This window comes from Puma concolor, chromosome A1, assembly GCF_028749965.1.
Source record: "Puma concolor isolate L17-30 chromosome A1, mPumCon1.1.hap2, whole genome shotgun sequence".
NCBI lineage: Eukaryota > Metazoa > Chordata > Mammalia > Carnivora > Felidae > Puma > Puma concolor.
This window is the reverse complement of record NC_141667.1, coordinates 212,209,985-212,282,073: the sequence shown is the minus strand read 5'-3', so window position 1 is coordinate 212,282,073 and position 72,089 is coordinate 212,209,985. Positions and strand designations below refer to the sequence as shown.

The following is a 72,089-nucleotide window of genomic DNA, read 5'->3' as shown; positions in this document are numbered from 1 at the left end:
CATAATTATTTGCCTGCCTTTCAGGTGAACTTCAGGACTAAAAGTTGTTAGCGAGTTGATTGTCTAGAGACTGCTTGATGATCTCCACTATTTTCTGATTTGACAGAGCTTTCCAGAGGAGTCTAAGCCTGGTTCAACCCTGTCCTGTGCAGCTAATTAACCTCCCCTTGTCAAAATGCAGTGCGAGACATTTTGGGGGGTAGACAGTTGTAATAATAAGCTTTTTTTTTTTTTTTTTCAAAAGTCCATGATACATTGGTCCTCCTGCAAAAGACTTGGCGTGCTTGAGCCAGATGCTTTCTATCTTCAGTGGGAGTGATAAAGCGGGTTCCATTCTGGTGTAGCTTGTCCAGTCCTTCTTCATCCCTGGCAAAGACCCTTACCTTAATCCCCTCCCAGCCCCAATGTTTAGCATAAACCTGCTTGTCTCTCCTCCTTACTCCCCAATTCCTGCAGGTGTGGGATGTGATTGGCAAAGAAAATTGAGGCCAGTGTCAAGAATTTACCTGATATGCATATATATATATATATATATATATATATATGTGCATGCGTGCGTGTGTGTGTGTTTGCTTATCTTAAAGAAGATTAGGTTAAATTGACAAGCAATTTAGTTGCAAAAGCCTGAATTAATTGGTCCAGAGGTCACTGACAGAACACATCTTGACTGTAGAAGCATCTAGGTCCGGCTTGTTCGGGGATCATGGAGGCTGGTAGATACTAAGTGCACAGAGCGCACCACCTCCGCTGCAGCCAGCTGACCTCCTAAACTTTGAGAGGTGTGGCCTGCATCTCTTCAAATTCTGCAAACCAGTGTTCTCCCCTCGGTCATTTCGGAGAGACACTTCGGCCTAATGTTCCACAGGTGAGCTTTGGGCTAGCCATCAGATGAGATCATTGTCAAGCACAGCCAGTCCACTGCCAAGAGTTACTCTGGAAGGCAATAGTTGTAATAAAAAAAAAAAATGTTAATTGTGCTGGGATCCCCTTGGGGAAGTTCGAGGGGGACAAAAGAAAAACAGGATCTTTCAAACCTGTCATTTTAAAATATGCAGCGGCACCAAAGTGTGAGCCTGAATATCTTAAAGAAACATCAAATATTTTAAAATGACTTTTCTGCAAGTGGTAAGCTGGAAAACTTAAACATTTTTTTTGCACAAAAACTTCAGACTCCTACATTGTTCAGTCTTTTAAACATGGCTGTTTTTTTCCCCACTCTAAAGAATGTTAATTATGCAATTTTGCAGGTGGAGAGAGGATGTGAATTTGCATTGTATATTTTCCCCGTAACTCCTATGCGTGAGGTTTTTCTCTTTCCCTTGGAAGGCATTGGGTTGCGATTGGAGGTAACGGTGAGGAAGAGAGAATGAGTACGTGGAAGGAAAGGGAAAGTGACATTTACTGATCGCCTACGGCGTGCCAGGGACTTGGTTTACATTACTTGGTGACTCATGGGGACAACCCTGTGAAGTGGGTTATCTCTGTTTGGCAGATGAGGAAATTGAGACTCATAGAGGGTTCACGTCCAGAAAGTGGGAGAATTGGAATTCAGGATGCTCATCACCTCCTTCTTTCCCTCAGCTTACTTAGGAATAGTAACAATTACCTTGAAACCTACTCAAGAAAGGAGAATCTTCCTTTAGGTGTAGGTGCCTGACCCTGGTTTAGCCTGACTGGTGGAGATGTGGCTACACACGGAGTGTAATCACTGCCTGAGAAACATGAGCTCTTAGCTCGTGTCTTTAATGCTATTCATTTATGTATTGGACTCTACTTGCTTGCCTCTGAGCCCTCTTTTTTTTTATTTTTTTAATTTTTTTTTAATGTTTATTTATTTTTGAGACAGAGAGAGACAGAGCATGAACGGGGTAGGGTCAGAGAGAGGGAGACACAGAATATGAAACAAGCTCCAGGGTCTGAGCTGTCAGCACAGAGCCTGACGCGGGGCTCGAACTCACGGACCGCGAGATCATGACCTGAGTCAAAGTCGGCCGCTTAACCGACTGAGCCACCCAGGCGCCCCTGAGCCCTCTTTTGACAGGCCAATTTCTGGCACTCCAGTTACCCAAAAGCTCACTTCCCAGCTTCGTACTGATGTTGAACTTATTTTTATTTACAGTCGCTTTCCAATTTCACTGGCTTCGAGGATGACCACGGGACCTGCCACTGCTCCGTGACCCTCCCAGACACGACCTTTCCCGTGCAGAGAGTGGAACGCTTGGAATTCACAGCTCACGTTCTCTCCCAGAAGTTCGAGAAAGAGCTTTCTAAAGTAAGTATTGCTTTTCCTTCTCTTGCAACAACTTCTTGATAAGAGCAACCCAACCAACAAAACAGAACACTTTTTATTCAGGACTTTGTCTGCAGGCTTCTTTGGTTGTGCCAAAGCCAGCATGTTTGCATCCTATGGAGGAGTTAGCCTTTATTTCACGGCACACCTATGGAGTTCTTTATAGTGGGAAAAATGAGGGCACGCGGAAGAAAATGGGCTGGAGATTATGCACGCCACGGATAAACTCACTTCAATATTGTATGCGTGCAGTTGGAAAGAAGCCTTGAGCTCTCCCTGCAAAACGCAACCTTGCAATTTGTATTTGGTTTTGGTTTTGTTGTTTCTTCCTGTTGATCGTCCTCGTCTTCCCTCCAGCTTTGCCTTCTCTGTCCTCTCCTCTGTTCTCTCTTCCTTCACTTTCACTTTTTCTTCCTATTTCTGCCCGTTCTCCCTTCCCTTGTCCACCCTTGTAATCTTTCTCTCCCTTTCCTTCCTGATTTGTGTTTCTGTTTTTTGTTTTGTCTTCTCTTACTTTTGGAAAGCCCCGCCTCCTTCTCTTCCTCCTCCTTCCCCTCCCCCACTCCTCCACTCTTGGAAGCTTCTCCTCTTCTCCTCCTTCCTTTCTCCCTCCTTTCCTTGCTCTTCCTCTTGTTTTTTCTTTCCAATTTACGCTCTTCCCTCCCTCCCACTCTCTGTCTCTCCCTCTGGCTCTGTCTCTGCCTCTCTGTCTCTGTCTCTCTTATTCTCTCCCTCATGTGTTATTCTCTGTTGTCTCAGCAGGAGCATTACATTAGGCCTGTCCCACAGTAGACCAAACCTGAAGAATTTGAATCAATTCTAGTAGGTCACACAGCCTTGGTAAAAATCCTGACTCCAACCCCCTGATTAGAGCTTTTTTTCTAGCCAGAGGAAGTTATCCCACCGGGTGTACCTTTCTCTGAGCCGGTGGGGCAATGTGACCTGGCATTCCAGTGTTGACCCCTTCTTCATTTTTTGGCCAAGTTAAAAATCAATTAGAAAGGCTCCCATTTTCTGCACAGGTGAAGTCCAAGCTAGGCTATAATCACATTATGCATTATTCAATACAACGCCATTAATTTACAAGGAGCTCTGGCTTTACTGCAGGATTCAAAATAAGTTTTCCTGAGAAATTTAAACTTAGCTGCCTCACCATCCAGCACAGTTATCCTTTAAGACAAAAATGATGATGAGGCTGAGACCCTGCTTTTTTCCCGAATTGGTAGATAAATATTCTACGTTTCAGTGGATGTCCAGGAAAATGTGTTTGACTACTCTAGGAACCTAGCTTCTTAAGAAATAAAATGTCCTTGAATTAATCAGCAGAAAAGGCACGGCACTAAATTATAAATTCCAACCATTAATATTCATAGCCTTATTCCAGCATAATCAAGTACAGATAAGAAGTTATGCATAAAAACATAACAAGTGGAGGAAAATCCTAAGTAAAGATCTTTTCAGTTAGAGTCATTTGCTTTGAAATAGTGGAAGCTACTGATTTGCATGTCTTCTTTGCTGGCAGGAGTGTGAAGGGCAGTTTGAAACCCCACACTGATCCAGAGGAGGTGTGCAGCTCGCCAGGGCTGAGAGTACGGGACGTTTAATTCCGATCCTGTGAGGGGGCAGATGGCATCTGCCTTGCTAATAGTTGGCAGGGAGGAAGGGAGGAGTAGGTGGGAAAACTTTTAGTTCCCCAAACGTCAGTAGCTGGTCCTAAAGAAATCTGTGATTGAGGCCTGAGACAGGTATTGACCTGCCGGCTGAGATTTGCATCAGAAATTCTGTGCGACATCGATAATAACAACAATAATAACAGCTTCCTTTTCTGTTTCAATAAATTTTATTTATTTATTTAGAGAGAGAGAGCATGCAAGTGAGCGAGGGGGGTGGGAGAGAGAGAGAGAGAGAGAGAAGTGGGGCTCGAACTCACAAACTGTGAGATCATGACCTGAGCCAAAGTCAGAGGCTTAATGACTAAGCCACACAGGCACCCTTGTTTCTGCTTTTTAAAATGCTTTCAGTCCTGTTCTCCTCTCAAGCAGCTCTTTAAGGCCGATAGGCCAGCGCTCTTCCCATGTTAGGGAGGGAAACATGGGGGTCCATAAAGGTCAAGAGCCATAAATGTGGAGGTCATTCCTCTCTTGGCTGAGTGAGCCAAGTCAGGAATTTGGGTCTCCGACATCATCCCAGTCCCTTTTCTCTCTGCCATGCTGTTATCAACCTCAAAGAAGAGATGTAGGAGGATAGTAATGCCTTCAATCCAGAGTTATCTCTTCCACTGAGGGCTTTTGAGTTTTCAGGTGAATTATTATAGCCGTCCCTAAGTTGCCTTGGAAATCACCATTCATCTGGAGGCCTGGAGGGAACGCCCGATTGGACAGGCCCGCAGAAGAGGGTTTTGACTGCCTTACGTTGATTCATTATCTGTCAGTACACAGGAAAGACAGGGAGCTGCCTCTGCATGAGCTGCTGAAAGCATTTTATACTTTTCTGTTGTTTATGGTATGTCTTCTTGTGACTATACTCAGGAGGGGACAACAAAAAGACAGCTCAGGGTTTTCTTTGTCCAGAGGGCTGTGGCGTTTGGGGTGAGTTATTTCATAGAACACACGTTTGCCGATGGATCCTCATGCATGAGAAGGTCAAGGTAGTCTGGGAGACATTTAGGCAACTTATAAACAAAGAACATTGACGGAACAATGTGTCGTGCACTGAAAGAGAATAAATTAAAAAGTGAAATTGAAGAAAAAACCCCTGAAAGCACTGTTTCTCTAATAATTGCTGTAACTTGTAGACATCCAGTAAGTGAAGCACTTAGTATGCATTTTCCCTAGTCCTTGCAGAAACCTGGTAAGCTTGCTACCATTACCCCCAGTTTATAGGAGCAACTAAGGCTTAGAGAAATTAAGTGATTTGCCTACTAAGTACTGAAGTCAGCTTTGAGTTTAGGTGGACCTAGCTCCAAAGCATTTCTCATGTCTTCATGGTCAATTCAAGCTCAACTCCTCTTGTTGTTAAAGACATATTAAAATAACAGTATGTTGCAAAGTACATTTATCTGTTTCTGATAATCCGGCCATAATTATGATCAGAGGTTTTGAGGCAGGAACATGAGCCAGACTGATTCCTTAGCTTAATAGCCAGCTGTGCTGCATCCTTATCTATTATGAAACCATGTCTACCATGCAGAACAACAATGAACACCCCAAAACAACCCCCCCAAACAAATGTTGATTATTAGAGCCCATCTGTGATATAATATGTATATAAGAAACAAAATGGAAGCTCTGTTAGATTGGTGATTTGAAGGCAAGCATAGATGAGTCTTTTAAAGCTCAAACTGCTAGTGATGAGGAGCTCGTAATAAAGATGTTGGCACAGGGGGTGTCCTTTTAGGGCTAGACCCTTATTATTTTATTTTTATTTTTATTAGAGAGAGAGAGAGCTGGGGAGAGGGGCAGAGGGAAAGAGAGAGAGAGAGAGGGAAAGAAAGCAGAGAGAGAGAGAGAGAGAGAGAGAGAGAGAGAGAGAGAGAGAATTCCAAGCAGGCTCCATACTCAGTGTGGAGCCCAACATGGGGCTCAAACTCACGAACCAATAGATCACGGCCTGAGCCAAAATCAAGAATGGGACGCTCAACCGACTGAGCGACTCGGGCCCCCTGTGGCTAGACCCGTATTCTTGCTCTACATCTCTGGTGCAAGTTGCACTGTGGCTTCTGACTTTGCACTTCCAGGGAGAGCTAGATGTTCTGGGAATTGCCCACACCAGCTCAACACTAGAGATCTGTGCATGTAAAGGGTTTACATGAGCAATCTACTTAAGTCAGTAGAGTCCTCAAATTCCCTCCTGCCTTCTAGTAACTCTATAGACGATTCTAGTTTTCCTGAAAGTCATCGAGCTTTCCTTTAAATGTCAGCTGAAAAGAACCTCGAGTTTTTTCCCGAAACAGATCTTTAGGGACTCTTCATTTTGTGGCTGAACGAGGGCAGGCATGCCACACATCCTCATAGGTAGCAAACTCCAGGTTATGCCTTGGTTTTCAGTGAGAATCTGGGAGAGCCACATTTTATTTAGCAGGGATGACAGTTGGATCACTCATTTTTGTAGAACAACAGCTGCGATGTGCCACCAACATGTTCCAGGAAAACAGAGGGTGTTTCATTTGTTCCAAGAGCTGGCAAGACCAAATGCCAACAAGAATATTCATTTTGCAAACTTCCATTTCTGTGATGGATTGGTACTTTATTATTATTATTATTATTATTATTATTCTTTTTACAGGCAAGTTTTTATGCTTGATTTTTGCAGAAATTAAAACCTGGCTACCTTATATTTGTGTTTACACTTTTGAGGGAGACTCGTTAGGTTTTCTGTTTTTTTCCAACTTCCTTAACCACCAAAATGTCACCAGCCTTGACAGCCTCTGACGATGGCGCATCTGATGGCAGTGAGCATCAGTTGCCCGAGGAGATACACCAGCAGTGCCGAGGGCTGCATTTTCAACTTTCATTAAAATCCTCTTTGCCTGGAGCCCTAGCCCTTTAGGTCTGTGGCCTATGAGTCTGCTCTAATTTGCACAGTGGGGTTAAGTGGAAGGACGAAAATGACAGAAGTTAAGACTGCTTTTGGTATTGGGAGGATTACAGGCCAACATCTGGCTCTGAATTCATCCAGGCACCGTGGATCAGCTCCTTGACATTAGCACAGTTTGGGGAAAAGTATCACTTATGTTCAAATTTTTAGAAAGAGTGTAAAGCCAGCAACTTTTAATGAGCAGGTCCTTTAAAAGGCCATGGCATTTCTTTCAGAGATCAGATACAAAAAGAACCACCAAATGTGTTTATTGAAATACCCATTTGGAGTTTCCAATTATACACTAAACCACCAAGGGAATTTTTGGAAGTATTTTAACTTAATGATCAGACATTCAAATATATGCAACAAATGCGTAAAGGTCTGATTGCAATAATCAGTTCTTGGAATAAATGTGGGTGCACTTAATGAAATGTGCACTTTATAGTCACATACACACTCACATATTGTGTAGTAAAGTTGGGTCTTTATGGCACTTTGTAAAAGGTAGAGGGGTTCAAGACTCAATGCATATGGCCACCAGAGAAGGAATTCTACTCAGTGCACTTCTCTCTCTTCTAGAAAATACTTAGATTTAGAGCAGTGTTTCTAAATGGAGGGAGGGTGGTGGTGATGGTGATTTTGCCCCCAGGGAACATTAGCAATGGCTGGGACATTTTTGGTTGTCACAGCTGAATGGTCTGTGGCTGTTATCGGTGTCTAGAGGCCAGAAATCCTGGTACACATCCTATAATACACAAGAAAGCCCCCTCCCCCAACAAGAAAGAATGATCTAGCCTAAAATATCAATAGTGCTGAGGTTGGGAAACCCTGGTTTAGATCCAGTATGTGCATTGAGGGGAGGAGGGAGGGCAAGGGAGTCTGGTTCAAACCAGTTCATTTTGGAGACCTAATATCTTCAAACATTAAAATGGAAATTAAAATATACTTGTGAATGATGACTCTGAAGTAAAATTATTTTTAGTCTAGGCAAGTGCAAAATCCACCCCACCAATTGTAATAATGTTTTTTTTTTTTCGTTTGCATTTAGATAGATTAAAGAAAAATTAGTTAAATTTTTAGTATGTGTGCTGTGGAAGCGAGCACTAGTTAAATATATTTTTGATCCCTTTCTTTTCTTTTTTTAAATTTTTTTTAATGTTTATTTATTTCTGAGACAGAGAGAGACAGAGCATGAGTAGGGGAGGGGCAGAAAGAGAGGGAGGCACAGAATCAGAAGCAGGCTCCAGGCTCTGAGCTGTCAGCACAGAGCCTGACGTGGGGCTTGAACTCACAGACCGCAAGATCATGACCTGGGCTGAAGTCGGACACTTAACCGACTGAGCCACCCAGGCGCCCCTCTTTTCTTTCTTTCTTTTTTTTTTTTTTTAAGTAGGCTTCACACCCAGCATGGAGCCCAGCACGGGGCTTGAACTCAGGACAGTGAGATCAAGACCCGAGCTGAACTCAAGAGTGAGACGTTTAATCAACTGAGCCACCCAGGCACCCTGATATTTTTGATCCATTTCTTTACCAAAAAAGAAAGAAAGAAAGAAAGAAAGAAAGAAAGAAAGAAAGAAAAAAAAAAGATTGACAACAAGCAAATAGTCCCCAAAGTCTTGGTAGTGGAGGAAGACTGTATAGTATTACTTTGGGAATTGACTTAAGCTTTTTGATTCCCTTTCAGGTAAGGGAGTATGTCCAATTAATCAGTGTGTATGAAAAGAAGCTTTCAAACCTAACTGTCCGAGTAGAGATCATGGAAAAGGACACCATTTCTTATACTGAACTGGACTTTGAGCTGATCAAGATAGAAGTGAAGGAGATGGAGAAACTGATCATACAGCTGAAGGACAATTTTGTTGGAAGCACGACTATTGTTGACCAGCTGGAAGTGGAGGTAAGTCATGAGCTCACTTCTGAGAGGCTTAATAATAAATTAAGAAGTGGGCAGGTGTTGGGACCAGGCTATGGATCTCTCTTCTGACTTCTAATTCTGCACTCTCTCATGACCACCTGGCATGTCCTGTGTTCTGCTTTTGGGGGGGGGGGGTGTCTGAATAGTGAGTGGAACACAATGGGAATGCGTTCATTGAGGAGCAGGTGTCATCCAGTGGGCCTGCCCCAGACCCAGGTGGCCTTTCAATGTCTCTAGAAAGGTGATGATATAAATCTGAACAACTCCATGGCCAAGTTAGATTGAGTGCCTTCTCTGTTCTGGATTTATTCTTGTGGGACTAGAAAGCCACAATTTACCGGATTTTGGAATTGCTAGGTCTGTTTCTCCTTTTGAATGATCATGTGATCCTTGATTCCTCTTGGAACACTTCTCCACATACTGGCAACCCTCTTTAAAGGAATTTCATGCAATTATGTTTTAGTGAAGCCTTTTAAGCTCTATGGATAAAGACCATCACATTAATGTTATGGTTGGGTAATTTATCTCAACGAGAATTTACTAGCATGGACATGAAGTGGGCTGTAATGGAGAAGTCTAGTTACACATCTCAGATAAGTTTTCTCTGGCCCTCGCCATTCGTTAGAAACTTAATTATAATACAACATGAGTAAACACGAGTTTATAGGGGAAGGTTATTAGAAATGAACTTTAATGGACCTTTGTGGAGGCTTAGACTGAGCCTGTGCTCTATTATTAAATCTGTTAAAATCTTTGCCATTTTCTTCTTGTCACACACATCTGCCTGAGATCTGACAGGCGTTCACGCTAAACCATAAAATGTATTCTTCCAAATGAAACCATTCCGAAGAATCTCGGGTGTACTCTCTAGCAATGTTTCACTAAGTGACAAATTCAGCCCTGGAATGTTTATGAAAGAAATTGCACAATAATATAAAGTCACTCTGCATTTTTATTTCCTTAGATAAGGAATATGAGTCTCCTGGTAGAGCAGCTCGAGACGCTAGACAAAAACAACGTCCTTGCCATTCGCCGGGAAATCCTGGCTCTGAAGAACAGGCTGAAGGAATGTGAAGCCTCTAAAGGTGAAAATGTTACTGTCTCCGCACCGCCTCCTGCCCCTGGTAAGCCTGCCATGTTGTGACCACCTGAGCCAGCCCGGTTAAGGGCTGAGAGTGGGGCGGGGAAGGGATTTGGGATTGCAGAGTTGAAGTGGGGATGGGATTTTTGCAGGGCTGAGTTTACTCTCCTGAGCTCCGAGATCTCTCTCCTAGTAGCTCCACATGCTGGCAAGTTCTGGGGCTCATCGAGGAGAACCACCAACAGTGAGTGGATTTAAAGCAAAACTCACACATTACACGTGTCCCCTTTGCATTTGCTAACAAGGAAAACAGCTCTGTGATGATGGAGTTGTTGTGGGGGGCGAGGGGGGAGGGTAGTGGACGGGGGGGGGGGGGGGGGCGGTTCTGGTGAAAGCCTCTGGAATCTGCAAGGCGTCGGTGCTGTCCCGCGGATGGCAAGGGCCGATTGGCTCATGTATCCGAAGAGCTGGGTTATGCCTTGACTCTTCCTTTTCTCTTGCTTTCTTTCCATCCCTGCTTCCACACCTGTATTTTTCCTTTACGCTTTCCTGAAATGCACCTGCTGTTTTTTCACGTGTCCGAGGATTCAGGGAGGATTTAATGGTCCACCTGTACAGTACTTGTGGGTGTGGCCTGCCATCCTACCTAGAGTGTGAGTTCCTGGAGGGCAGGGATGGCCTCATACTCTCTAAATAATCCTTGGGGCTAGGTATAGCATAGAGGTGGGTGCTTCATAATACCTCCATGAATGAGGCAGTGGAGTGTAGAGGTCAGGAGTATGGTTTTGGGACGCCAAAGACCTGAGCTTCCCAGCTATGTGGCCACAGCAAAAGATCCTTAATCTCCCCCTCGATAAAACGGGAGAATACTACTTACCTGTGAGCGGGTTAATGAAACAAGTCTTGGGAAGCACGGCGCTCTATGATTGACACTTATATGCTGGAATTTGTTATTATTATTAACGATGATAATTGAAGTGAAAACCTGGCTGTGAACGAAAGCGGTCCTTGTGTGCTTCAGCACGTCCCTCCAGGTGAACTAAAGCCCTGCTCTGTCGCCCTGTGCAGCCCTGTCACAGGGAAGCCCTCCCTGTGGGTCATAAGCATCTCAGCCTGAAAAGGGCCTGTACCTTCTCATCAAATCATACAGCTCTTGTTACTTTCATTAATTTCTGTTTCCACAGACTGTTTCCTCTTAGGCTGTGTGTTTCTGGATCCTTGTCAATGTAACTGGCTTCTTTAAGGCTTTAATTCGATACTGCCATAGTTATAAGCCTCTCAGTGGTGTTCAGGAGACTCTCTTCCCTCCCTCTGCTGTTGGCAACCTGTCATAGTATGACATACAGAGGAAGTTCAGGACAAAGGCCATACCTTGTCCTCTGGAACACACTGAGGTTAAATTTAGTCTGGGATCAGTGGTGTCAGTGTGCATTGAAAATGTGAGCTCTTTCTGCTGGGCCACGCAGGGCTCCTTGAGGACAGGGTCAAAGCAATGACAAGCCCTGATAACACGTGAACAAGGTTTTCTTTCTTTCTCCCTCCCTCCCTCCTTTCTCTCTTCCTCCCTCTATTCTTTCCTTCCTTCTTTCCTTCCTTCCTTCCTTCCTTCCTTCCTTCCTTCCTTCCTTCCTTCCTTCTTTGGAGTGAGGACATTTTAGAACTGGAAGGGACATTTAGGGCCATCTAGCTCAGGTCCATCATGTCTCAGAGGAGGGAACTTAGGTGGTGAGGGTGCTGCTTTTCCTGAGGCCACACGGGTGGTTAGTGGCAGGGCTGAGGCCGAAATGCAAGGCCCCTCACTCCCTGGGTATCTCAGGACCTAGAGCGTCAATGGCAATAACCCAAGAACGGCAGTGGAAGAGAAAGTGCACTTCTTAGTATATCTACAGAGGAAAACAAGCGAGCCTGCTGGATTATTTTTGTTAGAATTTTTTTTTCGAGAACTTTCCCCTAGGTCCTCACACTTAGACTTTTGTGAGTCATCCCAGCCCAGCTGTGTTGTTTAAGCAAATTGGACCCAGATTTCCTCTCACTTTCCCACAACCTTGGCTGTACCTGGATCCCCGCCAAGCCACTTGGCCCTCCTCCAGCTTTGTTCATATTATATTTATGATGTTTATATTAAACTGACTTTTTGTCATGTTTTTAAATCAATTTCTTTTACTTGCTCTCTTTCTGTTTGGATTGGTTGATAATGCAGAATTGGAAACTCCCCAGGCACCACAAAGTTGTCAGCCTGTGGAGACTTTAATTAAAGTTACTCACTATTATGGGACTTTAAAATCTGGCCTGTCTGCTTTTTTCACTGCAGAGTTGCACAGAACAAAAGGCTGCACGCAAGTCTCAGCTATAAAGGAATTCCGTGTTCTCGGGGCTCCTCTCTCCCAGTTGCAGGTTGCTGTCTGTGGTCAGCTTGATCTTAGAACCAGTACATGTAGTGAGGGTTCAATAAAATGCGCTTTGTATTTGGTTTATGCCGCAAATGGTATCCTTTTCTGCTTCATTTCATAGAACCTTCTAATCTAAAATAATTGCCCTTCTGCTCATTAACTTTTTTTCCTGAGAACAACTGACTCTCTCTCTCTCTCTCTCTCTCTCTGATCTCCCTCTGAATCTAGATGACTGGAGATAGGCAAAATGTATGTACACGCCCAGGGGTCGACTGCGGTTGTGCTTGGAGATGATGTCAGGTTCTGTGCTGACACACAGTAGGTGCTCAGTAAATGGCTGATGAAAGATAGTGACCTGCCAAAATCCCAAGTCTTAGGAAAAGCAGAGTGTTGGGGAGTATGTATCCAATAATTTAGTCTTCATCATTTTGTGATTATGATCAGGTTAACTGCCTAATTCCCACAGGTGAATTGTACTCTCCTCTTTGCTCAAAGTGCAGTTGTCTAGGTAGGAGACTGCACTGATAGATCCAAGATTAAGTTTCCCCTGCAGATAGTCATTGACTTAAGAAAAATGCTACTAAGCATGAGACTTTAAAAAAGCCAACTTAGGGAGTGCCTGGGTGGCTCATTCAGTTAAGCGTCTGACTCTTGATTTTGGCTCAGGTCATGATCGCATGGTTTATGAGATAAAGCCCAGAATCAGGCTCTGTGCTGATAGTGCAGAGCCTGCCTAGGATTCTCTTTCTCTCTCTCTCTCTCTCTCTCTCTGTCCCTGCCTCACTCATGCTCTTTCTCTTTCTCTCTCTCAAAATAAATAAAAAGCATTTAAAAATTCTTTAAAAGATAAAAAAGCCAAGTTAGTGTGTGTTAAAGTCTTATCATGTGGCTTCCTGGGGTATTTTCAGAACACCATGACAAGATCTAATGAATTGCATGATGAGATTGCCAACCAAGGCGACAGTTGTGTGGAGAGTTCCCTTGCTTTATGTTCTGCTGAGTGAATACCAGGCTTTTTGTAAAACATATATAGCAGGGTAGAGTGCTAGTTGTTTTATTAATAAGGTAAGCTGGGTTTGGGGGCTTTGATCAGTCTTTCATTCTTTTATTCCACGAACATAATTTGGTGCCACTGCATGGCTGGTCCTGTTCTGGGAGCTAGGGTTCCCAGGATGGATACAGGAACCTCCAGAAACCACTATGTAGGAAGGGATACAGTCGTGTGAACTTTCAGCTATATATAACGTGATGTGATTATAATGCTGATAGTTACCATTTGTTGAGTTGCATGTACATACCTTCTCTCTCTTCTTAACAGTTCTACAGAGTGGGTTTTATTATTATTATTTTTTAATACAAGGAAACTGAAGCTCAGAAGCTTACACAGCCAGTAAGTACCGGAGTCAGGATTTGAACTGGAATCTGTCTGCCAATAGCTTCACCTGTACCAGGCTGCCTTCCATAGATGCTCTGATAGAGAGGTGCACCTGTGATTCCCACAGTAACAAGAACGTTTCAACCACTCACCAGCCTGATTAACATCGATGTATCTTTACTTCCTTGCCTGTAGAATAGCTAAAAGTGTACTTTTAGTTTTGCGGCGTGTTCTTGTCCACTAGGAAGACATGAAGCGATGCATTGGTCTTTCACATTCTTGGATTATGGTTGGGCAATGGGTGGTTGTGCCAGGGGTGGAAGCTTGGGACGGCCGAGAAGGCTAAGACCTTGAAATGAAGGAAGGGGCAGGGAAGGGATATGAGATGAGGTAAGGGGGGGTTGGGGGAAGCTTGGCACAGATTGGGGGGAGGAGGGGTGGAGGCTCCGGCTGGGCAAAAAGGAGCAGCGGGCACCAGGATGGCTGTCAGTTTCAGTATCGTTTCCAGGCCAGTTTGCTGCCGGGAGTTGAGGAAGCCCGCCATAGCCTTTTCTCTGGCCTGTCACTGCTGTAGCCACATCTGTAGTATTGGCAACAGTGCCCAGTTCTCCTCCCTGTTTCTGCTTCCTTCGACCACAGCCAGGGCCCCCCAAATGGCCCAAAGGACATTGAGGATGAGAGAGGGGTAACAAAAAAGGGTAGGAGAGTGTTTAGGAATGGCTGGGAAGTGAGAAAAAGAGATGTAGGCTTCATACAGTACTGGTATTTATACCAGGTACAATGTTTAATTTCCTGGTCGACTTGTAAAATGATAAGCCATTATCATTAGTAGTCGTAGTAGAAGTAGTAATTTTGAAGAGAAGTTTATTTGGATTCCTTTATATCTAAGGATTTCCACATCCAAGACAGAACAGTTTATTATCTTTAACCCCGTGATAATGCTTGAATAAGATTATACATCGTAAGTTTTCCTTACGTATCTTGTTACTGTTGGTTCGGGATATTTTCTTTCCAGGAAAGCAAGATTCGATTAAACAAACAATTCCTAAGTCTTCCAACCTGCAAGAAAAACGTGACTTTCTTACATTTCCTTAGAGTGAAATGTAGTTAAATAAGTAAGTTCTCGGGAAGGTATTTTAACTAGCAAATCTGGTTTGTAGCATATGGAAATTCAAACAGTTTTTGTTATCATTAAACTGAACACACCATTAACTTTATTTTAATAATTCATGCATTGTTTCATAAACAAAAGCAAACAAGCATTCATCTGAGAGATCACTTTTAGGAGAAGAAATAATAATTTATAATTTTATTTATTATTTCTTTGGTGGAGAACAGTCTCTTGGCTGAACACACGTTGCTTTTTTATTTATGAAATGGTGCATGCATTATTAAAATAAACCAGCGCCTGTGTTCTGCTTAATGATATGCAAAATTATTTGAGGTTGGGTACAGAATGGTCTCATTTCTCTACCTGTTGTATGGTTGGCTGGCTTTCCCACCAACTGCGGATTTATGAGAGCATTTAAAGAGCACGTATTTAATTCTGGGACCAAAAAGCCCCAGCAGATTGGAAGAATAAAAGCAGGATTTCTAGTAATGGTTTCACCTCTGAGCAGTCCTTGAGTGAGGAGGGGAAGAAGGGGGGGGGACATTTAGCAAGGAAAGGAATATGTCTTTCCATGTCGGTCAGAGGCACAGACTTACAGGCAAAGCTTTGCTCTCCCTTAACCAATGTCCTACCCCCCCCCACCCCACCCCCCCGATAAATCAGGTAATTCTTTGGAGCTCTGCTTTTGGCTGTAGCTCACATCATGTGCTCTCCACGGCTCCCTGATTCCCTCCAAGCATTCAAAGCCAGAGCAAGTGATTCAGGTTCTGTTCCTTCTTCCCTCACCTGCTCAGCTCCAGGCAGTAGGATGAGGGAAAATGACCTCAAATGTACTTGAAGTGGAATTTTCTTTGTCATCCAATAAACAATGTTACCCACTTTTAAAGAGATATTTACTAAGATCCCTCAAAATGTGTGTTCAACTCTGGATAGTTATTATAAAGACCCTGGAGGAGTTTTATGTTATTTTTGTAGCTCATAAATGATTTGGGTTGGCAGGCATTTCAGAGTGTGACGTGTAGGGCCAGTTGTCCAGCCTGGGTTGTTCACTGCTGGTACAGGGAAGGTAGAGTCAGTGGACTGGTGAGCCTGGTCCCACTTGATTGTACACATTGTGATGACAGTGTCAGATTGAGAAAGGTGAAGGACTTGCTGTCATTCTATGACTCAGTAGAATATGTGGTATAAACAGCAAGACCTACTTTACAACTGCAGCAAGGTGGTTACCAAGTGATCTACGCAATAGGCTTATGCTTTGGGCACACATCAGGCCCTATTGCCCTAAAATCACTTCCATGGCTTCTCAAGGCGGAAATCCCACCATTAGAGGACTATCTTTTTGTATCTTTAAAATACCATATTTAAAACTTCGTCTTCTGAGATTGGCTTGGGGCGACAATGGTACCTGGTGTGCATATATGCACTTGGGGTTCCAGGGAGGGGCAGAAAGGTGAAGGGCATGGACACTTGTCCAGGGCAGTCTTCTCCTTCGTCACAGTTGTCCCTGATCCTGGCAAATAGTACCTTGTGGCTTTATGGAAAAAGGGTAGGATCTGAGATGACCTTGCTCTTTTTGATTTCTCTAGAAGAAAAATGAAATTAAAAAAAAAAAAAAGATTGCTGGGGCGCCTGGGTGGCTCAGTCGGTTAAGCGTCCGACTTCGGCTCAGGTCATGATCTCGCGGTCCGTGAGTTCGAGCCCCGCGTCGGGCTCTGTGCTGACAGCTCAGAGCCTGGAGCCTGCTTCCGATTCTGTGTCTCCCTCTCTCTCTGACCCTCTCCCGTTCATGCTCTGTCTCTCTCTGTCTCAAAAATAAATAAACGCTAAAAAAAAATTAAAAAAAAAAAAAAGATTGCAAAATGCCTTCTGGTAGAAGAAAGTCTGTCAAACCCACCAAGTCCTCCTTTCCTCTTTCTAGGCCTTCAAACCTTTTTAATATGGCTCTTGGCAGTTCTAGCATCCCCATCTCTGGAATGAAAGCCCATTAATGGAAATAGGAGGTGGTTTTCTCTAGAGCTGACAGGAGGCTTGCATTGAGACTGACACCAAAAGAAGGTCTTGATCTTTCCCCATCAGAACCACGGTCGTCGCCAAACCTTGACAAGAAAAGTATTTATGGGTTCCTTGGTTCTTAGGACATTAAACCATTTGTATCTCGTCATTCATTTTTCTCTAAGAATGCCCTTGTATGTTCTTGTTTGTACAGGGAGCTGTGGCCATGGTGGTGTAGTGAATATCAGCAAGCCGACCATCGTTCAGCTCAACTGGAGAGGGTTTTCCTTTAAGTATGGTGCCTGGGGTCGGGATTACTCTCCCCAGCAACCAAATGGAGGGCTGTATTGGGTGGCACCTCTGAATACAGATGGGAGACATCTGGAATATTACAGACTCTACAATACCCTGGATGATTTGCTATTGTATATAAATGCCCGAGAATATCGGATTACCTATGGCCAAGGCAGTGGTACAGCGGTTTATAACAACTACATGTATGTCAACATGTATTCCAGCCAGAATATTGCCAAAATTAACCTGAATGACAACAGGGTTGAAGTGACTCAAACTGTCCCTGATGCCGCCTATAATAACCGCTTTTCGTATGCTAATGTCGATTGGCAAGATATTGACTTGGCTGTGGATGAGAATGGGTTGTGGGTGATTTATGCAACCGAAGCCAGCACTGGTAACATGGTGATTAGCAAACTCAATGACACCACACTCACGGTGCTAGACACTTGGTATACGAGACAGTATAAACCATCGGTTTCTAACGCCTTCATGGTGTGCGGGGTTCTGTATGCCACCCGCACTCTGAACACCAGAGAGGAAGAGATATTCTACTACTATGACACAAACACAGGGAGAGAGGGCAGTCTAGACGTTGTAATGCCTAAGATGCGGGAGAGAGTTCAGAGCATTAACTACCACCCTTTTGACCAGAAACTTTTCGTCTATAATGATGGTTACCTTCTCAATTATGATCTGATCTTTAACAAGGAACCCAAGTAAGTTGTGGAAGGATGAGAGAGAAATGAAAGGTTCCTTGAAAAAAAATGGTCTTTTTCACTTATTTAGCTATCCGCGGGGGGGATTTGGAAGTGAGTTTGCTTAGTAGTGATACTTGGGAGCATAGTTCTATCGCACTGAAGACTTAGGATATTTGCCCTGATTTGGTAAGTTCTTTTGGAAGCTGTCTGCCTCCAGAGAATGCATTTCCCTAGTGAAAATAAGGTCCTTGCAGGGTAGATGGGATTGTGGGGGTCTAGGGACATTATAGGTTCAAGGAAGGTGTCAGTGAGACAGCTCTGGAAATCAAGGAACTTAGAACCTATGGCTTTTGGGGATTCTTCGTAAGAATGCGTGTCAATGACCAGCTCTCCTCCATGTAGCCAGGTTAATTCATCCATGCCTGAAAGAAACCTGATCTCAATTAGGCAGATTAATACTTGAAACTCCTTGAGGGATCAAGTCTCCATCTTTGGTTTTTCTTACTAGCATCTGGACAGTGTTTTATATGTAGCAGATTAGTAAACTTAGCATGCTTGTATTATATCTGTGAGATGCTCAGAGTTTTCTAGAGAGAGGCTCTTTTATGCACTAAATTGTACACTGTAAATCAGTCCCAGATGGACCTGCAGGTGGGGGATTTGATTTTTCTTTTATCCCTTTTGTCCACCTCTAGAAGAGTCAGTAGAACCCTCCTACCTCATAACTCCATTCCAAAGGCACGCAGAAGACTAGAACCAGACTTACCAACCAGTTCCCTCCACCCATTTCCTACCTCCTGCTTTTTATGAAAATTAACCAGTTTTTTTATGGAATGGGTAGAAGAAAAACAAATACATTTTTTTTGTCTCATCATGAAATTACACTTACATGACTCTAGGACCGTAAGAACAGATGGCAGTGATAAAATAATAGCATATCTGGTTACATGACAAAGCCCTTGGAGCATATGTGACATTTGTATTAAGTCATATCAATTGTTTCATGCAAGTGTTGTCTTTGTTTAAGCCTAAAAGTTGTAAGAAAATAAATTTTTTTTATTTGAGGAAGACATATTTTTAAAAAAAACATTGAAAATATCTAGTAAGTCAGTGCAGTTTGAAAACCTAGCAGGTGTGTGTGCTTCTGTGCTTTTGGATGGCTTTCTCTTCTGGTCTTGGTCTGTTTCCCCTTGATGTTCATGAGTCCCAGTCTATAGGACTGGCTCTTTAAATGCTATAACCATCCCCTTTTAATAAATGATTAAAGTGTGTTTTGATATAAATGTTGTCTTTTGGTTTTTTTTTAACTCTTTTATTTTTATTATAAAAAGCCTCTTAATAGGATGGTCTCCACCTTGCTGTGAGGAACAGTGTGGCTACCTCCCAAACACTGATGCCCAGGAAATCATATACCTAGCAGCAGATAACATCAAGACTTTTAGAAAGAGTCCAAAGTCAGGGCTGGCTCTTTAGTTTTCATTTCCCTTTAAAATCCATTATTTCTGGCAGCTTTTGTTGCAGGAGACTGCCCTCTTTTCTTTTGGGATATGACCTTATGTACTTATTAATTTGCATGACTGATCTGATTATTTCCAACGTTAGACTATATTTGTGTGGCTTATGTTCCTTTTCCAACCGAGCTGTTAAAATGGGTCAGAAGCCTCTAGATCTTCCCTAAACAGAAGGTCTTGGCCAGAAAGCAAAGAGACTAAGTGGCCATATTGGAGAGAGAAATACCTTTACCAAAGACAATGTATAGGGGGACAGGTGACCTAGAGCTGGAAGGGAAGATAGACCTGGCTAGTGTAGTTAGCCCTACTGAAATGCTCATTTTTAATACATGCCATACTTTTTTTTTTTTTTAGGCAGGTGGTAGCTATAATATTTAGTATTTTTAGCAGTGTTATTCTGTATTTTTCAGGCTGAGCATAGAGACAGGTATGGCCTTCAAAATGCAACAAGATGTGAAGATAAAGACCAGTATGTCATGTGAGATATAAGTTAAAAAACAGTGATGCTACCTTAATCTGGCCAGTGGGCAATTTTCCAGATGAATGTTCTACCACATTCATAGTATGATCTCTGAAGATCTGGAAAAGAAGGCAGGAAGCCAAAGTAACCCTAGCAATCAGCTTCTTATTTAAATGGCTACAGAAGCATTTACCTGACATTTCCCTTCAGAACCTTCTTCCACTGGATGTGGTGTATCAGGAGTGTATGCAGGGGCTGCCTGCTGGAAATTTCCCTACTGGGAAGGCTGAACAACTAATTGAAGGTTTGAGATGCTGGAGTTTATTGCGATGCAGTTGCACAGTGGAAACTTTAGCTCAGGATTCATCAGCTAGTGCCCTTTGGGGGGGGGGTGGTGGTGGTGGCAGGAATTGGATGTATATATTTTAAATCAGCTTTATTGAGATGTAATTTACATGAGGTAAAATATATCAATTTTTTTTAAGTTTATTTATTTATTTTGAGAGAGAGAGAGAGAGCACAAGTCGGGGTGGAACAGAGAGAGAGGGAGAGAGAGAGAGAGAGAGAGAGAGAGAGAGAGAGAGAATCCCAAGCAGATTCCACACTGTCAGCACAGAGCCCCACATGGGGCTCAAACTGACGAACCATGAAATCATGACCTGAGCTGGAATCAAGAGTCAGACACTTAACCGACTGAGCCACCCAGGTGTCCCAAATCTGCCAACTTTAAGTGTGCAGTTAAATGCCAGTTGTATAAAGGCTACCACAATTAGGATGCATAACATTTCCATCACCTCCCAAAAGTGTTCTTGTGCCCTTTCGGAGTCAGACCCCACCCTCATCTCCTGGTGCCTGCCAACCACTGATCTCTTTTCTCTCTCTGGAATCATATAATATGTAGCCTTTTGAGTCTGGCTTCTTTAGGCTGAAAAAGAGAAGTTGTGGACTGAAATTACCCCCAGGGGTTAACAGCATTGCTCTCGAGGTTCCCTACATTTTTATTATTTGGGGGAGATCTCTGGTGACCTCCTTCCTTGTACCTGTTCCCCCCTGGCCTGGAATTGCCGTGGGAAGGACCTAGCTCTGGGTGTCGATCAAACCTACCTACCTGGCAGCATGCCCCAAACCTGAAACTTCCTTTGTCCCCAGCCTTAGTCAACATTTGGTCCCCGATCTCTACCCCTGAGCCACAAGCATGTCTACCCAGATGAGTTCTGATCTTAATTAAAGATGCCCGTAGCTAAGAGCACAGGATTTGGAGTCAAACAAAACCAGATGTGACTTTGGTTCTGCTGCTCACAAGTGGTATGGCTTTGGGACAGTGTCCTTAATTTTTTGGAGACTCAGTATTATTCTCTATATAATGGAATAAAACCACCTACCTCAGGGTCCTATTGGGTGAATTAAATGATATCAAGTATGGAAAGTGTTTAGTACAGTTTTCAGCGCATGCTCTACCCTCAACAAAGAGTTATTACCCTCGTTTCTCATTCTGAATTTTAGGTTCAGTGTGGTTATTGGGTTGACAAGATACACAGCTCCTAGGGGTCAGAATTTACATCTTCTCCTCTACAAGACTTGTTGTGAGTAGGAACTCTTCAAGCGGGTGCCATTTTGTTGTGAAAGAGTTCCAAAGGTGGGAGCACCCTCTCTTCGTTCTCAACTCCAAGATGTCCCCTCAGAGCCGATGTTTATTGTGTTCTGACGTCAAAACACAGATTGGCACCAGCAGCAGGAGCGGAGGCCCCTTTCCCTTTCTTTTGAGCCCCTGAAAGCCTAAATGAAGGCTCGTTTTTATCAGGGGTGGGACCAAATTAGATGCATGCGTTCATCTTGTCAGAACAGGGACGGTTATTTATTTTGAACTCTACTTTTAGTCCAGTTTATTTCTCTTTTAGAGTGTGTTTTCATTGCCAGCCTGAAGAACATCCTTTCCGTCTCTTCTTGATTCGTGAGCCACTGAGAAGGAAATGGCAGTGGATGGACCGACAGTGACTATAGGGCTGCCTTCATGACGACGTAGGGAGGTTCTGGGCCTGAGCCCTCTGTCATCTCAAACAGATGTCACACCATGAGGGATGATTAGCCTCCTGTGCTCCAGAACGTTCTGAAACAACGAAAAGGGTGAATTGTGACACATCAGAAAATAAAAGGCAGGCACGTTTGTAAGGCACACTCCCAGCCAGTGGGACAGACCAGCTGGCCTGGCTCATCGACGAGAGATGCTATTTGAGTTGTCAGTTCAGTTGCCAGGCCTCACATCTGTAGCTTGGGATGCGCCCACTTGTCTCTGAGATCTGCATCTGCTCCTGGAGTTCGTTCAAAGGGAATGGCTCTTGGAATCAAGGTCCACTGTGGAAAAGGATGGCCTTTAATCTGTCCAGCAGGGAGGCTTCTCCTTGGGGGACATCTCTAGGCCTGGAACCTGGAAGGATGGTTTCCCGGGCCCCGGCCCCTCTGGGGAATATTAAAGAAAGACCCGTGGTGTGTTTGGGGGCTTCTATGTGGTTTGTCTGGAGCTCAGTGTTTGTGGCAGACAGAGGAGGATAAGGATGGAATGATACCGTGGGCCAGGGTTTAATATGACATCAAAGGAACTTCATTCCTGAGGCTTCACTCAGGAAATTTAAACTGACTCCAAATCTCTCTTTTTAGGCAGATTCTTGCAGCTCACGTGTTCTTTTTGGTTGTGGCCTATAATGTTTTTATGTATTGTTTTATGTATTGGTTTTATGTATTGTTTTATGTGTGTTTTATGTATTGGTTTATTTTGACTTTCTTTCACCTTGGTAGCTGATATCAGTCCGTTCAGGGCAGAAGCAGAAACAGAAATGTCTTTTAACTGGGGTGCCGCTAACTGCCATATTAAACCTCATAGCCTTAGAGACTTAGCGCCATAGCAGTAGCTGGTGTTGTTTTCTCCCTTATTCAGTGACCGCTACTTTCACCATTTTGTTCTTGGCCATTGTGTCTATAACATCTTCTTCATCTCTAACCTCCTTCCCCCCACCACCCCCAAAGACTGGTTGTGGTTTTATCCGGTGCCATGATGACGGCCAAGAGCTTCTCTTCCGAACAGTGATGCAGGGACCCAGGCTCATTCTCTTCCATCCTGCAGCTCCCCCGCCTCCACACGTAGCTTTCAAGGTCACTGTGCTTGTCTGCATCCCACAAGCAGAGGGGAGAGAAGCACGGAAGCTTTGAAGTATTGGCTGTTTAGCTCAGATCTGAAAGTGGTGTCCAACTGTGATGGATTGGGATGGGTCCCAGTCCATTAACATAGGATCACACCTAATTCTTAAGGAAGGCTTGGAGACATACAGGTTAGTTGGGTGCACAGGAGAAAAGAAAATGGGTTGGTGAACACTCAGCCAGGCTGCCTCACCATTCTAGGTATTGCCAGAAGGATTTAACATAGAGAAGCAAGTGCTTACAAATCCCTGGAAAGGCTGGAGGCAGGAGAACTAGAGGCTGCCATTTAACATTCGGCTTTGAGGTCACACTTTTTGCCAACTGCTACTACGTCTGGTGTCATCCTTGTACCCTCCAAAGTGGTACCAGCCATCGGCACGCGGAGCCCCTTTGCTGCCAACCCTCACCTCTGCTGGTACCCACTTAACCACTGGCACACTTGCAAAGCCTTCCACCTTCCAAAGCTTCTGTAAGTGGATCTTGTTCACTGAACCTGCACGGACCCAGAAATGCAGCCATACCGGAGACTGGGAGATGTGGTTTCAGTCTTCCTTTGCTGGGATACAGGGAAGATGATACAAGTTGGAATTGATACCAGAGCCAATAGACTGTGGCACAGCAACCTTATTCGGTGACCACTGCTTTTCACCATTCCTGCTGTTCCCATTTTGTCTCTGGTCACTGCTTTTTTTTTTTTTTTTTAGCTTGTCCTTCATCTCCTGGTCATTCATCACTGTTTTCTTTTTAATGCTCACTCCCAGTGGTCGCTTTGCCTGATGCTGCCATAATGGGAGAGTTTCTCCTCTGACAGTGGTCAATCTGAATGAACTTTCAAAGGGAAGCTGGCTTTTGCAACTGTATAGTTCCTCTGTCAGACTCCATCAGAGATATTGGAATGGAACCGACAGCAAAGGTAAATCCATCCTAAGGATCCAGTAGTGTCCTAGGAGAGGCTCCTATTTCTTTTTTTTTTTTTTTTTTTAATTTTTTTTTTTTCAACGTTTATTTATTTTTGGGTCAGAGAGAGACAGAGTATGAACGGGGGAGGGGCAGAGAGAGAGGGAGACACAGAATCGGAAACAGGCTCCAGGCTCTGAGCCATCAGCCCAGAGCCCGACGCGGGGCTCGAACTCACGGACCGTGAGATCGTGACCTGGCTGAAGTCGGACGCTTAACCGACTGCGCCACCCAGGCGCCCCGAGGCTCCTATTTCTATTGGTGGAACCATCTAGAAAGTTCTAGAACTTGGGGTATACCCTGTTTCACATTCTCCCCTTGGATGATGTTTTCCTCCACTGACTTTGAGGGTCCTTGACTGACAGGCTGACTTTTGGAGGTGACGCTTTACCCAGAACTCCTGAGGTGACAGTGCAGATAGGGACACCCCTCCCCCACCCCGAGGGCCTTTCACCAGGCTCTGATCTGCTCCTGAAGAGAATCATGGTAAGGACAGTAGCATGGTGTTGCTTTCCAATGAAAACATAGCTTGTCACTTTTCTCAGAGCCATCCTGGGCGGGGCTGCACCACAATGAGTTCCACAGCCCCCCTGAGACCATCTGCTGCTTGCTGGAGTCCGGGTGGCAGATTTTCTAGAAGGATCTCAGAAGTCAATGAGTGAAGGCAGAACTGCCCTGGAGAGGAGGAATTCTGGCAGCATAAGCTCAGGGAATTCGTTTGGGAAAGAAAGTTTATAATAACAGTGTTCTAGTTACTGCTGAATAAAACATTCACAGAGCTTTTGTTCTCCCAGCAGAAAAATAGAATACCCTGGTGGCAATAGAGTGGTTGTTCTGTTTAAATGTTGTTTTTAATAAAAATCAGATGGTAGCAGTCATTTGACCTCTACACTGCTCCCCTCCGGGTCTTGTACGGGGCCTCCTCTGGGAGCACACTGGACACCATGTCCTGGGGCTGTATGGAGGCACTCTCCTCGAAGCAGATGGGGAAACAGCCATTTGAACGAATGGGGCATGAGCCCAGAGAAGGTACAACCAGCTGCAGAAAGACCAGTAAATATGGTTGTTACACATCTGGTAGGTAGTTCTGCAGCGACACAGCTAATGGTGCTGGTATTTAAACGGCCATTAGTAGACTTTGGCTTCTGCGCGCCCAATTAAGAAATACCCCGGAAGCTCTCTCTTGGTGCTGCTCTGCTGTCGCCGGGCCGCAGAGCTCCGGTTTGCATGGCCGTCTTCATTGCCTGCAGGGAGAGAAACTTCATTTTTGTCAACAGCACAGAGCAGATTCTGGAGTGGCCTCCGCAAGGGTGGGGCATCTCAGTTTAATAGGAAAAGATAGTATTCGGTAGGCAGAGGGGGAGAGGCTAGGGCCTGAAGGTCCCTGGGTGGGGGAAAACACAAATTTTAAAACATTTCTCCTGGGTGCCGCTGACCTCCAGCAAACTCCCTCGGGCATAAAGTTCCTCTTAAGCGTGTGACATCACCTACTCCCCCTCAGGTTTGCCTCAGGAATTTGACAAAAGACCTAACTAAAAATAAGTAGACCGTACAACACGCGAGGCACAAAGAACAGTACGGCCAGAGACCATTCCCTCATGCAGTGGAAACGAGTCAATCAAAATAGAATGTCTAGTGGGCCTGGGTGGTTCAGTCAGTTAAGCTTCCAACTCTTGGTTTCAGCTCAGGCCATGATCTCACGGTTCATGGGTTCGAGCCTCACAATAGGCTCTGCGCTGACAGCATGGAGCCTGCTTGGGATTCTCGATCACTCTCTCTGTCCCTCCCCCGCTTGGGCACACTCTCTCTCTCTCCCTCAAAATAAATAGATAAACCTAAGAAAGAAAAAAGAAAGGGATGACTAGACACGTAGAGTTATCTACCCAATAAGGGTAGAACCTGTGAAGAAACAAGGGAGAAGGAAAGGGGGCCCCCCAAACCCTATAAAACAAGTCCCTTGCCTATAGTCCGTGGGCATTCACTTTCAGATGCCCTCTCTCAGTAAAGAGAGATTTCCTATGATTCTTACTTTCTGATCTTATACTCTAATAAACTTTGGTCTGTTGCGCCTATTATTCTGTGTCCACCTGTTCATTCTTCGAGCGACAATGAACCCTGGGTATTGAGGTAAAAAATCCTGCAACCCCTGGGGCTATACCTCCGAGAGGTGCTGCTTGGCCCCCTCCTACGCGGGTGAGGGTGCCAGCCTGGCACATGAGGCACGCTCAGCAGCTTGGCCCTCATTAACCCTGAATCGACAACACTTAGAGCCAGTTAATCTTAAGGATTCAGTATTCACCAGTGCCAGGTTATTCCCTTTAAATCTCTGAAAAGAGAGGAAGGGGGAGGAGGCATTTTCTCTTCTGAAAAACCTCATCACAGGGGGCAGCTTGAGCAGGCTTCCTTCTACCTTTTGTAGGATTCCCAGGTCCCAGGCTGCTTGGAGCCACTCCTGTCCCTCAGGGGTTCCTTCACAGTTGCAATGCAAATATCTCTGGCCTGGAGAATTTATTCAGAATGGTGCCTGCAAAGAGCTTAAAGGCTTTGAGGAAGGTGGGGCCCAGTGTAGGGACATCTCTGACTATTGACAGTTTGGAGGAAAGATAAGGGCAGGAAAGGCCACTTTACCTACTCTGCTGGCCCCATCCCCCCCCCCACCCCCCAAACCCCATTTCTTTTCTTCTTCTCATTTCATAGGTTTATTACTGAAAACCACCACCACCTCCTAATATGCTACGTGCTGCCCAGGAAAGAGCCAATGACATGGACCCTGTTTGCAGAGACTTATTCCACGGAAACATCTTGTCTTGCACAGTTTGTGCTGACGGTCCTGATGTAATTATTAATAGCTGGGGGCGGGGTGGGGGGCTTCACTCCCAGAAGGTTCCAGTTCGAACTGCCCACGATATAGGCAGGCACCCTGTCTGTAGATACATCATAGGAAGACGCATTTGTTTTCTTTTGTTTAATCTCTTCATTTTCTCTCTTGTTTTGGGGAAGCAGCAAGGAGACCCAGGCTTCTGCTTTTACGCAGCAAGGCAGTGACAACCAGTAACATGGGTTGATTGGAGGAAAACCAAGACAAGCCTAAAAGAAGTCAAGCTGCACAACAGTGCAGACTGAAGCGCAGCACAGGGTCCCTGGTTCCTCCTCAGCCCTCTGATGCTCACTGTGATGGCTGCTTTTCACCAAAGCCTCCGCTCCCTGGCAGCCGGAGAGAAGCTTTGGGAAGCTGGTGTGGTAGGCTGGTCTACGGATGGCCCAGTGGCCTGTGTGGAACCTTTTCGGGCATAGTATGCTGAAGAGGTGGCCGCGTGGTGGGAGTAGCATGTGACACACAGGGGGGGTAGGTCACACTCACCTCTACTTCCAGCCCCGGCAGTGATGGCTGGTAACTTGGCCTGGCTGCCTTCACAGGGGAGGATTCTCGGAATCAGGAAAGATGGCCAAGCAGAGGTTTGGGCGGTTTGCCCCACTGGACTGATCTGTGTTCAGATCACGCAGTGTTTGGAGATCTCTGTACAAACACACACACACACATATGACCTCTTCCTCTCTCTCCCCCCCCACGCCCCCCACCCCCCCCCCCCCAGACACTGCCATCCATTGTGTTTTCTATATAACAAGCTCTCGACATATGGATGGGAGGTGACCATGTGGCATAATGGAACAAGGGCTGGTTTGGGAACAATCAAACTCCGGTTCCAGTCCCCCCAGCTGTGGGATTTACTAGCTGTGTTAGCTTGGTCAAGTTTCTTAAACTTTCCGAGTCTCGGTCTCCTTAACTATGACATGTGGTACTTGTGAGGATTGAAAATAACTCAGATGAAATAACTCTGGCCCATAGCACCAGGTCTGGTCCACAGCATCAGTCAAGAAATGGGAATCACCAGGAGCTCCTCATCCTTACTCCAGCTCTACCATTAAGAACCTTTCAGTTGAGCAGGGAGGCTTGTGGAAGAGGAAATGTACTCTCCCCTTGGCTGAGCGACCGTGCCCATGGGCAATCTTTTACTCACTGTCTGTTTTCATATTCACCCGCCTCAATTCGCCCATCTCCACGTACTCCATGGGGCCTGCATGTGCCTGGACCCTGGCTGGCTAGATGTTACTGGTTTACCAGGGGCCACGTGGCTTGGAGAGAGGTTTCTGTTCTTTGAGGTTCCTGCAGGTGGATCCTGTTGAGATTTAACGCAGGTGTTTGTCCCTCAGACACCGCTGAGGGCCCTCTCCTCTTTCTGTTTCTCGCTGTCCCTGAACAGTAATAGGGTAACATTTTCTGGTCCCCGGAAAACAGCCTGCTCTTGGCGTGTTTCTATTGTGCATCATCTATGTTTGGCCTTGACCCTCCTGTGTTCTGCACTGTGAGCAGAATATCAAGTGGGCTGGAGAAGCAAGCCAGGCACTGCCAGCCCAGTGTGTGCATTGTCAGGGGGAATATCATGCTACGTGCACAGAAAATAACTTCCTTTTCTCATTTTATAAATTAGCTCAGCGATCCCTGAGATTATGAGCCTTTATTCCCATAGACAGTGCTTTAAAGGGGAAAAAGAAACAATAACAATGGAATCAGAATACAGTTCTCTGGGCAGTTCCAATCAGGAAGCGTGGGTAGGAATACGGTCTAGAGATTCTTACAGCACCCAAAAGCTCTCCATCATCCCCGATCCCACTTTCTCTCCTAGCCTCACCCCTACTTCGGCTGCTTTATCGCAAAAAGCTCTGATGAAAAGCTTGTGATCTCAGCTGGGGCTGCCGGGCTGGGGAGAAGAAAAGGGGTCCTCTTTCTAGAGGAGAAAGGTCATGCAAAATGCTGGATTCCTGTGTCTGGGAGGCAGCCGACCAACCTTTTCAGATACAGGTTTGTCCTCTGTCATAGAATTTGTCATAGAAGCAGTGACAATTTTGTCATAGAAGCAGTGATAATCAGAGCGAGGAATGTATAAATCATCTGGACCTACCCCTACAGATGAGGAAACTGAGACCCAGAGAAGGTAAGTGACTGGGCCGAGGTCCTCACTCAGCTGACGAGGGGCTGGCCTGGGACCCCCGTGAGCCTGACTGCACTTCTCAAAGCAGAAGCACTCCCAGGGGAGAAAAAGGCATCTCTTTCCCATCTCATTTTATTCCAAAGTACAAAACCCATTCCTATTTTTTCTTAATCTACTTGTAAACTCTAATGACTAGTTCTAGTGTTAAATGCTTCACATAATTTACTTAATTAGCTAATTGTTAACAATGTGAAGTCATTTTCTTTGACCTTTTATAATCCCTGTTCCTCCCACAGAAAACAAGGTCCTATCATCAGTGTTTTGGTGACATTGGCATAAAAAGTGAATGGCTTGACATAAAAGCAGAGTCTAGTTCTGGAATGTCTGGCTTTCCTCCACTAAACACCCGGTATTCCCTTATAAAGTAGAGTGTGTGTGTATGGGGGGGTGGGTGGGGGCAGTGGGAGGACATTTTTGAAATTAGGAGCATTACCCCCACCTGTATATTTACTGATCTTAGAGGCGAGTTAATGAAGTAAGTTTGAAAGATTGGGACCACAGAGACCTAACATCGAGTCTCACCTCTACCCTGTCCTCGCTGGATCACTTTGAACAAAGAACCTGGCTCCAAGACTCTGTTTGACTATAATATGGATTTAATAATGGGGCCTATTTGATAGAGTCATTATGAGAATTAAGTGACTTGATATGTGTATAAAGTTTCTAAGACTGGATGTGGCATGCACTAAGACTTCAACCAATGTTCATTATTATTATTGTTAATAAATACTTACAGGAGTATTTGAAGGTTCAGAAAAGTAAGAAGAAGGAATGCTGCCTCGATTCCCTCCCTCCGAGTTTGCTACTTTTCCACCATGGAATCATCATGGTATCACAATGTATGTATAATTTATCAGGCTGCTTTTTCCATTTAGCATTCTTTTGTGAACATCTTCTCTTATTCTTCAGACACATGACTTTTAATGTCTACAAAGTATTTCATAAACAGACATACCGTCATTTATTTAACTCTGTCCCTATTGTTGCCGTTCGGTGTGTTTTCCCCATTTTTTTTCTCCTTTGTAAATATTTTGGCATATAAATCTTTGTACTTTTGATCATTTTCTGAGGCTAGATTCCTAGAAGCAAAATTATTGGGTCAAAACATAAACATATGTCAGAATCTCAATTCAAACTGTGAGTTGCTTCGTAAGAAGAAGCAGTGCTTTACTTTGTAAAGCTCATTTGCCAAAGCCGTGCATGTCAACATTTCCCACTGGGCTGTCATTGGGAAAGGGGTAGTCGAATACTTAATGTCTGTAGTCAATCGAAAATTAATTTCCTGTTCCTTTTCTTCCTGGGTTGCCTAGAGGACTGTTGGAAATGGCCCTGACCGGGGAGTCCTTCGGGATCTCCTCCTCAGGAAGCCTCATGTACTCTGGTTCAGAGACGCTCAAGCCCGAGCCAACCTCGCAAGCCCAGTTGACCTAATTCAGTCTTCTGACCAGTGGAATGGCATCCAGCATCACGTCCAGCTTTAAAAGCTTTCAGAAAAGGTGAGCCCCTGGCTTCTTTGCTTAGTCTATTGTTGTGTGGGTAATACCCCTTATTTGTTAGAAAGTTACTGCTTAAGCTCATCCCCTAAATCCTTGACCAATTTGGTCCTGTTAAGCAGAAGTCTTCCGGAACGTGCGGTCTCCATAGCGTGTGGGTGGTGACCACATCACAGGAGTGCTTTGCCAGTACCTTTCTAGGTCCAGCACAGGGATGCCTGCTACATGGCTTAGATATTGCTAAGCTTCCCTCATGCTTCTCTTCCTTGAATATAGAATTTTCACCTTTCCCGGATTCACCCTTTCTATCCTTGCAGATGCTCCCCTCCAATCCAGGGCTCCCATTCTTCCAGCCTCAGATGCTTCTTACTTCCCTAAATGGTCTCTCTGCTGCTAAAGTGTTCCTCCTCCAGTCTGTCCTATGTAGAGCCACCAGGTTCGTCTCGCTTAGACATAGTTCTAAGCCTACCACTCTTCGCTGAGGACCAGATTAAGCACGCTCTTAAGGCCATCCATTGTGTAGACTCTGTTTCCTGGTTATCCCATAACACTTTCCAGCCAAATCATACTACTCTCTGTTCCCGAATGGGCCCAATCCTTGTCAGATTCGTTATTTTCCTTTTGCTTAATTGCCCTCCCTTTCCCCATGTCGCTCTTGAAATTTCAGGGGCACCTGGGTGGCTCTGTTGGTTGAGCGACGGACTTTGGCTCAGGTCACGATCTCACAGCTCACAAGTTTGAGCCCCGCGTTGGGCTCTGTGCTGACAGCTCAGAGCCTGGAGCCTGCTTCTGCTTCTGTGTCTCCCTCTCTGTCTGCCCCTAACCTGCTCGCATTCTGTCTCTGTCTCTCTCAAAAATAAATAAACATTAAAAAAAAATTAAAAAGCAATAAAAAAGAAATTTCATCTACTCATCCCAAATATCCATATATGAAGCCTGTCTTAACGCCCTGTTGCCAGAATGAAAGCTCAGCCACCATGAACACCTGCGCACATCACTTCCCTTTTCTCAATTTTCCCCATAATACAATATTTTCTAATCCTCCCTTTGTCCCAATCTTGGTAGCTAATAACGATTATCTACCTTTATTATCTATCTCTTGTTATCTAATCCTCCCTTTGTGCTAGCCTCTGTAGAGAATAAACTCCTGGAAGGCCAAACAGTGCTTGCCTCTTCGTTGCACCCCTTACATCCCCCCAGAGAGTGCCTTGTACATGGTGGACACTCAGGTTCTGAGACAGAAGTTCTCTGACACAGCCCCCTCTCACACCACCACAGAGTGGGAGCAGCACAGCTGCCTGGATTTATTGCTTTTCCCAGGAGAGGCAATTATAGTGCTTTATCTTCCCCTTTGGCTTTCAGCCAGTGGCTCTACACCTACTTTTTAATTTTCTTTTGTTTGAAGGGATGTTCTGTCTCCTCAGTCAAAACAAAATGATGACGGTAATAAGAGTTGCTGCTATTTATTGAAAGACTACTATGCGCTGGATGTTGTGCTTTACATATGGGATCTCATTCATTAGTCTCCATATAAACCTTACAAGTTAGAGATATGATTATTCCCCTTTATGGATGAAAAAATTGAAGCTCAGAGAAGTTAAAAATCTTGCCCCCACGTCACTAAGGTAGATTAGAGTTTGAGTCAAGAGTTGAACCCAGATCTGTGGGCCCCAGTCCCTTCTATTGTGTCCCACTGGAAAAGGATGGCTTGAGGGTGGGTAGGCGTGAAGCTCTGGCTCAGTTTTCCTGGGATCTGAGAGCCTTGGGCTTTGTAGTTGGGGGAAATGCGTACTCCCACTGCAGCTCAATTATGCTAGTTATGCCAAGCCCCTGGTGCCCCTTCATCCTGTCGCATTGCCTACAGGAGGGCAGGGAGATGGCGTGAGGCCATTGCTTGGATCTGAGTGCCCTTGGTGCCCCCAAGGTCTTTGGCTCTACACATACTCTGTGCTTCTTCCAGAGACCTCCAGAGCTCCTAGACCTATCACTGCACAAGGTACCCTGGACATTAAATTATCGGAAATCCGACAGTTTAACACAGTCTCCGGGTCATCTGTTTGCTGGGGAGAAGACAGTTGAATATGGGTGTGATGTATGCCGAGACTGAGACAAATGTCTTCCTTTAGGCATCAAAACTAGGTAAGTCAGGATAGTTCAATGCTAATTTTTAAAGAACTCTGGAAAATAGCATTCTAGCACAGTGCTTGAAATACACTAGTTATTTAATAGACATTAATTTCCCTTATTCCATCTAACATGTTAGCTTGTCACACTGGTTACCTACACACACAGTGAGCGGTGTTATATAGGAGAGTGACCCGGGCTTAGGGATCCTGAGTTTATAACAAGCAGTAAGTATGCCTGCCTTTTCCTCTGGTGGGTGATACTATCTCTACCTTTCCAGGCCATTTGCTATACAGATGTCCTTGAGAAGACATTCTGGAATAAAGGGAACTATAGCTTTGCTTGTAAGACATGTATGTAGAAATGCATGAGATCCATGAAGAATCATCTCCTAACACCCACCTCATGGATCTTTTTTTTGAAGATTAAATGAACTGACATATTATATCAGTCAGGATAGTTCAGGTTATGCTGCAGTAACAGATGACTTCCTAAGTTTCAGTGTCTTAAACCTCCAAAGACATTCTTCTTGCTAATGCCACTCGCTCTTGGGAGTTAGCTGGGCACTCTGTTCCAGATTATCCTCACTCTGGGTCCTAACCTGAAGGAGGCTTCATCATGTGGCACATCATCATGGGAGAGGGAAAGTGAGTGTGCAAAATAGCATGCTGGCTCTTAAAACTTTATCCCTGAAAGAATGTGTATCTCTTCTGCTCACATGTCCATCCCCAAAGCAAGTCATGGGGCTAAACCTGACTTTGAGGGAGAAGGCAAACGTGCCCAGAAGAAGATCTAAGATACTTAATTTGTGGGCAGCATGAAATACTACTAAAGAAATGCAAAGTCCTTGCACAAAGTTTGGCACCTGAGAAATCGTGGCTTCTGTCTTCCTTTCCATTCCTGGAGACATGAGTTTGGGAAGGGTCAAAAGTGTGGGTCATTGGTCCGGAGGAAGCTCATAGTGATCAGGGATTCAGATTATTCTCTGACTGTCTGTGGCTGTGGTCAAGAAAATGTGCAGGATTTCCAGAGTAAAGTTATGTGCCCAAGCTTGCAAATCAGATTAATCAATATTAATTGCTAACATGCATTCAAGTTCACAAGTTTGTTGGTCAACACTAACAAAGAAGGAACAAGAATTTCTCCCAATCCCCAATTATTGCACAGAGATAATAACTAGATTGAGAGAGAGAAAAAAAATGTTGATTTATTTTTATTCATGAAGCAACGCAATCACAGATTCAATAGCTGAAATACTTCCTGACCTGAACTGGTCCCCCCATCTGACTAGAAATCATTGAATGCCATAGAATGAAATAAACATTAAGGATCATCACAGCCTCCATGCTCTAGAGTTAAACAATGCCAGATGGCTATTAATTCATTTCTTCAAAAGATATTCATAAAGCTTCCCCTGCCCCAACCTGTCAGGTTCTGTGTTCAGCGTCTGAGTACAAGGTGCAAAACAAAACAGACATAGTTCCTGACTCCATGGAACTTAGAGTCTAGAGGAAAAAAAAAAGATTGTAATAAAAGGAACCCTTATTCAGGGCTTGCTTACTAGGGCCTGGGCACCGGGCTGTGCAATATGTTTGCATTTCATCAAAGACTCAACAGCCTGCGGTGGTTTATTATTCACAATAACCATGTGGAGGTAGTGGGAAGCATAGCTTTGACCCAGTGTAGTCAAAGCTCAGAAAAGTTATTCTACATATTCCGTGGGTGCCAGAGTTTTTAGCACAGAATTCAGGTCTCAGTAGCTCAGCGTACAGATGTATCCACACCCAGACATCGTCACTAACCTGTATCACAAGAACCACCCTTGTTCACGGGCTGTGGATCCCCCTTCTCCAGGCTGTGCCTTGTCCTCATTTACATCCTCCATCAATGAATGAGTTAGTCAGAGAACTCAGTGCGCATCGATTAGGTGCCAGGCAACGCGCACCTACAGTTATCTTTCTACAATTACCTGCAAGGTTAGGAATGACTATGATCACTTTGCAGCTGACTAAATGGAGGATCAGAACATGAGAAGACACTTGCCTGTTATTCCAGGGCTCGAAATTGGTACAGGCAGCCAGGATTCGACCCACCCTGTCTGAGCCAGAACTCTTCCCAGGGCCATGATGTTGTTCTTCCTCCCTGCCGGCAGGCCTGACCAGTGGATGTTTCCAGACCTATAGCCATGGCTCCCGCCTGACATCCCTAAGTCCCCCTGCAATAATGCCAGGTTATGAAATCCAGGCAGCTCTAGCAGAAGCAGACTCATTCTGGGAACACCTGCCTCTCCTTACGGCAACAGTATAGCTTCCAGCTCTTAACTCACCTATTCTAATGAACCCAGCAAACATTGATTAAGCAGTGGCAGGCCCTGAGGCTAATGCGATGAGCCCAGTGCAGCTCTGGTCTCCAAGGCCTTAAAATCGAGAGTGTGAGCGAAACTTAGAGCCACAGCAAGTAGAAGGCAAGTAGACTTAACACAGGGTTATAACAAATAAAGCGTAACAGGAGAACAAGGAGAGAGAAACTCCTACTAGGCAGTCTAGGAAGACTTTGGGGGGCGATGTGATTTTCAGGGCCTTGAAGGATGGGTAAGACTCAAGTGCTAGAAGCCAGGCAGTGAGGGGGATGGAGGGAAAGGGTGAATGTGAAGGAGCCAAGTCCTGCAGGCACAGGAAGGTGCTATTTCTCCCGGAAACTGGTAAGCCCAGGGAGAAGTTGTTTTTCCAGAACACTCCAAGGCTGACCCATTTTCACAGAGGCCCCAGGGAGGAGCAGCTTGTGGAGTGGGGGTGGGGGCAAGTGCGATCAGAGGGGCTGCCTCAGGGGTGAGCTGAGAAGAAAGAACACTCTGGACACTTCGAAAGTCTTATCCGAAAAGGAGCCATCTGGTCTGGTGCGGAGTACCAAGCAAACTTTTTATTTTCTGCAGGCATCTGGGCTTTGTGGAGGGATCTGCGGTGGCTCCCTGGGCTGGTGAAGGGCCGAATCTCTGGTGCCTGAAGCCTGACTGGTCCCAGCCTCCACACCTCTGCACAGAGCGGTCCTCACAGTGAGCTGCTGAGCTGACAGCTGTCTCTTTCGGAGCCCTTTGGGTCTGCCGCCCCATGCTGTCCCCTTGAGAGAGAAGCATGGTAGGTTTTTTTTAAATCCTGGCCAGTTACATCTGGGAAAAACAATCCAAATGTTAATCCATCTGGAGAGAGAATGAATCCATCTCTTCTGCTGCTGCCTGTATCTTTTCATTCTCATTTCTGGATCTTTAAATCACATTATGAAGCCAGAACGAACGCCCTGCAAACCTGTCTCCTACCCTTCAGGCAGCCTTTTAGACCTTTCTTTGTGCCCTGTCTCCTTATGCTCCTGCCTCACAGAGCTCCTTTCATCTGGGTGTGGCGCAGCCCGTGAAACAGAGAAACAAAGCCTCGCTACACCCCCATGAGGAAAGAGGCAATCATAACTTGCCTTCCTCCTGCCAGGGAGGGAACAAAACAAGGACGGTGCAGTGATTTGGTCACAGTTCCAGCTCCTCCTGCCACCCTAACGCAAGGATTTGGCCACAACACCCTGCACTCGTGTGCTTTCGTAGGAGGGGACTTACATGTTCAAGAAGGAACTTGGTACATTTCTTCCTAAACTGGATCCTCCTCCTGCATGCATTGTTGGGGGAAAAGCAACAACCAATCACCCCAGGTGGGAACTTTCAACTCTCCCAGGCTTTAGAGACGTACCGGGGGTCCTAACGCTCATGCCTAGGCTGCTTCTCTCCAGTTCTCTGCGACTCCTTTCGGCGCCCTGCTTGCCTGCATTACTACCACAGCTTGCTCTCCACAGTCCTGTTTCTGCTGCGTTTCCCTCCAAATCCACCCTCCAGGCTGCTGTCAGAATAATCTTTCTGAAATACACTTAGATAGGTCATGCCTCTGCTCAAAACACTTGTCCTAAGATTTCAACCCCTTACCCTGGCCTAGAGGCTCCACGTTCCATGCCCCAGCGTACCTGCCTAACCTCCTTTTCCACCTGTGCCCCTCCACACTCTCCATAACTGGCCACTTAGAACCACTATTCTGTTCACTGTGCGTGATGCATTATGCCTTTGCTGGTGTTCCCATGCATGACTCTGATCCTCTGGCGCAGTTCGCTCCTTCGCGGCATGTTGTGTCTTTACTGGGTTTCCGTTAGGGCTCATGGTAGGATATCAGACATTGTTTACGTACTGCCTCATCTCTGGCCCCAAATCACCTGTGTGTTCTTTCTCGGCTAGTGTGGTGTCCTTCATCTTGGCATTGCCAGGACCCAGTGGAGTGCCTTGCAAATAGTCGATAGAGTTTGCTGAATCAGGAGGGTGATCACATCTGTTCACGGAAAAGGCAGAACTAACAGACAGGGAAACAGAGGCCAAAGACTGTTGAGAGGTTTTCCCAGTCTCGTGCTGTGAATTTTTTTTTTTTTAACGTTTATTTTTTTGGGACAGAGAGAGACAGAGCATGAACGGGGGAGGGGCAGAGAGAGAGGGAGACACAGAATCAGAAACAGGCTCCAGGCTCTGAGCCATCAGCCCAGAGCCCGACGCGGGGCTCAAACTCACGGACCGCGAGATCGTGACCTGACTGAAGTCGGACGCTTAACCGACTGCGCCACCCAGGCGCCCCATCGTGCTGTGAATTTAAGTAGCAGTGCAATGACTAAACCCAAGGCTTCTGGTTTCCAGATTATCACACCTCTGTAGTCCCTAGAACCAACATATCAAGCAAGCCTGTAGGGGAGAGTTTGTATTTCTCTATGTGTCACAGATAACCTTCATTCATATATTCAACGTGTACTTGTGTGTTTAACAAGTCAGGAAGGTCCCCTTTCCCATGAGAAGCTTGCTACTGGAAACAGAGAAAAATAGATAACAAAGTACATAAATCAGATATAAGGTGAGTGGACAGGAGTCAGAACAGGTGGAAGCTTGGAGGCCATCATAGGGGGCCCAGATTCTATTCTAACAGCAGTCATTGGCTTCTAAAAGCCAGGAGTTTGACAGCTGTGGAACAGGAGTTGGGAACAGAGTGACACAGGGAGAGGAGTTACTGCACTGCCTCTGAAGGATGCAACAGTGACTTGGACCAGGGTGGCGGAAATGCATGTGGAACAAGGTGGACTGATTTGGGATTTATTTCAGACGAAACCTGCCCACACTTGCAATGGGTTGGTTGTGGCTAAAGTCTTTGGCCTGGAAGAAGGGTTATTAGCCATTGTTCTCATTTATCCCCATCAAATCGATGACCACAGAGGCAGTGTTAGAATTCTCGGGTCATCAAAAGATTCCAGCATTTGGTAGACACCCGTTATTTCTGTGAACGACCCCACAATATTTTATTATGTGAATGATGTCGTCAGAGCCTCCTTTGGGAGTCAAAGTTTGTCTTCTACCTCTTAAGGCCATGGACAATGGCAATAGGACCCTGGTTGGGACCATTCTGGGTTTGTGTGTGGCCCCTGGCTGTGCCTTGCACGGTTTGACATGAGGGCCAGCATGGTATAGGAAGAGATTAAGATTTGAAGCTGTACAGTGCCCGTTTCAAGCTGTGTGACCTTGGGAAGGGTTTCCAACCTCTCGAAGCCTCAGTTGTCTCATCTATAAAATGAACTTCAAGAATACATGACTCACAGAGTTTGTGTGAAAATTTAATGACCGAAGTAAAGTACTTAGAGGGCATTCTTGCCTTTGATTCTCCCCAGAACCAATATGTGGGGAAAGAGGAAAGTTCGGGAAAAGGAGGGAGCATTCTTCACATTCCCTCCCAATAGCTTGGGCCCCGATGTAACTACACCCCCAGAACAAGAACCTTCATATTCCTAGTAGGTATTCATCTGGGTTTAGGGAAGAAAACAGTATGGGGCACTGTAAGGTATCCTTCTTACCAGCTAGTAGCTTGCTCTTTTCTCTGTCTCCATTGAGGGTAACCGTAGCTTGAGTAATGACAACATGATAAAGATGTCCATCTCCAGCCAATACCGTGGCATCTGGTGTTTTGCTTCTGGGCTTGCGGGGTAGGTGGAAAGTATAAGAGGAGACTCCTGTGAGGACCTTTCTCTTATTGACCTTCATATGAATGTGCGGTTTTGAGTTGGTGAGCAAAGAGGGGCACTTCTGTGGGCTGGCGTGAGCTCCTCTGATGTATGTCGTTCCCGGAAGATCACTCACCTGGAGACGAGGTAGTCTTTGGACAGGAGCCAGAACTTAGAAGGGGGTCTTAGTCAGGCGTGATAGGGAGTTTTCTGGCTTTCTTGGGACTCTGCTTTCTTTGATAAGGACTTTGGGGGATCTAAAGCAGGGATGACAAGTTGCTATAACTTTGGCTGATTGGTAGTTAATACCTAGAGACTGTGTCCAAGTCTGCGCTCAATGAGGAAGAGTGCTGTGGTTGATTGGGGATGTCTGCCCTGAGCAGTCTACAGGGACATGTAGCAGGTAGGTTGTGAATTGGCCATTCTTGGTATGGAGATTCGCGGGATCCCTCCAGGATGGCAGGGACTAAACGTGACCTTCACCACATGGAGGCAGAAGGGCAGCCAGGCAGGGAGACCTCCCCATTGAGGCCAAATACTAAAGATGGATAAACTACATTGTGTAAGCCAGATGATCTGAGTGCTTATTATTTTTGTTGATTTATCTTTTTGAGCCCCTTGCTCTTAGTGTAATCTTCCAAAACTTTTGTTGGCCGGGCCTCTGCCTTGTCACAAGGGACTGGTGGAGGGCACGTGCCTGGGCTGGAGGACAAAGGAGAGGGACAAGCCCCTGAAAACAGTGAGGCTGGCCGTGGATGGCACCCGAAGACCCCAAGGAGATGGCCAACCTCAGGGCCCAAGCCTCCCTCCTCACATGTGGATTTCCTCTCCATTGCTAGCTGCAGGCCAGTGGAATTCTAATGTTCTATAGGCAGCATTCCATCTTTTTTTCACTTCACCTTTTCCAGAATTTTGCCAAAGACTATTGTCAAGATAGTTATTCAACCATTTCACTTCTTAATTCCATTAGGAAAAGAAGGGAAAACTACATAAGAGGGGAAAGAAACCAAGAAGACTGAAATTGAACATTTACCAAATATTTTTATGTATGTTTTTCTTTATTTTTTAAAAACTACCTTATTGAAGTATGACTGATGCTTAAGAGGCTGTACGTATTTAATGTACACAGCTCCATAATTTTGGGAATAAATATACATCTGTGAAACTATCACCACTTTCAGGCCATAAAAATCTCCCAAAGTTTCTTTCTGCCCCATCATCATCATCATCACTATCATCATCATTATTTGTGGTGAGAACACTTTTATCTCACAATTACCCTATGAAGTAAGCACTATTGTCACTATCTAATTAATGATGCAACTGAGGTTCAGAGAGGGCCGGGCCCAGTCCCCAAGTCTCAAACCCGGTCGAAAGCAGAGCCACACCCCCGGCCCCAGGCATGACAGTCCCCAGTGTGCATGCTCCTTGGCTCTGTCATGCCACGGAGCGTGGTGGGGTTTGCGGTCCTGACAGGGAGCCACGGAAGGAGTGTGGGCTCCCCCAGGCTGAACGCCGGCAGGGATTGCTGCCCAGGAAATAGCCAGAAAGCTTCATCTCCCGTGGCAACCTGGTGTCTGGGAGGACGGGAGAGGGCTGAGGGCTGGGAAGCTCTTGTGCCCTTTGAAATGGGGAAGGGAGCGTCTTCCCTGCCCAGAGGGGCCACTATGAACCCAGGTGACCGCAACCTTCGCCCCACTGCTGAGCCCAGAATACCTAGAGCCTGAACGATGTTGTATTCAAGGGGCCCTTCCAGGAACTGCTGTCTGGTGCTCTGTGCTAAAAATGCTTGTAATCACAGGATTTGCTTTACAGATTTCTTTTTTTATTCATAAAAATTCAAAGAACTGAATGGGGTGTTACCTATGTGACTTTCCCCAGTTTGAATGGAAATTGTGTAGCTAAATCAGGGAGCGAGATGTCCTTGAGTTCTGTGTGCGTGTGCGTGTGTGTGTGTGTGTGTGTGTGTGTGTGTCAGGGATAGAGGTAGACATGATTTGACTTGATGTCACTATGAAATATTTTTAGAGACCTTTAGAATTCTCTGTAATTACACTATCTATACTCGGGCCTAGTGTTATTGTTCAGGTGACAAAATACTGGCTGCTAGTTACAATAAACAAAGGATTTCATTTCTCTAAAAAAAGGAGTCCATAGCTTCTCTTTGCTTAAAGCAGCCCAAAATACCTACTGGGATTTTCTTCTTCTTTATTTTTTTAGTGGCTAAGACTGGCACACCAAGACAATTTTTATCATGATTACATTAGTATGGTTTGCAAACAAGGCAGCGTGTCTTCACACCTTCTGTCTGATGTGGTGGCAGAGATATTAGAGGGGTTTTGTGTAAAAAGTTTAAGCTGAAGCCTGGATTTTGTATGGCTTAATAGAGATGCTTACTCCAGAACTGTTCCCCTCTGGTATTGGTGTGCTGTGTGGACAGAAGTGTTGGGATTTTTCTATGCATTCACGAGAAAGGAATTGAGATTTGCAGCCTCCCTTTTCACAGATGACAGAGGAAGAGGAGGAAGAAAGGACAGGCCGCCTTGCCAGGGTGCGTGGGTTCGAGGGCTGCATTCTTTAGACATAAGGGAAGAGGCAGAGTGGTGGTCAAGAACAAAACTCTGGCTCTGGTGGGATTTTATCTTATTTTTATTAAGTTTAAAAATTTTAATTCCAGTGTAGTTAATATACAATGTTATATTAGTTTCAGGTATACAATATAGTGATTCAGCAATTCTTTTTTTTTTTTTTTAATTTTTTTTAATGTTTATTTATTTTTGAGACAGAGAGAGACAGAGCATGAACGGGGGAGGGTCAGAGAGAGGGAGACACAGAATCTGAAACAGGCTCCAGGCTCTGAGCTATCAGCACAGAGCCTGACGCGGGGCTCGAACTCACGGACCGCGAGATCATGACCTGAGCCGAGGTCGGCCGCTTAACCGACTGAGCCACCCAGGCACCCCACAGCAATTCTATACATTAGTCAGGGCTCATGGTAAGTGTGCTCTTAACCCCCTTCACCTGTGAAATCACCCGTCCCACCACCCACCTCTGCTCTGGTAACCATCAGTGTGTTCTCTGTAGTCAAGAGTCTGTTTCCTGGGTTCCTCTCTTCCCCCCCCCCCCTCCTGTTGCTTGTTTGCTTTGTTTCTTAAATTCCACATAGGAATGAAATTACATGGTATTTGTCTTTCTCTGACAGACTTATTTGGCTTAGTTAGCATCATGCTCTGTAGCGCTATCCATATTGTTGCAAATGGCAAGACTTTATTCTTTTTTATGGCTGAGTAATATCCCATTATATATATGATACTTTTATAGATAACTATATATATTTATATTAGTAACTATATCACTTCTTTATCCATTCATTAGTCAATGGACACTTGGGCTCTTCCCATAATTTGGCTATTGAAAATAATATTCTGTAGTAAACATAGGGGTGCACGCATTCCTTTGAATTAGTGTTTTTGTATCTTTGGAGTAAACAGCCAGGAGTGCGATTCCTAGATTGTAGGGTTCTATTTTTAACTTTTTGAGGAAGCTCCATGCTGTTTTCCAGAGTGACTGCACCAGTTTGCATTCCCACACAGAGCATGAGTGTTTCTTTTTCTCCACTTCCTCACCAACACCTGTTATGTCCAGCGTTTTTGATTTTAGCCATTCTGAGAGGTGTGAGGTGATAGGTCATTGTAGCTTTGATTTGCATTTCTCTGATGGAATCTTAGTTCTGCCATATGCCGTGTGACCGGTGGCAAGTTACCTTACCTCTCTGAGCCTCATATACAAAATGGAAAGAATAATAGTACCTCCCTTATAGCATCGCTATGAGTGGATAGAAAGCACTTAACACAGCATTTATACAGGGAGTGTCTATATGTAGCTGGCTATTATTTTAAAGATGCGCTCAGTAAATGTGTGGTGAATGAATGAAGAATGTTTGTTCTGATCGCAGGATGCTTCAGGCAGCGTTTTCAATTTTAAGTTGCGCTATGAAGAAAGCCTAACGAAGTGCCAGCCTCCCCCAGGAACCTTGTAACTTGTTTGTCTCCAACAAAGACAGCTGCTAATCTTCCTGTTGAACTGTGGCCATCTGCACTCTGCAGAACGCAGCCCCGGACTCTTACTGGGGCTGGAGTGGGAGTGGAATTAGGACTGGGCTGACCTAGCACGGGCCAAGGGTGCTGCCAGGCGCTTTGGTAGCTCTATATAGCTAATGCTTATTCAACTCTTGCCACGTGCCAGGCGCTGTTATAAGCACTTTATGCTTAGAGCAAACAATCCTACCAACAGGCGCTATTGTTAGTCCCATTTTGCAGAGGATAAACCTGGGGGACAAGAGACTGTTTCAAGAGACCGTTAGGAAGTCTCTTGAAATCCCACAGTTTGTAAGTGACAGAACTGGGACCCAACATGGACATTCCCACTCCAGCATTCCCCCCGCCGCTGTGCTCTGGGGCCTCCCTGGCGCCTGTAAATCTGAGGGTGCCCTGAATAAAATTTATGTTATGGGTTGGCAACAGGACGTTGGTTCTCTGATCTACAGATGGCCCGGTGAGAGATATACCCAGGGTAGATCACGCAACTGGTGCCTGAAGCTGGCCTGGCTTAAATCTCCTACGTGTGTGCGTGCGTGTGTGTGTGTGTGTGTGCACATGTGTGCGTATGTGTGCATACACAACTGTTTGTGCGTCTTCTTAAGCATCACATGGGGCATAGACAGGCAAGTGAGAAATACACTTGTGAGGACCACAGGAGGACACTGTGTAACTGAATTAAGTGATTTTGAAGGTGAGGGAAGAAATGGATTTCCAAATACTTTGTGTTTGCTGCAGGGCTCTTAGAGATTCATCTTATTTCCATTTGCCCTTAAACATTTTTTTAAGCTTGCCTTTCTGGGCTGGAGATAAAGTCACCGTCTTCTCTAATTGTCCGCCTCCCCTAGGAATGCTCTTCCTGCTTGAGGCGAGGACATCTGACAGTCACTGAGATTTTCCTGGCAGACAGACTGCAGCATGTGCCCTGGTCTCCACCCTCCTGCCTTCCCTCTCCAGGGAGTACAGGGCTGTGTAAATCAGCCATGAGGAGGGCTTAGCAATTAAGGAACCTGACACCTAGGTGATTGCTCCATCCCCTGGGGTTTCCAAACCTTTTTGAACCATGAATCTCTATGTTCAGTGTAAATCCCAGACCCCCTGTGTGTGTGAGGCGGCTGAAAGTGGAGCTGCCCTGGCAGATGCTGGGGGTCCCGGGAGCCCGCCTCGTCTCCTGCGATGACACCCTGGGGTAGAGAAAAGCGGTTTGAAAGCCCAGTGAGCAGCTCTCAGTTCCCTTCTATAACTCTGAAGACCAGCTTGTTTCTCTTCTGCCCTCCGTTCTTCTCATCTTCTGGGTGCCTGTGATCCACTGTGACAAACAGGCGTAGCTAGCATGCCGGAAGGATCAGAAGGCAGTGCTAAGGGGCCAGATTTAACACTCATTCTGCTCCAATCTTACTTAAAAAATGAGAGGTGATGGTGGCGAAGAATGTTTGGAAAGTGGAACAGTTTAGAGGTTGGGAACATGGCTTGTGGAGTCAGACTGCCTGGGTTCAAAGCCCAGCTCTTCTACTTACTAGCTGTGTGAGCCTACACAAGTTTCTTAGCCTCTCTGTGCCTTAATTTTCTCATCTGTAAAATGAAGATTAAATAGTAACAAACTATCTCATTAGGTGGTTGTGAGACTTAACTAAATTAATATATATGATGTACCTAGAACAGTTCCTAGCACGCGGTAAGTGCTCAGTAAGTGTTACCCTTTATTATTTAGATAATCATTCCTCTCTTCCCCAAAGTGAATCCAGTATATCCTAAGGTATACATGACAGACTTTCTGACAAGTAACATTTTTTTTTTTTTTTTTGAGGGGAGGAAGAGCAGAGAGCAGTATCAGAAGAAAGAGAAAAGAGTTTCATGGAGAGCAGTAAAACCGTAGAAAGGGAAGCCCACAGTCTGTGGGAGACATGAGCACCTGACTACCACTATACCAGACCAGTCACTACAGGGTCTTGAGCAATTTAAGAAAGGGGATTATTGGGGCTCCTGGCTGGCTCAGTCAGTAGACCATGAGACTCTGATCTTGGGGTCATGAATTCTGGCCCCACATTGGGAGTAAGATTACTAAAAACAAAAACAAAAACAAAGAATGGGGCTATACCTTAGAAGAACCTACAGGAACAAAAAAGCTCATTGGAATTTTATATAACAGTTCTGTTTTATGAACCAGCACTGCCTCACCCAACCATTTTATGGTAAGCCATTTTCATTTCTTTCTTTTTCTTTTGGAGTTGGATTCTCTGTTACTATATGAGATGCTAAGATATTTTAAGCTACTTCGGGCCTGTAGCTCTGCTCCAGGTGCTGGGCTGGGAGAGCATCACATATTCTGGCCAGAAGACTTCCTGAGGGATTGGAGGAGGCTGCAGGGCAGAAATGCCAGGTTTCTCTGGAAATCACTAGCCTGCTAAATATAGCGGTGATTATGCAGTTACTCCGTTGATTTTTTTCTAATCACAGTTTACTGGAGGCCTTAACCTTTAGAATTCTTAACAGCAGGAGGGCTGCAAAAACAGTTCTGGTGTCCTCTCAAAATAAACATCTTTGAAGAGTAATTAAGGCAACATATTGTTACCTTGGTCCCACAGAACCAAGTCTGGAGTACACAGGGGTCAGAAAATAAACAGACTTTGGGGTAGCTGAAGCAAAGAGAGGGGTAGGCCCAGGGATCTGGAGTCCAGGGCTGGGGGTATCACAGATATAAGGGAGCTGGGTTAAAGGATGCCATCCATTAATTCTCCAATTTTTTAAAAGTTGAGAGCAACGAGAGTTAAGTTCAACATAAAATTAACACAAGTTAGTGTTAGAATCAAAGGAAATTTTGGAAATATATAATCATCCATTGGGTAATCGTAAAACATACAACTACAGGCCGTCGTAGGAATCAGTATGATTGAAGGAATGATAATCTGCAAGGAAGGTCTGATTGTCTGAAGACCTATTTGCCCCTTGTTCCTCACAATTTTGACTAGACAGTACTTTGATTCTGAAGTCCGGTGACCAAACATTTAAATTTGGTGAGGCCACCTGGGGAGAGCTTACAGCTAGACATACAGTTTTTTGACACTGACTCTGGTGATTAATTTGGTCTTGACCTTGCAGAAGGAAAGGCCTGGGGTCAAGTTCATCTAAGTAGATGATAAACCCCCAGAGGAACAAAAGAATAAGATGGGTGTTGGGTATTTAGAGAGGGAAGGAATGATGGAGAAATGGAGTACCATCTCACACTCTCCAAATTCTGGGCTCACTGGGAAAGACCAGAGTCATTTGGAAGGAGCTCCAAGCTGGTCTGAGGTTCCTCTGAAAACTCCCTGTTTGTCATTCTTATTTTTTAACTTAACAAATGTTTGTTGAGATCCCAGGCACTGTTTGGAGTCCTGAAGGATGGCTAGCAGAGAAACAAAAATACATAGACACATTCCCTGACCTTAGTTTAAACCTAATGAGTGGTATAGTTGATGTGTACACAAGTAACACATGGCAGCTTCAGGGCATGTGAGTTCATTTTGAAGTTATCCAGGCTATGTTTCCAAACTGAAGCACCGCAGATGGGTTTCCCTTCTAAATGCCACCATGGCCACGTGGTCCATGTCGGCATGTTTGCCTGTGTCTCAGGGGAGAGGACAGGGTGACAGACAGAGTGCTGTTAAGCCTCCTCTCCTTTTTATAATGTGTGGGAAATTCCACTTGGAATTCCACTTGGAGGACTTTAATACTGGTAATAATCTGTGGTCTTTTTGGCCATCGTGCCTGAAAAAATGAACTTGTCAGCATCTTTATTCTTATCCCTTTTGGGGAAGAGAGCTAGAGAAGCACAGAAGGGCAGTCAGAAGCCTGACTGCCCATTTAGCCCCCGCTCAGCCCTCGTTCCTGAGCAAAGGCAACGGCTCAGGTAATTAGAGTCAGAATCCTGATGGAGGTACTTTGTTCAAAGTTCATAGTCTGGGATGGAGAACTCTGCATGCTCACTTCCCTTGTTAATAGCTATGCTGACCTTCTCCAAAGAAAAAGTCATTAGAATGTTGAGTTATGATCTGTTTCTTGTAAAATTGTGCCAGTCCGCCATTTATAGCCCTGTATTTCAACCAATTCTAATTACTTCTTAGAATATACTTCTTCCAACCCTTGGAAAATATTTCAAACCCTGATCCAAGCAATCAAGCATACTTCTTGGTTTGCAAGCTGATTGGGACCCAATGCATGCAAGTCTCAATGAAAGGCCCCTCCTTCCCAGAAGCCACACAATCCTTATCTCCAGGACTCTCCAGGGCTCCCAAGAGCCAGCGTCATTTGGCTTCCTAACTTTGGAAGGTGACCTTTCATGGAGGATGTTGGGTGTTAGGAAGCTAATGAGGAAGAACAAAAATTTTCTGCATCTCCCCAGGGAGGGTCTTTCCTTCTCTGTCATAGCTGAGCATCATTGGAAGTCACTGGCCATTCCCTTCCTCCACCTCTGGAGAGTAGGCTGGTTCAGCTCAGAATCCATTGTGGGGTGCTGGGTAATAGAGTCCTTGCATTGCTTCTGCTTTATCTCTACAAAATTCCCACAAGGTTTAAAACAAAACAAAACAAAACAAAACAAAAAAACAAAAAAAAAGAGTCCCTGTTGGCTTGTGAAGTCAAGATCTCCTTGGTACAGCTCAAATTTGGCTGAGTCCAGTGGATGTTCTCCCTCACCTATCTTTTTAAATATATTAATCATTTCAGACAATTTAAGCAACTCAAAGATTTTCAGAAGTCTGTTCCTTTTATGCTTTGAATGGGAGTAGAATCACCAGCAGTGCTGAAGGAAACATTTTTATAGACTTTCTAAATCTCCCCACTGCTGAGAAGAATTAAAAAAAAAAAAAAAAAAAGAAAAGAAGCATTTCTCTTGTCTCTTTATTTCTAATCACTTTTTCCTTCTAACGGGACTGAAGCACCATGAGAAATGGCGCTCTTTTACGGCAAGGACTCATTTGCCCATAACGAACACTGAGTACAAAAGCAAATTAAAAAAAAAAAAAAAAACCCAACCCTATGCTTAGAGAGACCATTAGGAACGATTTGACATTTATTGAACAACAGATGGCGATTAAAAGCATAAAAGCTAGATTGCCTTGCTAGAAACAAAGGGTAGTTCTACTGAGGAAGTCTAACGTTTCAATTAAAATACCTCTCAATGTCAATTAAATCATATGAAGATAAGTCTGAAAATGGTTTCTAGCTGCACTATAATCAATAGTGCAGTTAAAATCCTCATCAAGAAGCACCCAAGTTTTTAGGTTGACAGTTTGCTAAAAGATTAGCCAAAGCTTCAGGAAACCATTTCCTTCAGTGTAGGGTTCAAAAGGTAAACATTTAACCAGGAGTGCTTCCTATGTATGAAACAGATTTATTTCAATGATGGGAAAGAAGCCTCCCTGCCTTTGCTTTGTTTCAAATCTCAACCACTTTTCAGTATGGATTAGGCATTAGTGAGGGGTGGGGAAATAACCCCATTATTTCCACAGCAAGGATCTCGCTTTAATGATATCCATATCATTTGGGAAATAGCAAGTTGGAGTGGAGAGAGAAGTGGTTTGGTAATGAGACAGACCTTGGTTTGAAACATGGCTCAGTTACGTTGGATGAGTGTCTTTGGTAATCAGAATCTGTTTTTTCATTTGTAAATTTCTCATTTTTCATTTGTAAAATGTCATCATAACATGACCTTTCTTGGATTGCCTGGTGCATTCTAGGGTCTCGGAGAATGAGGACCCCTATCTTTAGCTGTCTTTTGGAAGAACCTAATGATAGAGAATCCATTGTAGCAGATCTTACCAAAACTGAGTTCAGGGAGACAGTGGTTTTGCTACACATCATATGCCAAAAGGTGTGCTAATGTTAGAGTAGGCAGTTAGTTGGGTTCTAACAGGATACCGGGAGGCCAGCAAGGACGAAGTTCTGGCCAGCTATCGGGAAGATCAGAGGCAGGTCCTGACAGCACTCCACAAGAAGCCAGATCTAACCAGACAGGCCCAAGATGGCAGATGCCATGACAGGAACCCCCTGACCAAATTGAGAAGAAAAGGCTAGGGAATTCTCCTTTCTGTCCCAATAAATACAATAAATATTCTGCCCCTCAGAACTGTCAATAAAAGGTAGAAGCCCAAGCCCCAGGGCACACAGCTCCCTCTCTCTCTCTCTGTCTCTGTCTCTGTCTTGAGCTCAACCCTTCTCATATCTCAAAAGTGTACTTTTCGCTTTTAATAAACTTTCCTGCTTGTGTTCCTTGTCCTCTGTGCTATGTGTCTGTCCTTAAATTCATTCTTGTGACTAGACCAATCATCTTCCGTGACTCCTTCAGATCTGGCTGAGTCAAGGCCCCAGGACCCGAGGTCTCCCTAGTTCACCCAGCAGCAATATGGATTGAATCATTTCCCCCTAAAATTTGTATCTTGAAATCTTAGCCTGCAGTACCCCAGAATGTGACTGTTTGGAGATGGGGTTGTTGCAGATGTAATCAGTGAAGTTAAGATGAGGTCATACTGTGTAGAAGGGTGAGCCCTCATCCAACGTGACTAGTGTCTTTATGGAAAAGGCAAATATAGAGACAGCCACCCACACTGGGAGGATGCCACGTGAGCGTGAAAGCAGAAGAATCTATAAGCCCAGGGAAGTCAAGACATTGCCAGCAGGCCACCAGAAGCTAGGAGAGACACTTGGAACAGATTCTCCCTCACAGCCTCCAGAAGGAAGCAAACTTGCTGAGATTTTGATCTCAGACTCCCAGCTTCCAAAACGGTGAGATGACAAATTTCTGTTGTTGAAGCCGCCAGTTTGTGGTTCTTGCTACCACTGCCCTAGCAAACCGATACACTGTGTCAAATACATTTGGTAAACATTGGTACAGCACCCTGCTTTTGACATTTCATAAAGCAGCTTACTAAAGAAAGTCAGGTCTCTGAGAAATCCTGCTACTAAGAATTGTCTCTACCTTTGCTAAATCCAGTGTTTCCCAAACACTTGGCCATGTAAGACTTTCCCCCGTGCATCAATACCTATTTACATACTTTTGGAACTACTTTGGGAAAGAAGGCTTTGGAATGCTTTGCCCTGAACCCCACCCTGCAATTTACATCAACCTATTCCTTCACCTCAGCCCCAGGGCTGTCACTCCAGCTCTTGCTCCCTTCCGAGCCACAACCACTCACTTAACCACGTGCTCCGCACCACTCCAGAATGATGCCAGCCCCTTCCTCATCGCTGCATCCCTGAGCAACTCTGCCGGATGCTCTCTCCCCTTTGCTCCACATCTGCTCTCCAGGTGTTGGGTGTGGCTTGAGGAAGTGATGGAACTGAGTTAAATGATGGATTTGGATCCTGGGCAGTAAAATGTAATACATTTCAAGCTGAGTTTCCACTGCCGCTCAGTAATCCTTGTATTCTTGTATTGCTTCTCCTGTGCTTGCATGCCTGCTTTTAAGCACTCACTCATTCATCACCTGGTGAGTGCCCCACCATGAGCCAGTGCCTATACCAGTCACTGGGCAGGTAGGCGAGTAGGGGAAGGCATTGATGAATCACTTCCTTCAAATGCCACTGGTCTAGCAGAGGAGGTAAACTAACACTATCAGAGGAGAAGCATTCACGGAAGTACTGTCATATGTGGCAGAAAAAGGGAATACAGAACCGACCAACAACTGTTTGCCAGCCGAGGGTGGGAGAATATATTTCAGGCAGAAGTAATAGCAGATGTATTCAGAAAATTTCAAGTCCTGGTCAGATGTTAGGTTACTAGTTGGGGGAGAATACCATGCGAAGCTAGGAAGGAGACAGGGGTAAGAATGTTACTTGCTGAGGCATTTGCAGTTTATCTCGTAGGGAAGGGGAAGCCATTGATCTGTACATATGTAGTGATGGCATTATATGTGATTTGAATTTTCTTCTTTGTCCTTGTTAGTATTTTCAAGATTCTCTGCCTGCTTTAGTTTTTGTGCTGCATGCACGTGTTTTTACCAAAAGGATTCAAAACATTCATACATACACAGAGGGAATCCTGGATTTTCTCACCACTTTCCCCACCAACTTATATTCTCTTCTAATAAGTCGTGGTTTATTCTTTCTGTCCCTCAGTTACCTTTCTATGTATTTGGTGTATATGTACATGCATACATGCATACATAAATGTATGCACGTATGCCACATACGTGTTCATATACACATGCCTGTGACTCAGATTTGTTAGCTATAAAACAGATACAACCATGCCATGCCTCTGTTTAATGACTTAGGCTTTCACATTTGCAATATTTTCACATTGCAACTCTTTCCACACATGGGTTATTGCAATAAGTTTTTAATAAGTTTTTTAAATAAGCTTATGTATTTTGATAAATAGAGATTTTCCCACACTAGACTAATTTCTGAATTATGTTTTCCTTTTGGTGCTTTTAAGGTTTCCAGACTATACTACAGTATTTTTGCACGTGGTATGATATTAATAAGATGTAAGTTTCTTGTTAGTTTTTGATTCAAAAAGGCTAACAAAAGTCCCAATGCCATTTATTGAATAATAATACTAGTATAATCAGAAATAAAATATTTTAAATATGTATATTAATTTGGTGCCATTTTACAGGTTGGATTGGAAGGGATTGAGAACAATTAGGAGATTTTTTATAGGAAGAAAATTTCCAGGTAAGGAAGTCTAATAGCTTAAGCCAAGGAACTGGCTTTGGCAGTAAATAGGTGACCCAGAGAAGAAGACATGAAATTGAGAGGTCATTAGGAAGAGAATAAATAAGGATTTGTAACTGACTGACTGAGGGAGAGGGAGGAATCCTGTGTGATTCTCAGGTTTCCAATCTTGGTGACGTTAAGTACTAAGAAATGTCCTGGACAGGAGAATAGATTGAACACAATAAAATATGCTTCGCCATCTCAATTAATCAAAATCCCGGGTAAAATGTTTAAAAATTAAAAATGCACACTAAAAGCAAGCAGGTCCTCTAATGCTGAAAATGGAAAGGGAACTGGGAGCAGTGAGTCAGAAGCAAAGCCATCTTGCTCAGGGAGGCCTGGAGGCAACAGAGGCCGGAGTGGCTATGTTTTGAACAGCATCTTGGGATGACGTTAAGTCCACAAACACTGGGTTGGGCTGGGGGCACCGGGGGCCCCCTGGGTGAGACTTTGGGCTAGAAAAGTGCTTCATTTACTTGTAAGGGGGGAAATAATGGCTGCCCACTACATAGGGCTGCCACCTGAAACCAGCTGCTGCCTCAGGCTGAGGGTGGAAGCCATCTTACCAGGTCAACAACAGGATTGGGTCACATTCAAGCCCAGGCCCACATACACGCAACCAGGGTGGAACAAGAACCCTGAGACCATAAACTCACTTAAACACTGGTTTGGAACTGGTCAAGCTCACTCTGCCTGAGCAGAAGACTATAAAATTAGCCAACTGGGAGGCTAAGAAATAGAAAAAATAGTGATAGACAGATGTAGACGGATAAGTTTCACATCTAGGCTCTTAGCAGTCCAAGCGCCGAATATCAAGCATAATGAGAAATCCTATAAGCCACTGGAGGAAAAAAATAAAAACGTAGACCATAATCTCACAATAATAAGGTGGGCAGCCTAGCTCTTAGCAGTGATAGTTATCATAAGGCAACGGGATAAATTTTTAAAGTCCTAATGGCAAATGATTGGGGATTTAAACATTTATAATGAGTAGGATATTTTATACTTCTTGTTTTGTTTTGGGTCAGGTGCTTGTTTTACCTATTTAAAAAATTAAATAGAAGAGTACAAGTAAGAAATAGACATCTCAGGCCTACTAGGACTTAGAAAGGTTTCCACGAACAGTAACTTGAATAGATTACGCTCACTAAAAAGATTACTCAATGATATACTTTAGTTTGAAGAAAAATATATTCAGAAGGAAGATGTGGAATGCAAGTAGCAAAGGGAGCAAATAAATTGTGGTGGTAAATCTAAATGAGAATTGACATTAAAATCAATGAGAATAATGACAGCATTGTTCATCATATGCGCTGAAAACAAAATGATCTGAAATATCAAACAAACAAACAGCACAACAGCAGGGGAGTGATTCTGAAGGGAGTTCAATTCTACAAGGTTCTAGTTTAGTTTAGAAGGAAGACAGATATGTGTATGAACTTTAGCTTTTAATAGAAAAATTTAAATTTATATATATAACTTTATATATCTTTTTTTTAAGTGTTTTTTTTTTTTTTTTTTTTTTTTTTTTTTTTTTTGAGAGAGAAAGAGCGAGAGCACGAGCAGGGTAGGTGCAGAGAGAGAGGGAGAGAGAGAGAATCCCAAGCAGGCTCTGCACCATCAGTGTGGAGCCTGATGTGAGGCTTGAATCCACGAACTGTGAGACCATGACCTGAGCTGAAACCAAGAATTGGACGCTTAACCGACTGACCACCCAGGCGCCCCTATACCTTTATATATCTTATAAATATATCCTATATATTAACTATACATACATATGAAAAATCTAGGCATAATTACTAAAGGCACAAACATAGACTATCATGCTAAGTGGGTAAAGGAAAATAAGGAAAATGAAGAAAAGGTAATTAATCCACAGAAAGTAGGACAAGAAAATGCATGAAGTAAAAGCACAGCAAATAGAAAACGTCAGAGGCGGGGCGCCTGGGTGGCTCAGTTGGTTAAGCGGCTGACTTCGGCCCAGGTTATGATCTCAGGGTCCGTGGGTTCGAGCCCCGCATCGGGCTCTGTGCTGACAGCCCAGAGCCTGGAACCTGTTTCAGATTCTGCATCTCCCTCTCTCTCTGCGCCTCCCCTATTCACGCTCTGTCTTTCTCTGTCTCAAAATAAATAAACATTAAAAAAAAAAAAAGAAAACGTCAGAGGACTTTATAAACACATCAGTGGAATGGCAGAGAGGCCCCAGAAAATAACTTAGGTGTGGAGCTTGGTTTATTGAAGGGACATCAACACCAGTGGGGAAAGATACCCTACAAACTCCATAATGTTGAGACAGCTGACTTTCGGCAAGGAAGGCAAAGGAGAATTAGATTATGACTTCACACCATACACAAGCAAATTCCAGACAAAAATGTGGAAAATGAAACTCTAGGAAGCAAAAAGAAACTACTAGGAAAAACATGTTTAAAAAAAAAAACATAGAAAATAATTGAAAAAAATGTGGACTAGAGATAAAGAATGAATTTTTTTTTAAAGATCAAAAAGCACATTCTATTATGGAACAGCTAGATAATTTTGACTCCACAAGGCAAAATGCTCAATAAATTGAAATTTAAAAACAACCTATGGACAGGAGAGGGCATTTTTTTGTGCCCACGGGAAAGGATCAGTGTCCACAATAAATAAAAAATCCCTATGAATGAATAAGAAAAATACAAAGAAAATACAGGGAAAAAATGTCAAAGGATACGAAAAGCAGGTCACAGCAGAGAAGTGAGTGAACAATAAACACAGGAATTTTGAAAAGCTTTCCATTTTACTAGTTATTTGGCAAAATGCAAATTAAAATAGGGAACAACATCTTTTACCCTCTGTGTACAAAAAGTAAAGTCTGACACTTTTACGTATGGGTGAGCATGTGGACAAAGATACCCAATCAACCACCAAAAGAAAAATAGACCTAATGTTCAGGCTGTTACTTTACTATTTTCCCCTTTTGTTTGTTTTGCATTTCATCCCAATCCTGGCACAGGACAAAGGCTGTAGGCAGAGCACATGACATGACTTTTGAATGAGCGAATGAATCCCCCAAATAAACTAGGTATCCTCTCTTTCTCTGTGGACTGAATGTATGTGTTCCCCCCACTGCCCCAATTCAGATGCTGAAACTCTATCCCTCAATATAATGCTATTAGGAGGTGGGGCCTTTGGAAGGTAATTAGGATTTGATGAGGTCATGAGGGTGGGAGCCCTCCTGAAGGGGATTAGTGCCCTTATAAGAGGAGACACCAGTGAGCTTTCTTTTCCTCTCCACTCTCCCACTTTGTGAGCATCCAGGAAGCAGTTGACAGTCTATGACTAAGGAGAAGGCTCTCACCAGAACAGACCATGTCGGCACCATGATCTCAGACTGCCTGCCTCCAGAACAGAGAGAAAAGAAAGGTCTGTTGTTTATAAACCACCCAGTCTATGGTACTTTGTTATAGGAGACGGAACAGACTAAGACACCTTCCTTGACACCTTATTTCATTTTGTTTGTATCTTTTTATGGCGCTTACGTTATTTTGCTTCTGTTACAGCCATTTGTTAGTGTGTGTACTTGTCTTATTTTATTCTCCATTTTCATCCTTCCAGTGACAAAAATTTTGAAGGCTGGCACTATTTTATATGTGACTTTTCTATTACTCGCAGCCTACTACCTTGGATATAATGGGTGCTCAATAAATATTTGTTAGATTTAATTCAATAGAGGTAAAAATCATGTCATCTTCTCTAGAAAAATGTGCTGGCCATGAGAACCATTGTTTACCAGTGAATCTCCTAGAACTTTCATGTATCAATTTTAAAGGGCTTTATAGCCTATGAACACTACATGAGGTGGGCTAAAAACATTTTTAGCCCACCTCACATTTTAAGCTTTTCCTTATGAGAGGAAAAAAAAAATCGCTAGATTTATTCATTTATTCTCGGAAGATTGTACTTAGAGGAGGAAATGAGGGTTATGGCAGCAATCCAAGCATCCTGAAAATGTGTTGGAATTCCCCCCAAATTGGATTTACCTTTCTTCACACCACTGATGCTCTCTTGGCATTTTGATCACTAAAGACAATAGGATCTCCAAGCGATTTGGGGTTTCCTGGAGAGCGAGTTTTGGTTTAATTAGGTCCCACTGTATGAACTGCAGTTTGATTCACACTGGTGGAGAGGAGAAGGCATTCTCTCTCCTTGTTTCTTCCCCACACCTCCTCCTCCATGTCTTTCTAAACCACATCTCCTTTCCACCTATCTTTCCTTCTCGTTGCTTGTCACCCTTCGTAGGCTGTTCAGTTACAACTTAGTTACTTCTGTTAAATCTCTGCCTCTAAAGCCCATACCTGTTGTAGCTTCTCCTTGTCCGCACCAAGTGATCTTTCTCAGGGATGAGGAAGGAGGGCATTTAGTATGGTACAGACGCATTCTGTAAGCCACCCTAGAAAGAACTATCACTATTCAATGAGTGTTCTCTGGTGGTTTAGGACACGGGGAAAATTTAGCAACCCAGGATGCCTGGGCATCACTGGGCAGAAATAATTGCTAATTAGTATCCTACTAGCTTGGGAGCATTAATTGGCTTTGGGGGATCTGCTTTCTAGACCCAAAGTGTATTTTGTTCATTTTAGCTTGCTATATAGGATGAGGGAGGAATAACAATTACTGAAATAGTTTCATTTCAGTAATTCAACCTAATGAAGACTTGTCATTTGAATGATTATTCAGTAGTTGGTCCTTGTTTTTTCTGCCAAGGTTTTAGAAAAACAAGCTCAGATATTTCTCAAGCCTGAGAAAACACAGCCTTTCCTTTAAAATAATTTAGAGAAATTTATTTTATTCACGGATACAGGAATGCTGACAAAAGAATTGTCATCCTGTGTGATTACGTAAGTAGAGAGAAAAGGAAAGAAGATATCTTTTGAAACATATCATTTTCATTTCAGAACACATCAAGCAATAATATAAAATAAAGTGCCTCAAATTGATATCTTTAATTTTCTCCTAGAAAGAAAATTTGTCAGCTATTTTATGATTTATTGAGGCTAAAGCCATACGTGAGGACAAGTTTTTATGATTAATTAAATAAAATTACTTGAGCATAATACTCATGATGATATTATCTTTGAATTAAAACTCACTTGAATAAGATTGATGACATTTTCAATCAGCAGATTAATTAAACTCTTTTGTTAATTACACATAAGTCAATATGTTTGGATTATGTATCAATCAATATGCTGAAGCAACATCCACTTACTTTGCTCTAGAAAATGGTTTTGCTGATATTTTTTTAGCAGCTTATTTTAGAAGTTAGCGTTCTTTCATTTTCTTTATACCAGAGGTCTCAATATTTAGCAAATTTAGATGTGAAAATAATTGTCACAACATTTTTTTTTTGCTTTTTTTTTTTGTCTTTGCGAAAGTCTTTTTTTGGGCTGAAATGAGCTGTTTTTTTGTTTAACATTCTGGGTTTTTTCTAATTTTATTATTATCTTTTTATTTGAGAGAGAGAGAGTGCGAGTGGGGGAGAAGGGGGGGAGAGAGAATCTCAAGCAGGTTCTACACCCAGTGCGGAGCCCAACAAGGGGCTCGATCCCACGACGCTGCGATCATGACCTGATCATGACCTAAGCCAAAATCAAGAGTCTGAAGCTCAACCTACTGAGCCACCCAGGCACCTCTGTGTTTAACGTCCTGAAGAACTGTTAACCTGTTTCTGCACCTTACTCTACCTTTGACAATTTCCACCCCTCGCCCTCCTGCCCAGTCCCATTACTAGAGCTTTAATTACCGATGACTTCCTATTTGTCTTTGTAGGTAGAGGTGGGCGGGGCTGGCGGAGGGCGGGGGCGGGAAGGGTGACTAGTGCTTTGTGACAGGAGACACAGAAAGGTAGTTTACTTACCATCTTACAGAGCTTAGGAACCAGTGATAAGCCGACACACCGGTAACTGTTTTGAGTGCCTCTATGAAGCGCAGGAAAACTAAATGCTGTGGTTGGACAATCACCCAGAGCCTCTTCTCCTCCTACAAGTTTCCAAGCATTTATTTTCTGTATTTTTATTCACTGGGCCAGATTCTTCTCTCAGTCTGGCAAGAGTTTACATGCTACAAATAGCTACCCTTGAATGAGTGGGAGTTTTCTAGGCTCTCAGAGAAGCCAATTTGGGGCTGTTATTTAGCTCCTGTCAAAGCCTCGCTGAGACAACTGATATTTGAGAAATAGAGTTTATAGATGTACAGTCTCCTATGTGGGCTAAAGCTATATCCTTGATCACCAGAAAGCTCTAAATGTGGTGCTCATTAGTTTACCCTTTCCCAGTGGAAGTTCTTTCATGAATCATGTTTTAGTGCTAGGTCTTTATCTTTTTTTTTTTTTAAAGCATTTAATACTGGAAACAGTGAAGTGAAGAATATTTCTGAAGCTTCTGTAAAAACTGCTTAAAGATACTGCCCATTATGTTGTTCAATGTTCCTTGCGCAAGAACTCATGTGATGAATTCCTTTGAAAATTTATTACCAGGAAAAAGTTTGTCTCTACTGCAGAAGTGAAAGTTTTGCTTTTTTTCAGACAACAAACGCCATATCCTTTATTGTTTCTCTTTATGCATTGGCTGTCAGGAAGCTCAGAATTAAAGTAAATGCTGTGTCATTAGAAGAGAGAGTAAGAAATACCAGGCAGTTTCCAGGAGGAGCATAGGAGTGAATCTTTGTATTCCTGTTATCTGTTCACTTGCTGATGCAATGGACATTTACTAAAGGGCCACTGTGTTCCAGACACCATGCCAAAGGTTGGGGAGAAGATGACGGTCCTTACCCTGAAATGGATTATGGTCTGGGAGGGGGACAAGATATATACACGAATGAATCTGCCAATGGGCTGCAGGAGGTAAATAAGGGAGCGCTTAGTTCTGCGAGGAGACAGGAAAGGTCCCCCAGATGAATTATGGAGGAAAAAAAAATCGCTGGGTAGACATGGTCAGGGTAGGGCACAAAGCTCAAAAGGGAAAAGCAGCAAAGCAGCCACAGCAGTGTGCGAGGGGAGGGTTAAGAAATGACGGCAGAGAGATGGGTAAAACCCAAATGTCAAAGGCTTCTGTGACTCACCTGGAAGTCTGTGCTTTGTCCTCAGGGGGAATGTAGATTTGTAAAAGTATTTTTTTTTTTTTTCAGTTTATTTATTTGGAGAGGGGGTTGGGGGAGTGCACAAGCAGGTGAGGGGCAGAGAGAAGGAGACACAGAATCCCAAGCAGGCTCCTGGCATCTGCTCAGAGCCAGATGAGGGGCTTGGAGCCCAGCAACCGGGAGATCATCATCTGAGCCAAGATCAAGAATCCCTGGCTCAACCGACTGAGGCACCCAGGTGCTCCGATTTGTAAAAGTAGTTTAAGGCACATGATCAGATTTGCATTTGAGACCGCCTTCTGGCAACCTAGCAGGAGAAGATTTGGGAAGGGGGCCAGATGAGAAGCAGAGGGCCCCGGGCCGGTGGGGGGGAGGCTGGTGGAAAGCACAGGAGCTACAGGGGAGGGACCGGGCTGAGGCTGGGGCACGAGGAGAAGCAGCAGCGAGGACCACAAGCCAGGTTTCTGGCTCCGGAGACTAGGGATGAAGGCTAAAGGAAGAGAAACAGCTGCAACCGCTTGGGCCGGGATATTCCGCTCTGGTTGTCTGGAGCTGCAGGGCCTGGGAGGGCTATGAGGGCCGCTGCTCCTGAGTTGCGAGTCAGAGGTAAGGTTCTGCCCCGCAGGAGGGAAGTCCCACCTCTGAACCGTTGATGGAGCTCTGGGAGTTGTTTCCGCCCTGGAGACAGGCAGAGTCCTTGATCCAGCAGATCCGTCGAGGAGTGGGAAGTGTGAGGATAAGAAAGGGCGAGGCGGTGGGGGGGGGGGGGGCGGGCGGGCAGAAATACTGGTGTCCTTCCTGGAGGCTTGGGAGGCGCGCGGGCAGACAGAAAGGGAGGCCCCTGGGGGGGGGGATGGGGGGCAATGGTGTAGGCCTAGGCACCCCGCCCTCCCGTGATCAGTCTGGGAGGTTCATCCACCTGCACCCTAGGAAATCCAAAGCTCAGCTCCTGCTCTTCCACCCTCCTCCCCACATCACCCCCTTCTCTACTCTCTCCTTGAAGCAGAAACCTACCCTTTTCCGAAGCCAGATCCTCAGTGTCACCCTTGAGGATTTAAGCCCCCCCCCCCCCCCCCCCACGACTTACAGGGAACGTTCAGTTTCTTATTAAGCCCTTCCTTTGTCTCCGGCCCACCCTCGCCCCAGTCACTGCCTTAGTTCAAGCTTCTGACACTTTAAAAAACAATTTTTTTTTTTGCATTTATTTATTTTTGAGAGACAGTGTGAGCAGGGGAGGGGCAGAGAGAGAGGGAGACACAGAATCAGAGAAGCAGGCTGCAGGCTCCGAGCTGTCAGCACAGAGCCCCAGGCGGGGCTCGAACCCCGGAACCGCGAGATCGTGACCTGGGTCGAAGTCGGACACTCAACTGAGCCACCCAAGCACCCCCAAGCTTTTGACACTTTTGGCATGGGTTGTGGCAGTGGTTCCCAGTGGATCTTGCCTCCCTCTAGTCTAGCTCTCAAATTTGTTCGTCACTCCCATGCTAAAAATAATACAATGGACTCCCATTTCCTGCCTGACCAAGTCCAAAGCCTTAGCTTGATATACAAGAGCTATTTAAACAGTGCAGTGTAAGCAGCCATCTTGCCTCATTCTTTTGCATATGCACAGTGCAACGTACAAAGAAGTCTCCGGAGCCCTTGGCCACATTCCTCCCCCTCAACCTTTCCTTAATCCGGGATGACAATGGACAGTCCACCCATCCAAGGTCTAGAGCAGAAAACGGAGCCATGTTTTGTGGAGTTGTGAAATCTACAGCTACCTTTCCATCTTTGGGAAATTTCCTGATACTGAACTGCAGTATATTTTCTCTTATCCCTACACTTTTGCATCTGCCATTTTTTTTTTTTTTTTTTTTGTCTGCAACGACTTTCCCTTCTTCATTTGGATAGATTTATTGAAGAAAGAATACAGAAGTAGTGAATTCTGTACAAGAAGGGATGTTTTGTCCAGGTGATAGTTAACCCAAAGGTTGTTTTCTTTCTCTACCTGGTCCCATCCAAGCCAGGATTTATAAAATCCTTCCCATGGCTATAGTGCAGTTCAAAGAGACAGAAAGAGAGATCAGAACAAAGAACAAAAAGTCACCTCTGGGTAACTATTAGAGGCAGCCACTGTTTGTAGAGAGTGCACTTTAGAGGAACCCAAATCTCCTCAGAAATAAGCTTGATGACTTAACAATAAATTTTGAACAATTGTGGACCGAGAAACTGAAAGTTCTCTGTTATTTGAAAGAAAGCCGTGATACAGTGAAGCGTCCTTTGCAGAGCACAGGGGTTTCAGATGTAGAATTTTTGTGAAGATGAAGAATTTGGTGCAAATAATGTAGCTCCAGGGCAGAGGAAAAAGAGCATGTGCCCTGAATCCAGAGGGACGTTTCTCTTAGCAATATTTGGCTAAAAGTTTTGCCGATTCTGAGGTGAGGGAGAACGAGTAGTTTGCTGTGTGTTTTCATGCCTTTATAACGGTTTGATAATCCATATACAATCAACTTCAAAGTAAGCATTGATTTAGTCATTCTCAGCTGGGGAAGCAAATATTATAAACTTGAAACCCTTGGTTAAAATTAAGAGCAACTATCAGTCATCATGCTGTTTGATAAGCCCAGGAAGAAAAGAATCCTACATGTCAAATGCTTTGAATTTTGAAAGTGCTTCACGGATGAGATAAGGATATTTACGTTCTGTGACCACAACTACAGAGCTAGCGAAGAACGCAGGTAAGAGAACAGACTAGGAGGGGAAGGGCAGTATTGAAATTTAAGTTTATGCACGCAGGCTTTGTCTGCTAATAAGTTTATTGGAAAGGAGCTGGAAGCTTCTGCCTCAGATTCAGTAACTATAAATTTCTCCCTGAGATGGTCATTTAATGTTAACTACAAAATTGCTGCTTAATATTCATGGAGTGCAACCTTCCCCACTGCTGCACGTGCAAAATATTCTATTATTTCCTTAATTCATATTTGTTTTGTAGGAAATGGAATTTGCTTACTTAATTTGTAAATAGATGCAAGCAGCATTTTGTTAATCTATGTAAAAATTGTTCTTGCGTTAGTTGGAAAATCCTTTTATCTCTGGACTTTTTTTTTTTTTTTTTGTAGGTTGCAGGTACATACCTTCCTTTAGCTGGTTTGGAGCCAAAGACAACATGAGGGTTGGTTCCTATAACCCACTAACTTTAACTTATTGAGCATTTCCTGTGTGCCAGGTGCTGTATTGAGTGCAATGCCCATCACCCTGTAATCTGGCTGTATGAGTCCGAGTTCAGTCAAGGAAAGAGAGCAACCATGTGAGTGTCATGGGATGAGGGGCTTGTTCGGGGTCGAGCTGGGGCTGGCTCATGAGCTCCTGAGAGCACTTGTGCGCCTTTCTTCCCAACTCCATGTTCAATGACTTCATATCGATGGCTTGAAAAGTGGGAGTATTCGGACCACAGATATCAGCAAAAGCTGCAAATTGGGTTCTCCCTGGAAAGCAGGTTTATTACATACCTGTGCAAGGTGGGGAAGTGAAAGCCTGGGAGAGGGAGCTGGAGGGTTGGCGGTGTCATTTACCGGTTGTCCTGAAGCAGTGGCCCAGAGAGGCAGTTCGGAGCTCGCAGTGAGATCTGGGAAACTAAGCACGTCCAGTCGCTGAATGTGGATTGCAAGGGGAGGATTACTTGGAGAGGACCGAGGGGAGCTACAGCCTCTGTGTGGCACCTGCCTCTGTGGTTTGCAGCCAAGCATCTGGGGTGGGCTTGTGGCTGCTGTTGATGAGCAGAAGCCGCCGTCCGGGGGACAAGCTAGGTGTGGAGCAGAGGGAAGTCAGCACCGGCTGGGATCCTTACTGCTGTGTCACCGTCACCATGTCTGACTGCAGGGAAAGGTCTCCTGCCCTTCCCCTCTCTCCTGCTTCACTTCCATCTCCCAAATTTTGGGCAGGTTTCTCTTTTGGCCAATCCTAACCTTGAGCCCTCTGGGAAACAGTTGTCATCACGGTTCCCAGCTTAACCAAGTTGACATGGCACAATCCCACACGCTTCCCCAACGGGGCGGTGAGACGGATATCATGCTCTCCATTTTTCAGAAAAGAAAACCAAGATCCAGTGAGGTTATACAAACATGTCACTAGGTCTGTTAGATTCCGAAGCCTATCTTCTTCATTACCATAGTACCCTGGGAGTGTGTTTATTCTCATTTTGTCTTTTTTGGCTGTTTGTAAAATAATGGCCCAAATCAAAGAATCCCTTCCCAAAAGTGCCACACGTAAACATTTGTCATGGGTGAACCCATCTGACAATTATCATAAGTGTTCTAGTGCCCAGGATGACCAGGTAAGATGAGCATTTACAAAAAAATGTACGTTAACAGGGCTTACTCCAGTCTGTTATGGTGTGTCTGGGCCTTAATTCTGGGGATACAAGGATGCTGGGATGGTGAGATAGGATGTCTGCCATCAAGGAGCACACTGTCTGAGAAAAATAGAGCAGTAATTTTAGTTCCAGACCATTTTATGTACTTTTCCAGATTTACTCAGCCCCACCTGCCCTCTTGGCCTTAGATGGTTGCTCAGTGGACGGCCTGGCCAACACTGCCATAGTCTGAATGCTACCGTCACCACCTGGGCTCAGCATGGGTTTCATTTTGTCCACCGGAGTGGGGGCCTTCGGGCTTCTCGGCTCAGATCTGACCTGACCAAACACACAAGGCCTGTGACTTCCCTGGCACTTCTGGGCTCAGAGGTAGCCGTGCATCATTGGCTCTGGGCTGGGCTTCTCCAGCGGCTTCCCGGAGGGACTGGATGTCATAACTCAGAAGTGAGTGGGGAGGTGACACATTGGGGGGGTGACCTTTGAGCAATGGTAGACAAGAGTTGGAGGATCCTGGCTGATATATCCTCCTTTCCTGTCCACGTGGACTGTTCCAGGTATAGTGGTTCCACACAGCTGACTAGGAGGGGTGGAGAGTCATGTGACTGAATAGCTGACTATGTTTTCCAGGAAGATGTGGCCAGCTCAGTAACCCACCACTTTGTTTATGCCTGTCCTCCTTCCCTTCCTCTCTCCCCTTCTCCCTCATGGTCGCTTCCCTGGAATTGCACCTCTGCAAAACGTTGGCCTCTCATCTTTGCCTCAGACTCATCTCTAGGGAGCCTAGGCAAAGATAATTACCTAAAGGTAAACAAATGCTAAAAAAAAAAAAATTGTGATAATGGCATGTATAAAATACTATTGGAGAGGGTTGCTAAAAATATAAAATATATACATATATATGATACATATATATGGCTATATATATATATATATATATATATATATATATATATTCAAAGCCCAAACCTTCCATACCTAACTCATTAATTTCTGAAATTAATTCCTAGGTGTTCCACACGCCGTGACGTGACAGTATATCGTGATCCTCAGGTAACGTGTTTGCATTCTAAAAGAGATCTCATTAAGTCAAAAGGATGAGTAGTATGTGTACTTCATACTGCATAGTGGGGTAGACGTGAAGGAGGAAGGAGACTCTCAAATCACATCCCATCGGGCACGGTCCACTTTCTCCCAACATGATAATCTTATGAGTAAGGCTTGCCACAGTAGAGATGTGACTTTATGTTCTAACAGGTGTTAAAATTTCTTGAATTACCAATATTGGCAAGGAAACAACTACACACTGACTTCAATGGCACTAATGGGTGCCTTCTTTAAGAAAGATATTATTATTATTACAAGACTATTTAAAAAAACCCACTTCATCCAGAAGATCTGTAGTCCAATTGTATTAATCCCACTGCAAAGGCACGGGGAGATTCTGTTGAAATTAATAGAAAATGGCAAAATAATACCTTACGTTAATGATTAACATATTAGGAAAGTTTAAAAAGCATACTTCTAGACTCAGAGTCTCTGGAATGAGTCTATGAACATGCATATGCTCATATTTTTCAATGTGATTGTTTGGCAACTGCAGAATGGGTAAATTAGCTTCCTTTATTAAAAGAGAAGAAGTCTCCCAAATTGACTTTGGGAACTAAATCCCAAACTGCAAATAATTGAAAATAAAGGTTAAAAATGAATACGCTGATACAGCAGTCTCCTAGAACAGAGCGCATCATCACTATACAATTATAACTGGGTTTTCCAAGTGGAAGATTAAAAGAGAAACTCAGTTTTGACATTTTAGCCAAAAGGATTTTTAGCAGAACCTTGTGGTAAAAATAAGGGCAAAGGTAAAATGGTGTGTTTACCCTAAAGCGTCTGAAAATCTTCACAGTAATTAGAAAAAGGGATTTTTTTTTCCTATCAAGTTTTCATCTTCTCTCTTCTTGCTTAGAGACAGAATCATCTCGATGGAAAATTAGCAGTCACAGAGCAGTGTTCAATTTCACTAAATTATGGCACAATTCTGGTGCTGTATGTTATGAGGAGCCTTTAATGCCATTGCTGGAGGACAATCAGAGATTTTTCCAGTTCTTGGTAGTTGAATTGCAAAGGAGAATATTAATAAGATAAAATCCTGGGATGGGAAAATCTTTCAACTCTGAAATTCTATGCCTGGAAGAATCGTAAGATAGCATTTTCTCATAAAGTACCTTTGCTTTGGAAGATCCACAATCCTGATTATTATTCAAACCTAATTTCAGCTCAGAAAACTTAAGTGAAAGACAATCTTCAAGTTCTGAGGATTATAAAAGATGACAGGATGTATGTACTTTTGATCAAAAATGCACCAGGGGCAACCGCTGCCCACCAAAAGACAGCTCAGAGAGGCTGTCAGTCAGAATAAGAGGGATGCAAGTCAGAGCAAATCACCGTGTCAGACTCCCGGGCAATGAAACCATTACTCCTTAAATGCTGGGCAGTTAGGAAATGTTGCTGTACCGTGAAAATGACATTATGACATTCTCGGTTTGTTATTTCTCTTTAGTTTTCATTTAACATTTATGTACTTGAAAAGGCAACCAAATTACACATTGTCCTGATTAGGGTTTGAAACCTAGTGTAATGTTCATCTCATTTTTCAACAAATATTTATCGAGTGCCTGCTATTTACCAGGCCCTATCCTAGGTCCTGGGGCTCACAAAATGATTGGATCTTGATTCCTATTGTGTAGTAGCTTACGGTCCAGTGGGATAGGAGAGTTGGAGGTATACTTGGAGATCATCTAATTTTATAGCTCAGAACCCTTGGGCCCCAAGAGAGTTAGGGACCTATTAAAGGCCACCTGGCTTGTTGGAAACAGAGGTGAGATGATTCATGGCCTCTGATTTCCACAACAGAGCTGTTTCGAATTCTTTATTCATTTATTTACTCATTAAAACATATTCATCGAGTGTGTACTCTGGGCCATTTATGTTCTCCCCCTCCTGGAGGTTACAATTTTATCAGGGAAGGTGAATATCAAAATGGTGAAGAATGTACAAATTCCTTAAGCTATAACTTTAATGTATAAATAATGTCACTTAATATTCTAGTAAGTAAATTTACACAGTATTTCAATCATTCCCCGCTACTGATGGCAGAATATTTAACATGATCAGTCTCAGGTGAATCCTATTTTTTTTTTCCACTCTTTCCTTCTCCTCATGGTTGATATTAAGTTGCCCTTAGAACTTACGGATTGTTGTGGGCCCCATCTGGTCCCAGATCGTCATTAACCAATGCGGGCAAGAGACGTCTGATTATCCCCATCCTTGATCCTCTTCATCAATCCTTTTGGCATTTACTGAGATACCCATCAACACCTCTGATCTACACTGCCTGGATTCCAGCAGTGAAGTTTCAGAAGACTCTGTCTTCTCTTCCGCAAAAATTTTTTAAAACATTGTTTTTAGTATCCTCTTAGACTGGAAAATTCACTCCTATCTTGCCTTTTTTCTGAATTTTTTGCCTAAGTCATAAGTATTATGCCTCTAAGTTCTTTAGGGCTTTTGTCTTTTGATAGTCAAATGCCAGGATATTTAGGTTCCAAATTTAATTCCTTTAAGCCATCATCATAGAAACGATTGTTGAAAAACTACTTTGAAACTCAAAAACTAATTGACCCCTTTCTCTTTTAGCATCCTAGTCTGAGGGCAGTGGTAAAAGTAGGGTAGTATGCTGGTTACTTATTGCTCAAAACAAAAATACTTGTTATGTCTCATGGTTTTTGTGGGTCAGGCATTCAGAGAGGGTGCAATGAGGACAAGTTATCTCTCTTCCTGTGTCTGGGGCTTCAGCTGAAAGTCATCAACATTGTGGGGCCGAGATCATCGTAAAGCTTATAAATGCAGTATCTGGAGGTTGCTGTTGGCTGGGGGCCTAGCTGGTGAGGTCAGCCGGAAGACCCTCACGTGGCCACATCACGTGCCATGGGCTTTATTAGAACATGGTGGCTGGGTTCCAGGGGCAAGAGGTGAGAGAGAGAGAGAGAGAGGCAGGCAGAAGCCATATTGCTCTTTATGACAAGCCTCATCAGTCACATGGTGTCCTTTCATGGGTTGAGGAAGTTACAAAGGTCCACCTGCATTCAAGGAGAGAGAACACTGATCCCACCTCTGGATGGGGAGGCTTGTCCATGCCACACTGTGAGCATATGGACATATATTGGTATGGTCATCTAGGGAAAACATAATCTGCCACAAGGGGGTTAGCAGAAAATACAGGGAATGAAAAACACTGGGTAACGCATCACAATATTATTTTGTTGCATTTGGTCTGCAGCTGATGGCCATCAACCACGTGTGCAGATGTGGCCAAAAGGAAGGAAAGCGTGTATTGATGGAGAATCAAAGTGTGTGATTTGTTCTTTGAAAAAATGTCTCAGAGTATTCGGGTCCAGCTATTTTTGTCCCACTAAGGAGTGCGGTTTCTAGCTATTTGTGTCCCACTGAGGAGCGAGCTTTGCCCTACCATTCGCAAACTAGTTGTGATTATCACTAGAGGCCCTCCTTCTGTGGGTTACCCTCTCACTGCTTTCCCCAGGGACTGAGTGTGTTTATGTTGGATTTTCCCACTCCTATCACCAATTCCTGCCAGTTCCCCCTTCTTCCCTTTTCTATATAATAATCTAATGGTTCAGCCTTTTGCTGGGGGAATTAATTGGGTTATCATGTCCTTAACTAATAATAGCTTTTTTTTCCCCATGAATTTTAACAGCTGCCTAATTGAAGTATCCAAATGGAATAACTAATAATGAGAAACTTAGGCTTTTAAAGCCTGACTGCAGGGCTCAAGGATGAGACCAGGGCGGGCTGGGCAGAGCAGCTCAATAGCTCCTAATCATGCCATGCAGATGCCCATCTGTGTGGCCTGCACCCAGGGCTGACCTGCTTTCAGGAAACTTAATTAGCAAGATGAGAAGAATTGCCTCCTTTCCATGCTTGGGTGAAGGCGTTGATCTAGCAGAACAGTAGAGCCTAGCTACTCTCCTCTTTATTAGTATATATATTTTAAATTTTTTTTTTTCAATGTTTTTTATTTAGTTTTGGGACAGAGAGAGACAGAGCATGAACGGGGGAGGGGCCGAGAGAGAGAGAGACACAGAATCTGAAACAGGCTCCAGGCTCTGAGCCATCAGCCCAGAGCCCGACGCGGGGCTCGAACCCACGGACCGCGAGATCGTGACCTGGCTGAAGTCGGACGCTTAACCGACTGCGCCACCCAGGCGCCCCTTAGTATATATATTTTAAATGAAATAATGTTATTATTTTATTCTGGTCATAAAATGAATTCTTGCCTACTTTCAAAAAGCTACACATTTCTGGAATTGCAGAGAAAAAAGAAAAACTGTGTGAAAACTTACCATTCAGATTTAACTCTTAAAACATTTTGGGAAATGTTCTTCCATATATTTCTGTATGTGTGGTTACCTAGAGCTATACTTATACATGACTTTGTTTACATATCATACTATACATCCTGTTCTGTATCCTGTTTTGTTTTGTGTTCATTCAATAATAGTTATTTTTTCCATGTCAATTAATATAGATCCGCATCATCATTTTTATTGACTGCGCAATATCCCTCTGTGAGACATACCATAAGTTATTTAACTAATTCTATTGAACAACACTTACGCCTATTGCAGTTTTTGGATATTATAATCAATGCTCTGAAGAACTTTCTTGTACATCCATTTTTATGTACTTGTTCAAAAATCTCTTTGGGATAGTTTCCTACACAGGGAAATTACTAGGAGTTTTTTTTGTTTTTTGTTTTTTTTTTTTTTTTTTTTTTAAGAGACAGTAGGAAGCTGTGGGGGGAAAGAAATCTGAGTGAGCAGCCTAGTTCCAGAGAATTTGTGGAAAAAATATACATAAAAGGCTCTATTGAGTTAGGAGACTGATTTAGACAGCTCAGAATGCAAATTAAAAAAAAAAATCTTCATGAAAATCTTGTAGCCTAGAGTGGAAGATAGATCCTTACACAAATTCCCAGGGGAGGCATGAACAAAGTACCATGGCAAAGATTAAAAACAAAAAAGAAGGGGGGGGGGAGGTATTTAATCTGAACAAGAGAAGTGGGGGAAGAATTAGAAGAGAAAACAAGTGGGTTGGGCCTGTGGTTGGGAAGGAGTTGAAGACATGAATCCATTAGTTTACTCAGGCTGCCATAACAAATACCAGAGACCAAGTGCATTAAACAACAGAAATTTGTCATTTCATAGTTCTGGAGACTGGAAGTCCAAGATCAAGGTATTAGTAGGGTTGGTTCTTTCTGAGGGTCATGATGAAAAATTCTGTTCCAGGCCATCTCCTTGGCTTATAGATGACTGTTATCTCCCTATGCCTTCATATCTTCTTCCCTCTATAAGAGTCTATCATGAAATTTCCGCTTCTTATGAGGACACCAGTCAAATGAGATTAGTGCCCATCTTAATGACCTCATTTTAACTTAATTACCTCTTTAAAGACCCTGTCTCCAAATATAGTCAGGTTCTGAGGGACTGGGGGTTAAGAGTTCAACCTCTGAATTTTGGGGGTGACATAATTCAGCCCATAATAGCAAAAGAATGGAGAAATGCTTGTATAAAAGCCCAGAGTCAGGCAAGGGTGCTGTGGTTGTGGGAGACTGAGGAAGCTGTAAACTAGGTGGAGAAGGTCTGGGGGCTGGGATTGAAAAAATAGAAAAGTGGTGGAAGGCGTGTCTGTGCTGGGAGGCAGTCTTGTAAAAATCCCTGAGAAAGGTGGGCTTTATTCTGCAGTGGGTGGGGAATCATGGGTAATTCTAAGGAGTGACATGATCAGGTTTGTCCTTCATTTAGATGTTGCTGTCAGAATACCAAGTATTGGTATGGATGTGGAACATCTGGAACCCTCATGCACAGTTGGTGGGAATATAAAATGGAACTATTTTTGGAAAATAGTTTCATACATGTACCATATGAACCAGTATTCCTCTCCTAGGTATCTATCCAAAAGAAAGGGGAGCATGTCTAGACAATGATTTGTACATGGATGTTAATAACAGCTTTATTTGCAATTGCCCCCAACTGGAAACAATTCAAATGTCTATCAACAGGTGAATGGCTGAAGAAATTGTGGTATATCCATTCAGTATAATACCACTAAGTAATATAAAAGAAAGAACCATTGATACAACAATGTGGATAAATATCAAAATAATTATACTGAGTGAAAGCATCCAGCACTCCCTCCCCCCAAAAGACCCTCAAGTACGTACTGTGTGATTCCATTCATGTAAGATTCTAGAAAATATAAACTAATCTGGGTATGAGGGTTGGGGCAGCTGGGGCAGGGGTGGGAAGGAGAGATTGCAAAGGTGCATGAAGGAACTTTTGGGAAGGATAGAATTGTTCATTATCTTGATTGCAGTGATGGTTTCTTGGTTGTATACAGATGTCAAAAGTCATCAAATTATACAAGTACAGGCAACTTATTGTATGTCAATCATACCTCAATAAAAAACACCAAGCCAACAAAAGGAAAGCAAAACCAGAATCAACAAGAAAGGAAGTCTGTAGGGTGGATAAAAAAAAGAAATTGGAACATAACCTTGAGGAAGGGAGACCAGTTAGGAGATGACTGTAGACTTGCGAGAGATTATAGGAATCTGAATGAGTCTGGGTAGGGGTGCCCGCTTGGCTTTGCTCTGCTTTTGTTCTGGGGCATATGCTTTTAGGAACTGAAGTGCTGTGGGCTGCAGAAGGATGCTTTGAACTTGTGTGATAGTGGAGGACACCAGCCTTTCTTCATCTCCGTCTCCACTATAGGTTAGGCATAATTTTAGACATTTGTAGTAGTGTTGAATAAGACAAATATCTTCTGGGCTGTAAAGGCTACCATGCTAGTAGGAGACCAAAAGATAATATGTCAGGTTAACTGCTATGAAGAAAAAGCAGGGTAAGGGGCCAATTAATGGATGGGCATTGGGTATGAGAACCATTCCAGTGAGGTATTTAATAAAGGCCCCTCCAGAATGGTGAGCTCAGGTCTGCATGAAGTGGTGAAAGAGGTTAGTTGAGATCAGGGACAAGTATCCTAGGCTGGGAGACAGGCAAGTGCAAAGGTCTTGAGGTGGCAATGGAAGTGGCTTGTCAAGGAGAAGGCTGGAAAGAGTACAGAGCACAATAGCAGAAGCTTAAGTACGTTCTTGAACTGCCGCCATCGTGCGCGCAAACCAGCTTGCTGGTAATTTATACTGGGCATTTCCTCTTACAACAATGTTCATGCTAGAATGTTGAAAAGTTTAAGTGCTGTTTGAAATACTATTAGGTTGGCTGTAGCTTGGATTCTGTTTCTTAGGCCCTCTCTGCCCTCTTTTCTTTTTTTTTTTTTTTTTTTTAAATTTTTTTTTTCCAACGTTTATTTATTTTTAGGACAGAGAGAGACAGAGCATGAACGGGGGAGGGGCAGAGAGAGAGGGAGACACAGAATCGGTAACAGGCTCCAGGCTCTGAGCCATCAGCCCAGAGCCTGACGCGGGGCTCGAACTCACGGACCGCGAGATCGTGACCTGGCTGAAGTCGGACGCTTAACCGACTGCGCCACCCAGGCGCCCCTGCCCTCTTTTCTTTTTGCAAGGTTGGGGTCGGTTATGGCATTTGTTTTAATGGGATTTAATCTACATTTCATTAGGGTCGAAGATGTGAGAAAAGTCTTATGGAGGTGTCTTCATTTATCGTGTACCTTAATGCCGAATGCTGGGTCGAATCCCACAATTAAAACAAACCTAAGTATGACTGAGAATTGGATAATCACTAATGGTTGACAAATTAAGATCATTGACACATCCCTATAACATCTACTTCAAAAAATATGGCATTAAAAGGGAGCAATAGACATTTGTTGGTCACCTCTTGTGAGGCGAGCATTTCTACCTGTCTTAATTCATTCTCTCAGCAATCCTCTTATTAACACTATTTTGCAGCTATAGAAACTAAATAACTTGTCCAAGGTCACACGGCTAGTAAATGCCAGAGTTAGGATTTCAAGTCACGTCTGCTGCCTCCTGCTTGGAACTCCTGTCGCTGTACCACGTCAGTGTTTAGTGCTATGCCTCAACGTACATAAAGCCATGCTGTCAGGGACTGAATAGAGAGGCAGTCCTTTTAAGAAAGCAAACAACTTCCTTGAGAAAGAAGCCTCAAGGCTTTATCTCTTGACTGTCAGACCTATC

At 44.0% G+C, this 72,089-nt stretch overlaps 1 protein-coding gene and 1 long non-coding RNA gene across 2 annotated transcripts in view; both read left to right on the top strand.

Moving 5' to 3' along the window:
• Positions 1–20,048, top strand: part of OLFM4 (olfactomedin 4) — a 22,985-nt gene extending 2,937 nt beyond the window's left edge. Inside the window, exons 2-5 of the mRNA XM_025924957.2 lie at positions 2,120–2,272; positions 8,553–8,765; positions 9,748–9,907; positions 16,947–20,048. Coding sequence (XP_025780742.1) covers positions 2,120–2,272; positions 8,553–8,765; positions 9,748–9,907; positions 16,947–17,749 — 1,329 coding nt within the window. The 3' untranslated portion in view covers positions 17,750–20,048. The remainder of the gene's footprint in view (positions 1–2,119; positions 2,273–8,552; positions 8,766–9,747; positions 9,908–16,946) is intronic.
• A 9,265-nt stretch (positions 20,049–29,313) lies between these two features.
• Positions 29,314–63,889, top strand: LOC147584737 (uncharacterized). The gene is made up of 6 exons (XR_015255940.1): positions 29,314–29,737; positions 30,209–30,394; positions 32,352–32,530; positions 35,448–35,649; positions 61,694–61,774; positions 63,847–63,889. It is a non-coding gene; the product is annotated as an uncharacterized LOC147584737 (long non-coding RNA).
• Positions 63,890–72,089: the final 8,200 nt, after the last annotated feature.